We start from the raw sequence: 68,369 nt of genomic DNA on the forward strand, positions 1-68,369 counted from the left end.
GTTCCGGCGCGCATCCTCCATCACAGGGAACGCTGGAGGACGCGAACCGGTATTGCGCACCGACGTCACTCCCGCCCCCTCCTGACGCGCGCATGGCCTGTACAGCAGCGTGGGAGGAAGGAGGAAGCCGGGGAGCTGGCTAGAGGACCCCGGCCGGCACTATACCGCCCCGCTTTACCCCGGAGGGCGCGGGAGAGGCGGACTAGTCCCGAGTCACACTGGGAGGTGGAGACGGGAGCAGTGACGTGGAGGAGAAGCGAACCCCCCAACCTCCGCTGCCCAGCTGTGAGTATCTAGGAGCTCCGCTCGCTGGCCACGGCAGCTCCTTGTAACCTCTTAATGCCCCACGGGGGACAGGAACAACACTGGAGGTAGCAGGAAGAGGAGGGTTATTTAACCTCTTTGTGTTTGCTGCCCCCCATTAGGGCGGGGAGACAACCTCCAAGGTGGCTGTGGTGGAAGGTGACTAGAGCAAGAACTGCAGCTTGTCACAGAAGTCAGGGCTTAGTGGGACCCTGCTCTGGGGCCTGTATGAAGTAGTCCTGTTAGGTCCGTATTTTGGGTCTAGACTGGTTTGGAGGCTTTAGGTTGTCTAACTTTGGGGACATTTTAATTTATGGCTATAAAATATGTTTGCAATTGGGTTTCATTACCAATTTGACATGGTCTCTACTAACTAGGCTTTGTGTGCCACAGTCTATTGTTGGCTGCAGAATGGGCTAACCGAGAACCTGTCAGTGAGCTCATTCATGTTGAATGATGGGATAGGTTTTAACTCTTTTGTCTGTCTTTTCCTGAGCTCCTCTCAGCTGATTTACATGAAAGGTGAATGTGCAGGAAGCAAAGAGCCTGTAAAAGCAAAATGGTGCAATTTTTTTTATTGAAAACCATTTTCAAACATCTGTTTTAGCCCCAAATACACAATTTTTTGTTAAAAAAAAAAATCCCAAGTTAGGACCAGTCCTATATAATGTGCGGGGGGTGAGGCCAAACACTGGGCATGACTTGCAATCTGCAGCCCTGCATTCGTCCTGTTTTATAAGATGATGCTCCTTTGCAAAATGTAACAAGTATGCAACATTATACTCACTAGGAAGCACCACCTTTATGTCACCCAGCTTTTCCCAGGGTCCTGGTACCTAGCTAAGCGCTACCATAGCAGGCTTTGTCACTAGCACACAGTATCAATAAAGCTGAGTGACAGCTCACGTAAGATCTTCTGTAGTCACCACAATAACCGCTGCCATGTGACTGAGCATGCGCAGATGAATAGTATTACCTGCAGCAGCCGGGAAAAACTGAAGCCGCTCAGCACACAAGGGGTTACAGTCCCCGGCACGGACATACCGTGACGTCTCATCACGCCACGTGACCTTGCGCGCACCAATAGCCGAGCTAGTGTCCCAGTCTCCGAAGTGGGGGGCGGGGCCAGGTAGAGCCCCTCCCCTCCGCACATGGCACCTTCTGCTGCTGCCTGCAGGAAGAAAGGAGGAAGAAAGTGGATACTGCCGGGCATCAGGTAACGCGCCAACCGCGGAGCCCGGGCAGCCTGGGGGTCGGGGCGCCGACGACCACCTGCTGCAGGGGGGCACATCTGCTGGGCGATATGCTGCAGGCCCCTCTGTGCACAAAGGGGAGACGGGGCAAATGATGCAGGAAGCGGGCACATGATGGAGGAAGCGGGCACATGGCTGTGCTGTGCAATGTAGTGAGTGTATATATACACACACCTTGTATACATGCTGTAACATATGCACTCACTACTGCAGGATACATGTATGACGCGCCATATATACTGTCACATGTAATATATACACTGTATATGCTGCACACACGGTGTAATATATATATACTGGCATCTCTATATATATCTATAACCTGTAATAATGTTTATATAGCGCTAACATATTCCGCAGCGCTCTACACTTCATATACAAGTCATAAGTAACCGCATTCTAGGTAATACAATAAGTAAAGATATGATGGCCCTGCCCGTAAGAGCTTACAATCTATATACTTTATGCTTCTTGAGACCGAGATATATCTCTATCATCGCTGTATACATACTGATGTGTGAATGAATATATATATATATATATACACTCGCCATACATACATAGTGTTTCCCGCAGCTTGTCCTCGACACATCAGGTTTTCAGTATTTTTTTTTACTATTGTAGGTGAGGGAACCTTTGTCAATTCCCGATCCAATAATAATAATACTAACGATAATAATTCTATCACCTTTGTAGTAGTAAAGAGATCCTGAAAACATGATGTGTGGGAGGACTGGAGATGGGTAAACACTATTGTGTGTGTGTGTATATATATATATATATATATATATATATATACTTGTTTTTATGTATACCCCTCCTTACATGTAAAGCGCCATGGAATAAATGGGGCTATAACAATAAATAATAATATATATATATGCTACTCATTACATGTTTATATATAGACTAATCACATATATACACTACTAACTATATACATGTGAAAAATATTTAGACTTGAGAGTCCTCAATGATTGATACCCTTTACTGGCTAACACAGTACAGAGATATCTTTCCAGTATATAATATGGTAATTCATGCGCAGTGCGCACACTATACATACCGTCCTATATACACACTGTCATGTACATATTCCACATGCTACTCCTCCCATGTCTATGTATAATCACTATACACTTACTGTAATATCTTGTACCGTCTCCAGCATCGCTGGTCCATAATCTGCACATAAGATCGTCTCCGTCCCTCCAGTCTACAGACGGCTGCAGAATATCTGTGATCTCTGAGCCCCACAAATAATGAATGAGTCTTCCAGGCCCATTAGACGTGAGACAGACCTGTGAGGATGCGCATAGATGGGGCCGACCTCGTGCACACGTTCCATAGCGTCAGTTTCGTGGCACCGCGGGTTGTAACATAATAAAGGTAACATGAGCAGCTTAAAGGGGATGTCCAGGTTTAGAAAAAGATGTCTGCTTTTGTTAAAAAACCATCGCCGTTGATTGGTTTTGTCCAACTTGGCCCCATTTAAGTGAATGGAGCTGGGCTGGTGCTGTTTTTGATAGACAGCAGCTTTGTTTTTCCTATCCTGGGCAACCCCTTTAATCACAATCCCTTCAAGGAAATCCCCTGCTAAGGTCTCTTTTTTTTTTTTTTTTTTTTTTTGAAGCGGCGGTCTGGGACACCTCAATGAGAGCATTTGACTATTGGACTCCCCCCATTGAAGTCTTTTTGAAACAGGCTTGCGTCCCTCTGTACCCCTACTACCTGTCTGAGTGACGCATTAGGCCATGTGCACACGTTGCGGATTTCTGCTGCGGATCCGCAGCGTTTCAGGCTCTGCGTGTCCGCAGTAGATTTAGCTGCATTGTACAGTACAGTTGTTGTTAATGGTAAACTGAAAACCGCTCTGCACACGCTGCAGGATTTTTCCGCGGGTTCAAATCCGCAGCATGTCAATTCTTTGTGTGGAATCCGCAGCGGTTTCACACCTCCATTGTAGAGGTGTGAAACCGCAGGTAAACCGCAGGTCTTGTGACCTCAGAATTTACCTGCGGATCCTTCCTAACCCGCACGGAAAAATCTGCAGCACCTAAAACTACGTGTGCACATAGCCTTAGGGTACAAGAGATGCAGAGAGAATCTGCGGGTTACTGTACCAGTCATGATTAGTTTTTCTGCTTTGCACATTTTGATGTCAATTTCTGTTGCAGATTTTGCCCCTTTTCAGTGTAGAGGGGAGAAATCCACCTTGAATCTGCAGCAAAATCCTGACGCGACGCATGCAGATTTGTCATAGAATGGTCGAGGAAAGACTTGCACGTGCTACACATCATCACATGAGGCTGCGGACCGACTGCGGCTCTACAGAGCTGAACTCAACAGCCCCTCATAGGCAGATATGAGGCTGTCAATTTTGGGTCCGGAGACCCACGGCCGGTCCGTGCATCACGCCTGTCTCTGAAAAGTTGCGCCTCGGTCTTTTAGAGCTGAGATTTGGCAGCGAACTCTCTTGCCCTCCCCCATCCAAACCTGCGTCCGATCTGCATGACTTGCATTGAAATCAATGGGGACATGCAACCTGCAACCAGATCTGGATTCTTTGTGAATGTTGGGTCACATTAAAACTCCATTGACAAAATGTAAAAATTGTTTTTTTTTGTTTTTTTATAGACCACTCCTTTTAATACGTTAAAAGTAAAACACCATTAAGGGCATTAACATGGCCCATTCATATACTTTAGACTGGAGGGGAGGGTGAGGTCTTAAGGCACTTCAGGTGTATGGGCATACACAATATGTGAAAGTTGAATGGAGCGTCCACCCATCAAGGGAGAGATTGTGTCGGGGGAGAGAAGGATCAGACATTTGGGATTCTAGTAGCCAACCCTTTTATTTTCAGGGGCGAAAACTGCTGCATGCTCCTGTCAGCGACTTTTCTCCCGTTGGATACCCATGAAAGAACGCTCAAGTTTACGGGGAGGTCGGGAGAGATGGTGGTCTGCCAGCACTTATCTCAGGAGTATGACTGGGTAAAAAGGGTTGTCCACCCTTTTGGGGACTTTTTTTTAACAAATGCAAGTAATCGGGGCTAAAAATTATTTTGCAATTGTGTGTTATAAAAAAGATTGCCTTCTTGAGTTGCACTGTCGCTGACTGCAGAATGAGTTAACTGAGCATCCATCAGTGAGCTCCCTATGATGGTCTCATTGGGAGTTAGTAACTCTGTTATCTGTCCTCATCTCAGCTGATTGATGAAATTCAAACAGCCTGTAAAAGCCAAAAATTTTGAATGAAACCCGACAGCAAAAATGATTTTTAGCCCTAAATATTTTCATTTAATTAAAAAAATAAATAAAATGTCCTTAAAGATGTACAACCCCTTTTAAACATAATGATAAGAGCTATGTGGTTTTAGTAAATGGCAGCCATAGCGATCTGGATTGTCCGCAGCCGCCTCTGCTGGGTCAATATTTGCTTCGTAATGGTCTTGGTTGTTGGTGGGATGTGATGTGTGCGGCCCCCCAGGGGTTTTACTCACCTCTTGCTTCTCTTGACAGCAGGCAGCAGTGGTTGCCCCTTCCTGAACCGTTGCTGTGACTACCGATATCTACTTGTATGAGGAATGTCTCCTGACCTGCCGCCGCTCGGTGGTGCCCGCCGCTGCCCCTGGTGATAGGTGAGCTGCTGCCTCCTCTTCTGTACGCTCCGTGCACTGCATGTGTATCACAGCCTGCAGCAATATTACAGTGCCTGGCATTGGCATCAACGTGGCATTTTTTTTTTTTTAATTTATATAATCTACATATATATAAACTTTGAAGTGTTGTGTGAACATGCACCAAAAAATAGTGTCAAAAAGCAATGCCTGGGCTGAGCATATTCTCCAGATTCATCCATAAGTCTGGCGCTGCATGCTACTGTGGGTGAAGGTCGTCGCGGTCCTTCATAGGGTCCTACAGCGAGAGCTGGGGGCAGGGACACAGCGACCCGGAAGCGTTAGATTGTTCTTATGAGCTATTTGGGTAAAAGTTAATCCTGTAAGAAGAATTTCATTTGTAATTGTGTAGAAAAAGGCCCCAAAATTGGCTGACAGCACTCAGTATTACCAAAATCGGCACAACTGCCCCGTTAATCTGCAGAAATAACCACACTCGCATGTATGGAAGGAAACGTCTGGAACAGATCTTCTCTATGTGAACATACTCTTAAAAGGGTCGTCTAAAAATTGCAAGTTATCCCCTATCCATATAGGGGAGTAAGCTCCTGCTTGCCTGGCTCCTGCTTGCGTGGCTCCTGCTTGCCAACTCACGCAGTAATCCTAAAAACAGGACTTTGCATCCACATGAATGGAGCAGATGTGCTCTGCACACGTTCATTGTCTGAGACTTCCAGAAATAGCGGAGCACTTTACTCCAAGACATGGCCAAGTGTGCGCACATCCTCGCCATCCAAGATGCAGCTCTGCAGAGCCTTGTTCTTGACATTCAAGAGCCCTGCTTCCAGGATCACTTGGGGTTCAAAGTTTGGATCCCCAGCGATCAGCAAGTTATCTCCTATTGTATGGATAGGGATTAATGTGCAATAATGGGAAAACCCCTTTAAAGACCACTACTATTTTCATCGAAGTCAATGGGATGATGATGGGGGGGGGGGGGGGGTAATATTGCCCTTAAAGGGAACCTGTCACATTGTACTTTCAGTCCTGTTTGTGGACTTTCAATCAAATACTGAGATAGAGAGAGAGAGATATATATATATATATATACATATACAGGGGTTGGACAAATTAATGGAAACACCTGGAAACATCAACAAAAGTTAGTTTAATATGGTATAGGTCCACCTTTTGCGGTGATTACAGCCTCAATTCTCCGAGGTATGGATTCATACAAGGTATAAATTGTTTCCAAAGGAATTGTAGCCCATTCTTCAGTTAAACCACCCTCCAGTTCTTTGAGCGTCGATGGCGACGGAAATCGACGTCTAACTTGAATCTCTAAAATCGACCATAAATGCTCAATGTTGAGGTCTGGGGATTGTGGGGGCCAGATGAGATGCTCAGCTTCATAACAATGTTCCTCGTGCCATGCTTTAATGATTCTAGCTGTATGAATTGGTGCATTATCATCCTGAAAGATGGCGTTCCCCTCCGGGAACAGTGCTTGAACCATAGGATGCACTTGGTCACCCTAAATAATCGCGGCTGTTAATTCTTCCATGAAGGGATATCATTGGCCCGGCGGATTTCCACGAAATAGCACCCCAGATCATCACAGAACCTCCGCCATGTTTTACGGTTGGGAGAAGGCAGTCTGGATGGAATACTTCTTTCGACTGTCTCCAAACGTACACTCGGCCGGAGGTCGGAAATAGGGTAAACGATGATTCGTCTCAGAATATCACATGTTTCCACTCAGGGCTGTGGAGTCGGTAAGCCACAGTTCCGACTCCGACTCCTGGATTTTATCAGGCTCCGACTCCGGCTCCGACTCCTTCATAAATGGCCAATTCATAACAACAAATTTACTGTTGTAAAATATTAAACATCGTGCTTATTCAGTTTCTCACCATCATATAAGTAATCAGACCACTTAGAGCAAAAACTACATTTATTAGAATACAATTAGAATATACATAGCAAATAACTTTTATAAACTTTTCTAAACTGTAAGTAAATATGCAATAAACACTTTTATGCAGTTAATAAGAAGAAATCTATAAATTTGTCCTCAGAAAAAGTATTGCCTCTGTCAGATCCTCCTTCATGGATGCCCTCAAATCTGATCTAATTATTTTGAGAGCAGAGAACAACCTCTCTACACTAATTTGTGTTGGTGGCAAAGCAGTAACCACTCGGGCAACATCTCTGACAATGTCAGGATACAGAGGAATCGCTTGTTGCACTGTTATTTTTGATGAACGGTCAAATTTCTCAAATTCTTTTAGTGCACATGAAAAATTCTGCTGAAATGTACTGGCTGTGTTCCTTGATGGGGATGACTCTTCTATGCGGGAACGCTTTGCACGGTCCTTGTGATCCAAATATTTTTCGAAATTAAATTCTTCATCAGTTGATGATGAGGGTGAAGATGTGGCAGGACGACCAAATTCTTCTTGTTCCTCCTGACTGTTCTGCAACCCTTTCATCCTTACTGCTGTTTCAAACAGAGCTTCTTTTCCTTTACTTAGCTGTTGATCATCTAGAAGAATCCGATGCATTGGGTCTACATAAACAGCTGCCAAAAGAATGTTATTTTGTAATAGTAGCTCCTCTCTCCATTTCATTGATGTAGCAATGCCACTTGCAATTAACCCTCCTCTTTGGGACAGGCGAAACATCAGGTTCTTCCACTCCTTTAAGAAAATACCTGGAGTTAAGTCCTCTGCTTGTAATTTTTTAGTCACTGTAAATGGGTGCTCTAGCAATTTTTCCAGCTCAGTCACCTGATTCCACTGACTTTCATTTAGCGTCAGTTGAGGGTTAGCCATGTCTACAAGAAAGGTTTTCAGTTCAACCAAGCGCTGAATCATTAAGTAAGTACTGCCCCATCGTGTGGCTTGATCAATAATAGCCCCTTTTCCAGCACGTCTCTTCAAAATTGAGTCAACTTTAGGGGTTCTGGCAACAGTAGCCAATTTTCTCACCTTGCCAATCAGTGCAGCAGCATGTCCTTCTTGCAGACTGTCTCTTATAGCCAGCTGTAGCGTATGCACAACACAGCGCATGTGATGAATGAAAGAACATATTGACACAGTTTCAACAAGATCATCTAAACTATCATGTTGTTGTTCATCTGAAGCAACTTCAGTTTGCTCCTCAGTTACAATACTGTGTTCCTCTATTTCAAACATTTCTGTGTCTGTGGACCCAGAATGTTCTTCTAGCTGCTGGTCACCATCATTACTCTCATTCATTAGCTTAATAGTACTTATCATATTTGAAGCATTGTCAGTTACGACAGAAAGAACTTGCTCTTTTTTAAGTTCATAGTCTTGCAGAACCTTTTCCACCAAGACCTGGAGAAACTCACTGGTGTGATGAGCTTTGGTGTCTTTTACTGCCAATGTCTTGGTAACTATTTCATTTTTGCCACAAACAAATCGGACATTGATGGCAAAATAGTTCACTCTGTGACGTGTGCAGGCATCCATTTTAAGAAACAGAAAGCGTCCCTTGAGAGTTTTTTTAAGTTCTTCCTTTTGTTTAAAAGCTTCTTCGATTACTAATTTTCTAATACTCTCTCTCTCCAGAGAAACACCAAGTTTGCGGGCCATTTCCCCATTCAGACACATAAAAGCTGGTCGTGAAAATAATGAAATAGGCACACTATCCTTTACAACAAGCTCTATGTTCTGTTTTTTAAATGTATCTACTGTCATTGTCACAGTAACTTTGTCACTGACAAAATATCTTGCAACTGATGGCTGCAAAGTTCTCTGCTCCTTTGTTTGGCTGGAAGAGCTGGGCACTGGTTCATTGGTTTGGATGCAGTCTTTCTCATCCACTGCTTTCAGTACTTCTGGATGAAAGCGCTGTAAATTTCTCTTTAGATTAGAAGCTCTGGTAGGAGCGTTTTTCTTTGCCTGAATATGCACTCATCTTGGCTTCACAGCATTTGTTTTCGTCTGGATCATTTGTCATACACTGACAGACATAATGTTTTCTATCTTGAGTGATGGTGAAATGTTCAAATACAGCTGATTTAATGTGATGCTTCTTTGACATTCTCAGGTTTTTAATTCTGCATTCACAATCCAAATGACAATTGTTTTTCCTAAAAACAATTGTACAAAATTATTGCCAGGACGTACAACTGATATAGTGGTCAGTAATACTGTTATTATTCCTCATGTACTCACAGTTAACTGATGCAAAGTTTGTTGAAAGGATAATACTTCTTACAGTCTTCCTCTTCTGAGTAGCAGGCAGCTGTGAGATGCTTGGAAGACGCACACCTAGTATGATCTAGTTTAGAGGAGGAGCTTTACTACTAAGAATTTACAACACATTTTCACTTTCAGTTTCATACATTGTAAGTAGGGGGGTTGGGGCAGCATGAGGTTAACCAAGTATAAGATTAGATAAGGGCAGTGGAGAACAGTGACACACAAGAAGTAAGAAATGTCTCTATCTCCAGCAGAACTGCTTATCACTGTTGTTCATAGTTTGATAGAACATATATATTTGAGTAACATTTATAAAATTCATATGAAAGTTCAATTATGAAATATTAATACATTTTTTTTTTAAAGCTGGAGTCGGTACATTTCTACCGACTCCGACTCCAACCAAAACTGACTCCACGACTCCGACTCCACAGCCCTGTTTCCACTGCTCGAGGGACCTATTCTGGAGGTTTCTACATCACTCTAAACGCTTGGAAACATTTATCATTGAGAGCAGTGGTTTTCTAATTGCAGCTCTTCCGTGGAATCCAGATTTGTGCAGCTCCCAACAAACATTTTCCATGGAAACTGTGTTCTGTAGGTGATCATTGAGCTCAGGATTGATTTTTGGAGCCGTGATCTTGCGATCCTCTCTCACAATTCGATTTACAGTCTGACAGTCTCTCTGTCAACTTCGACTTTCGGCCGGACCTGTGCTTTGCTGCGGACGTTTTTCCTTCTCTTTCAAACGCAGTCATTACTTTGGAGACAGTACCTCTTGACACACCAAGCATACGGGCACTTTCTGTTACACTAGCGCCTGCCATACAAGCATCAACAATTTGGCCTCTTTGAAAATCCGAGAGGTCTGCCATTGGTATCAGGTTTTCATCAATGTTCTTACAATTATGCCAAACAAACAGTTAATTTACATACACATATCACATAACACAAATAATCAACTACAAAACATTATCATATGTCACGGTTTGCATGTTTATAACATGTTCGAAGATTATGATGCCAAAACGTTATGTGTTTCCATTACTTTGTCCAACCCCTGTGTGTGTGTATATATCTAATATATACTGTGTTCCAAATTATTATGCAAAAAATATTTCCTCATATCTTCTCTAAATTGCCTATATGAATCGCAGTCATTGTTATTTTCCAGTCATCTGATTATTCTAGTATAATTGCAATGTTTTTGATCAAACTGCCTATGAAAACAGTATATTTTTAACCCCTTCACCCCCAAGGGTGGTTTGCACGTTCATGACCTGGCCTATTTTTACAATTCTGACCACTGTCCCTTTATGAGGTCATAACTCTGAAACGCTTCCATGGATCCCGGTGATTCTGACATTGTTTTCTCGTGACATATTGTACTTCATGTTAGTGGTAAAATTTTATTCATATAACTTGCGTTTATTTGTAAAAAAAAAACGGAAATTTGGCGAAAATTTGGAAAATTTCGCAATTTTCCAACTTTGAACTTTTATGCCCTTAAATCACAGAGATACGGCACACAAAAAACTTGATAAGTAACATTTCCCACATGTTTACTTTACATCAGCACAATTTTGGAACCAAAATTTTTTTGTTAGGAAGTTATAAGGGTTAAAAGTTGACCAGCGATTTCTCATTTTTACAACACCATTTTATTTTTACTGACCACGTCACATTTAAAGCCACTTTGAGGGGTCTATATGATAGAAAATACCCAAAAGTGACACCATTCTAAAAACTGCACCCCTCAAGGTGCTCAAAACCACATTCAAGAAGTTTATTAACCCTTCAGGTGCTTCACAGGAATTTTTTGAATATTTTTTTTTGTTTTTTTTATAAATTATTTTTACAACTTTTTTTTTTTTTTATCTTTATTAGGTTGTCCCAAGGGGGACATCACTGTCCTGTGACAGATCGCTGATCTGTCACATCACAGATCACTGTGACAGATCAGCGATCTGTCACTGGCATAGACGCAAACTTCCTCATGCCTGCGCTTTGCAGGCACTGAGGAAGTCAGCTCCCTGCAGGCCCCCGAAGGTCCCCGTCGCCATCTTGGATTCGGGGACCTGCAGGGATGGAGCCCCCCGCAGCAGCGCTGCACATTGCGCTGCTGTGGGGGGCTCAGGGAAGCACGGAGGGAGCCCCCTCCCTGCCGATGCGTCCCTTTAACCCCCCGGTACACCGCGATCATGTTTGGTCGCGGTGTGCAAGGGGTTAACGTGTCGGGGGCGGTCCATGACCGCCCCTGACACACAGTGCCGGGTGTCAGCTGTGATAATCAGCTGACACCCGGCCGCGATTAGCGGCGCTCACCACGTGGGCGCCGCTGATCGCACTAGACGTCCTATCCTGTTCATGGGCATAGGGGCCCGGGTCCCATGGACGGGATAGTACGTCTGATGTCAGAAAGGGGTTAAAAATAAGAAACACTCAAAATGCATGTTCCAAATTATTATGCACAGCAGAGTTTTCAACCTTTTTTATTTTGAACCAAAAAATGGTCAATTGTGAAATTATAAGCATTATCAGCTTATTACAAAATGAAATCAAACAGTTTTCAAGTCAAAACTTTATTCTAGGTGATGTTACATTTGCACATAGGACCCCTTGTTGGAAAGAAGCTTCTGAACTTTCTCGTCCATTGGATTTGTCAGTTTTTGGATGGTTTGTGCTTCAATTGTTTTGCATGTGGACAGAATACCCTCCCAGCGCTGTTGTTTAGATGTGAACTGCCTCCCGCCATCATAGACACTCCTTTTGATGATGCTCCAGAGGTTCTCAATGGGGTTGAGGTCAGGGGAAGATGGTGGCCACACCATAAGTTTGTCCTCTTTTATGCCCATAGCAGCCAGAGATGCAGATGTGTTATTTGCAGCATGAGACGGTGCATTATCAGGCATGAAAATGATCTTGCTGCGGAAAGCACGGTTCTTCCTCTTGAACCATGGCAGGAAGTGCTGTTTTAGAAGCTCCACATAGATTATGGAGTTCATCTTTACCCCTTCAGGGATCCGAAAGGGGCCGACAATCTCTCTCCCCATGATTCCAGCCCAAAACATTACTCCACCTCCTCCTTGTTGGCGCCTTAGCTGTGTTTTCATGGGGTGTCCATCAACTAGCCATCCTCCACTCCATCCATCTGGACCATCGAGCGTTGCACGGCACTCATCGGTGAACAAAACAGTTTGGAAGTCAGTCTTCATGTATCGTTTGGCCCACTGGAGCCGTTTCTGCTTGTGTGCAGTGGATAGAGGAGGTCAACAGGATGGCTTACACACAGCTGCAAACCTCTCAAGGACCCTGCATCTTGATGTTCGGGGGACGTTGGAGGCACCAGCAGCTTCAAAAACTTGTCTGCTGCTATGACAAGGCATTTTTGCAGCTGCTCTTTTAACCTGACGCAATTGCCTGTTGGAAAGAGTCCTCAATTTTTCCTTATCAGCACGCACACGTGTGTGCTGGGAATCAACTACATACTTCTTGATTGTGCGATGATCACGATGAAGTGTCTTGGCAATGTTGATTGTAGTCATGCCTTGACCTAAATACTCCACAATTTGTTGCTTCTCAGCAGCCGACACATCCTTTTTCTTTCCCATTTTGGCAAAAAATGTAGGCTGCTTAATAATGTGGAACAGCCTTCTTAAGTAGTCTTGCCTTTATTTGGACACACCTGCCAAACTAATTTGCACAGGTATCTGCAATTGCTTTCAGTGATATAAAGAGCCCTGACACACATCACCAGCAATGAGTGTAGATGACAAACAAAAAAATTCTAAACTTATCACTCCTAAACTCTTTTTGCATAATAATTTGGAACACAGTGTGTGTGTGTGTATGTATGTATGTGTGTGTATGTGTATATATATATATATATATATATATATATATATATATATATATATATATATATATAATTTTTTTTTTTTTTTTTTTTAATTTTTTCTCAGTATTTGAAATCTGTAGTATTTGTGTGCTTAAGAGTCCAGTGGGCAGTCCTACGTACTTGTGAATGACAGCTGTTTCTGCAGGCACAGTCATACGGGGAAGACTGTCAATCAGTGATAGGTCCGCCCACTGGACTCTTTATGTATGTAAACACAGATTTCACTGCAAAAAATACAAGTTATATTGAAACTTTTCACCCCAAAATCTATATAAATCTGATCGCCTCCTCTGTCTCTATAACATCCTGCCTGCGGATCTGATACCATTTTCGAGCGTACATTTGATTTTCGGATCCATGTTATATATACGTTTTGCCATGTTTGTTGATATGTTGAAGAGGCGCGTCCTTAAAAGTTCTCCCTTTTATCCCGTTCCAATCTTTACCGTGTAAACTGCTCATGTTCTGATATCATGCCGGGTGGCGCCCCATAGAGTGAGAAACAAAAGTAGCGGTCAGTGATAATGGGACGGCAATAGTGATCAGTAATTATATTGATGTGTACGATAATGAGAGCGAAGGGATGAAAGATAAAGCGATTCATGGAGCGCTGCTTTAGACGTTAGAACATCGTGGATGGCAATTCCGTAATATAATATTGGAGTCACAATTCTCCCTTTAATGGGGTTGTGCAGGTTTTGAGAAACACAGCGCCACCCCCTGTCCACAAGTTGTATGTGGTACTACATCTAAGTTCTATTCATGTTATTAGAGAAATGCTACAACTCCAGATAACGCCATAATGTCATGTGGAACGTATCTGAAAAAGGTTGTGTAAGATTAGAGTAACACGACTGCTTTCTTCTCACTATTGCCTATGGCGGCTTTTGCATGGCTTAAGTAAAAAAACAAAAATGGCTTCTTATGTTATCTCTTAGACCTGGGAAGAGTTTTAACTTGTTTTTTTTTCTCTTTGTGTTGTGTTTATGGACAATATATCCTTTCTGATCACTAATCTCTTTTGACACCTGCTTGTCATAAATATGTAATTTTTTTCTTAGCTTGTGTAAATGCCGCTGTTCTCCTGAATCCGGCAATGCTTTTGTTTTGTTGCTGCGCCTCTCCGATCCTGAGATATGGCCTCCTCTTACTTGTACATAAATCTAGTCTTGTTAGCCAAGTGGGTGTGACCCTGAAGTGGGAGTTTTCTTCAGGACCTCGCCCCCTTGACTAGCAAAAGACTAGCTTTAGATCCGGGAGGCCATTTGTCGGGAACGTAGGGGCTCAGAAGCAAAAGAAAAACATCACCGGATTCCAGAGAACAGCAGCGTTTCCGCCAGGTTAAAAATAATAAATATTGTGAAAAGTTCTCTTTTAATATGTTTAAATGATGATTGGTAGACTTGGACTAAAGTGTAGATAATTTGATGCTGTCTAGATTAATGGTAGAAAAATGTTGATGTTGACTTAAGAGTAACTGCCGCAACTTAAAGGGAATCTGTCACCTCATTTTTGGGCTATGAGCTGCGGCCACCGCCATCAGGGGCTTATCTATAGCATTCTGTAATGCTGTAGATAAGCCTCCGATGTAACCTGAAAGAAAAGAAAAACTAGTTAGATTATACTCACCCCGGGGTCCGGTCCGATCCGGCGCCTCCTATCTTCTAGCGATGACGACCTCCTCCTTACTTCTCCCTCGGCTCCTGCGCAGGCGTACTTTATCTGCCCTGTTGAGGGCAGAGCAGAGTACTGCAGTGCGCAGGCGCCGGGAAAGGTCAGAGAGGTCCGGCGCCTGCGCACTGCAGTACTCTGCTCTGCCCTCAACAGGGCAGATAAAGTACGCCTGCGCAGGAGCCGAGGGAGAAGTAAGGAGGAGGACGTTATCACTAGAAGATGGGAGGCGCCGGACTGGACGGCGACACCCATCGGACCGGACCGCCCCGGGGTGAGTATAATCTAACTCGTTTTTCTTCTCTTTCAGGTTACATCGGGGGCTTATCTACAGCATTACAGAATTCTATGGATAAGCCCCTGATGGCGGTGGCTGCATCTCATAGTGCAAAAATGAGGTGACAGATTCCTTTTAAGAATCTGAATTCCCTGAAGACAGACGTTACCCATGAATTGAGAATCATCAATCCAGGCGGAAAGAGAAGCGGATTTCCCTTTATAAGATATATTACAAAGTTCCTTGTTTTTTTACTTGCATTACTGATTTATTAAAAAAAAAAATAAATAAATAAATAAAAATAAAAAAAAGGTTGATTACTCCTTAAGCTTTGGGAAGCGCTTTGATCAGTTTGATATTAGTATTTGCAAAAACTCGGGTCAAATGTACGATGGCCTCCAATCCTTCTCTGCAGATTTCAGTCCTAGTTTTGGATTGTGCTCTTAAGTTGTAGAATTTTTTTTTTTTTTTTTTTTTTTTTTGTAGGCTGAAAAATCTAAACTTTTTCAAGTGCAATCCACTTGTGGAAACATTTATTTTTATTTTTTATACTGTTTTGCAGCCTTTTGACTATAAGGTTTGGAGTAGACTACACTGGGAAACAAGTCGCGTTGCGTTCCCCTTATGTGGATTTTTAGAGCTGATTCACTTTAAAGTATATATATATTATTATTATTAAAAAAAAAAACCCCTTCTTTAAAAACATACTGTGTGAACATCACCTTACTGAGAAACACTGCTTGTGACAGGAGCTTCATTAGCTACCGGTTCCGCTCTCGTCATTTCTCGGAGCGAGCAGCCCCGCTGTTTGCTCTAGGATGTGCGATGGATGTTTATTGGGTAGTTTAATTCGCATTTGTTGGACTCTCCTCATAAAAATTCCTAAAGGTTTTTAATGCACTTGTACAATTAGAAAAACTGTTTGAAAGTGCTTTTCTTCATTAGACCAGCGTTGTAAGATTAACCCCACTGCCATTCTCCACCAGCTTATAACAAAAAAAATTATATATATTATTTATATTTTTTTTTTTGCTTCTGCACAACCCCTTTAATTTTGTGTTTGAGATAATTCAGAATGCAACTATACCTTGTTGGTAATTGTGCTGGTGTCTAGATGGATTATTGGGGTACATGCAGCGGTCCTGCAGTGACACCCGCAGCGGTAGGTAGATATCATAGTGGAGGAGACTCAGGTTTTGTCCTTTTGCTTTGGAAGAGGGTAAAAATTGGCATGAACACTTACAGCATAAGTTGGTCTGGTGCTGATCTCAAACCCTCAGCTTTGGATTATTAATGTTTCGCCGCCCCTTCAGGTAATTTCTTAAAATGATATGGTCCTGTAAAATGCAGCAGATTTTCCGCAAATGCCCAATAGAAAATCTGCTGCATTTTTGCGACGTGGGAACACAACCTTAGCGTGAACGTTGGAGAAGTCTTTGCTACTTGGAGGGGAACTCCTTGGATATACGCCAAGAGGAAGGCTGCAATGTATCACATTACATAGGCATATGTACGTTAGCTGGTTCCCAACGGGAGCTTTATATGTGTGGGCACCAAAAGCCTAATGAACCCAAACTCCACCTTGCCCACTTTTCACAGAGTTGTCATGCAGAGGGAAGGCACATTGTTCAAAGGCAGAACTCATGGCATGCTAGACTTGACGGAAGCCATGCTTTTTTTTACCAGGATGGCAGAGGAGGTTTCTTTACAAAGCTTGTGCGCTCATGGGAGGACCTCCCCCCCCCCCCCCCCCATAGCTTCCTGTAAGTCCCTGTAAGGGCACTGCCGTACAGGAGCTGCCTGAAGTATCCGGATAACCGATGCCGTACAGAAACGCCCATCACCCGTTGGCAATCATGCTGTCATTGGGAATGGAAAACTGTCGGAGTGATACTTAATATTTGTGAACACTAGGGCCTTGTTTTGTTCTGATGTATCGAGCCCATTTTATTAAGCCCCCTTGGTTGAATGAAACCTTATTGGTTATTGTGGTGCCTTGCACCACTTTTAGTGTTTTTAAATGGAGTGTCCACTCCTGGACATCCTCTTATTAAGCCAGAGTAGTAAAAAAAAACAGCCATCCCACCGCAACAAGGTGTACCGATTCAGGACGGTCCTACCCTCTAGTATTAAACCTCACCATGTGTCAGCCGTCCCCAATATAGATGGAGGCAGAGGATAACCGGGTCCGACTGTTCAGTCACCTGCCCATGGGAACTTATATAAGTTAAATGCCTAACTCCAAAAAAGAGGATCCACAAGCTGTTGTAAAAAGTGCAAGAAATTACAGCAAAACCAAATAAATGAGCCGGAGCATAAGTTGTTGTAGGAGCATGTTCATACCGTGGCCATTTCACAGACAAAACCTAAAATAGAAACAAAATAAGCATATACCTTGCTATAAGTAAATAGTAATAGTGCATAAAAATACATAGGGTACTTGGTAAACAGTGTTTTTGATCCAAAAAGCGTAAAAGCCATCCCACCGCGGCAATTTGTCACAATGGTTTTAGAGATTGACTGTTTATAGACGCCAATATGGAGTTTGCTATTCATCTATGCAATAGCAAACTTATTTTACCACTATAGGTAAAATAAGTTTGCTATTCCGTAGATGAAAGTTGTGTTTTGTGGCCCATTGTCAGGAAGCCTGGTAACCTCATTCCTTACGTGTAAGACCTCAGTACAGACAATGGGCGCTTTGGGTAGATGACCCGAGCTGTACCCAATTATTACATATGTGTCAGCATCCTGCGTGGTATCTGCTATGTCAGGAACAAAGTATACAATGGCGCATAGCAACCTCTCCAGCTTTACTTTTCTTTTCTTGTCTCGATTATTGTTTTCTACATTGTTACTTTATGCCATAGTTCTGTAATGACGCCTGACTGATGTGAGCGGGTCTCTTTTGTTAAAAAGGAACCCTAGAGACGAGGATGTGGGAGCCATCGGCAGTTGGGGAAACACTAAAAATGTACAGGCACGTTTAAAGGGATTGTTCCATTTCAGAAAAGTTTTTTTTTTTTTTGTCTGTAAGCTCCATTTGTGTGTGTGTAAAAAAAAAAAAAAAAAAAAAAAAAAGTGCATTATCACCCTCCCCTGGTCTAGGGCTGAGTCTATAGTCCTGAGTCTCCACCACTGCCCCAGTCTCTGTTGTTTGCCTTGGCAGCACTGCAGTCAATCACTCGGCTCAACAACTCGTGCTGTCTACATCGGCAAAGCTCACTGACTGCACTGCTGTCAACTCTGCAGACAAACAGCGACCGAGGCTTAGTGCTGGACCCAGGCAGGGTAAGTAAGTAATGCAGTTTTTCTTTTCTACTCTAGCAGAACTTATAGAAAGAAACTTATCTAGAAGGGGACAACCCCTTTTGAAGTGTCTACTATATTATTAATGCAGAATGTGACCATGGGTCTTGTATCTGTTTTGCTGGAAATTTCACAAGTCAGACTGTAAAGGGGCTTCAAGCATTACTACCGAGTGGCAGTGATGGGGTTGAAAAGGTCCCCTGATATGGAAGGTACACTTTCACATTAACCTGTATTTTCTGCATGATAGTCTTTATTGAATTTCTTCAGTAGGAAATGAATGATTCAGATACAAGGCTGCGTTCACACTAAAAGTGTGTGTGTGTCTAAGTACAGTTACCATGTGCTATTGAGTGCATGGAGAATGTGGAGACAGAGGAATAGGATGGACCAGATTCTGATGTAGATTTAGTAAAAGGAAACGGGAGAGAGAGGATGGTGAACTGAAGTGATGGGTCTGTCTGAAAGATGTTTTGAAACAATGTTTAAAACTATGGGTTCCAAGTATTAGTTGTATTGTCTGGGGTAGTGCATTCCAGAAAACTGGGGCAGCACAAGAGAAGTCTTGGAGACGGAGGTGTGAGGTTCGGATTATGGAGGATGTTAGTCTTTTATCGTTTGCAGAATGGAGAGAACATGGAGGGCGATAGAGATGAGGGAGGAGATGTGGAGCGGTGCTGATCTGTGGAGAGCTTTGTAGGTGAGAGATGAGATTATGCTGCATTCTGTGTGGAATGGGTAACTAGTGTAATGACTGGAACATGGTGGAGGTTTAGGTGAAGCTGCTGGACAGAAATACGACCTTGGCTGCTGCATTCAGGATGAATTGGAGAGGAGAAAGCTTAATAAGGCTGGAATCACACTACCGTGTGTGATGTGAGAAACTCGCACGAGTCTCTCGCAACAATACCCGGCGCTGCTGCCGGCACTCGGGACCGGAGCTGTGGCTGCATAGAAATACATGATGATGCGAGAGACTCGTGCGAGTTTCTCACATCACACACGGTAGTGTGATTCCAGCCTAAGAGGGAGACCGATCAGAATAAAGTTGCAGTAGTCCAGACAAGAATGAATACGAAGTCAAAAGTGACAAAAGGTCGTATTCTGGAGATGTTTTTAACATGCAGGTGACACAAGCGAGTGAGCAATGGGATATAGGTGGTGAGGCCACGTTCACACGTTCAGTATTTGGTCAGTCTTTTACCTCAGTATTTGTAAGCCAAAACCAGGAGTGGGTGATAAATACAGAAGTGGTGACGTGTTTCTCTTAATCACCCACTCCTGGTTTTGGCTTACAAATACTGAGGTAAAATACTGACCAAATACCAGGGCTGTGGAGTCGGTAAGCCAAACCTCCGACTCCTCAATTTCCCTTACACAGACTCCGACTCCCACATATATTGCTTATATTTAAGTGAAAAATGTATTGTAGTACAATGTGAACATCAGACATTTAATCATTTCTATGATACAATAATCAAGATATTTAGATAGAACATATATATTTATTGGAATACAACTTTTGAACACAAAAAAACTAATAAATTGTAAATATGTAATACACTATGTAATATCGATTTTTTTTTTTTTTTTTTTTTTTTTTTTTTTTTTTATATATATATATATACAATCACTGGCCACTTTATTAGGTACACCTGTCCAACTGTGTGTTAAGACTTAATTTCTAATCAGCCAATCACATGGCGGCAACTCAGTGCATTTAGGCATGTAGACATGGTCAAGACAATCTCCTGCAGTTCAAACCGAGCATCAGTATGGGGAAGAAAGGTGATTTGAGTGCCTTTGAACGTGGCATGATTGTTGGTGCCAGAAGGGCTGGTCTGAGTATTTCAGAAACTGCTGATCTACTGGGATTTTCACGCACAACCATCTCTAGGGTTTACAGAGAATGGTCCGAAAAAGAAAAAAAATCCAGTGAGCGGCAGTTCTGTGGCCGGAAATGCCTTGTTGATGCCAGAGGTCAGAGGAGAATGGGCAGACTGGTTCGAGCTGATAGAAGGGCAACAGTGACTCAAATTGCCACCCGTTACAACCAAGACTAGAGAAGAGAGAGAGAGGATTCAAAAAGATTTAAATAAACTGGAGAAGTGGGCAGCAACTAACAGAATGGTTTTTAACAGGGAGAAATGCAAAGTACTACATCTGGGCAATAAAAATGGAAAAAGCATATATAGAATGGGAGGAATAGGGCTAAGTGACAGCACATGTGAAAAAGACTTGGGTATACTAATAGATCACAGACTGAATATGAGTCAACAGTGTGATGCAGCAGCAAAAAAGGCAAATGCAATTCTAGGATGTATTAACAGAAGCATACAGTCTAGATCACGTGAAGTCATTATTTCCCTCTACTCCTCTTTGGTCAGACCTCATCTGGAATATTGTGTCCAGTTTTGGGCACCACATTTTAAAAAAGACATCAACAAACTGGAGCAAGTTCAGAAAAGAGCGACCAGAATGGTGACCGGTCTGCAAACCCTGTCTTATGAGGAAAGGTTGCAGGATTTGGGAATGTTTAGTTTGCAAAAGAGAAGACTGAGAGGAGACTTAATAGCTGTCTACAAATATCTAAAGGGCTGTCACATTGTAGAAGGATCAACTTTATTCTCATTTGCACAAGGAAAGACTAGAAGCAATGGGATGAAACTGAATGGGAGGAGACACAGATTAGATATTAGAAAAAACTTTTTGACAGTTAGTGATCAATGAGTGGAACAGGCTGCCACGAGAAGTGGTGAGTTCTCCTTCAATGGAAGTCTTCAAACAGAGGCTGGACAGACATCTGACTGGGATGATTTAGCGAATCCTGCTTTGAGCAGGGGGTTGGACCAGATGGCCCAGGAGGTCCCTTCCAACTCTACGATTCTATGATTTAAGGTAGGCAGAAGAGCATCTCTGAACGCACAGTGCGTCGAACTTTGAGGCAGATGGGCTACAGCAGCAGAAGACCACACTGGGTACCACTCCTCTCAGCTAAGAACAGGCATCTGATGGCTACTTTCAGCAGGATAATGCGCCATGTCATAAAGCTCGATTCATCTCAGATTGGTTTCTTGAACATGACAATGAGTTCACTGTACTCAAATGGCCTCCTCAGTCACCAGATCTCAATCCAATAGAGCATCTTTGGGATGTGGTGGAACGGGAGATTCGCATCAGGGATGTGCAGCCGACAAATCTGCGCCAACTGTGTGATGCCATCATGTCAATATGGTCCAAAATCTCTGAGGAATGCTTCCAGCACCTTGTTGAATCTCTGCCACGAAGAATTGAGGCAGTTCTGAAGGCAAAAGGGGGTCCAACCCGTTACTAGCATGGTGTACCTAATAAAGTGGCCAGTGAGTGTGTGTGTGTATATATATATATATATATATATATATATATATATATATATATATATATATATATATATATATATATATATATATATATATACACACACTGTGTGTGTGTATATATAACACTATGTAATAAGCTATGTAAGTGGCAAAAAACAGTTTTCAACAAAAACATACTAAATAACATTTGTGCAGTCTATGAATTTGTTCTAAGAAATAGAATTGCCTCCATCAGATCCTCCTTCATAGATGACCTCAAATCTGACCTAATAGTATTAGGCTAGAGAACAACATCTCTACGCTAACTTGGGTTGGAGGCAAAGCCGTAACCACATGGCCAACATCTCTAACAACTTCCGGGTATAAAGGAATTGCCTCCTTAACAGTTTTGATGAACAGTTGAATTCTTTTTCTTTGAGAGCAAGTGAAACATTTTGCTGAAATATGGTCAATCTGCTTGCTATAGGAGACGGAGTGAAATCTTTTTCCTTGCGGCAACGCTTTGCCTGCTCCATGTCATCCAAATACTTGTCAAAGTCAAACTCTTCATCTGATGAGGATGAAGATATGGCAAGCAGTATCACTGGCAGGACCCGAGTCCGCTTGCGCCTGGCAGTCCTCCATTATGCCACTCATCCCAACTGCTACCTCAGTCAGAGCTTCTTTTACTTTAGTAAGCTGTTGATCATCAAGCAGTATACGATGACTTGGGTCCACATAAACAGCTGCCAGAAAATTTTTATTTTACAATAGCTGTGTCTCTCTCCGTTTCACTGAAGCAGAAATGCCATCTGCGATTAAACCTCCTCTTTGGGACAGGCAAAATAGCAAGTTCTTCCACTCTCTTATGAAAATGCCAGGAGTTAAATCCTCAGCTTGTAATTTTTTAGTCACGGTAAATGGGTGATTAAGCAGTTCCTTCAATTCAGCGACCTGTGTCCATTGACCTTCATTTAGGGTAACCTGAGGGTTCGCCATATCTATAAGAAACGGTTTTAGTTCAAGCAATCGCTCAATCATTAAATAAGTGCTGCCCCACCGAGTGGCTTGATCGACAATTGCCCCTTTCCCAGCATGTCTCTTCAAGATGGAATCAATTTTAGGGGTTCTGGCAGCAATAACCAATTTCCTCACTTTTCCAATCAGATTTCCAGCATGTCTCTGGAGCCCCCGCCAGGGCTAGTGGGGTACTTGGTACCGGGCCCGTTGATCTCAATGGGAGTTGTCACGGAAGCTGTGACCCGGCCCGTGGCCCTGGGGCACCATGGCAAACGGGGAATTCAATAATGCTGGAATGTAGTTAAATTAATAGTTTGTGACGCCACCTGTGGTGTTCGGCAAGCGAGATGTTAGGCCGACGCAGCATGCAGATCCTCTGGGGCTGTTGGTGTGTTGCAGCCAAGATGGTGAAACTCCCCACAGGTGGAGCTGCGGCCCCAGGGCAATGTAGATGTAGGGGTAGAAGCTGGTACCCAGATGTAGCGGTACCAGGGGTGTTGGCGCAGGAATGAATGGAGGACACCAGGGCTTGTAGTTCCAAAGCTTTACTCAGTCTGTAGTACACACCGGTGCCTGCCTCCGTGCTGTGTCCTCTGGGTCCGGGACTTAATCAACCTCCAGGCCAGATGGAATGCTCCATTCCAACACTCCGCCAACGTGTGCCTTTCTGAACGTCTCCTCTTATAGCGCCTTTAGGTGTGAAGTACTCCCAGTTCTGAGTTACACTGGAGTGCCTCCTAACAGATGCTCCCAAGAACTCTACTTGTACGGCAGACAGCTGTAGCCTGCTTCGGGGACTCCTTACTCCTGGATCCCGGCTCACTATCAATGTTGCTGTTGTGCCCCAAGTCTTAGATGGGAGTAGTGCATTTACAGCCCACTACTCAATCGGTGTCCGCTGCAGAACCATTAGTGTCCATACAACCTCGGGGACCGGGCCCCGGCCTTGCTCTTAGAACTTCTAGGCAGGGTTCTCTCCTAACCCACGTCCTCTGTTCCCTTTTACTTCTACGTTCTGTACTTGTCTTTCCTTCTTATGGAAGATCAGGTTTCTGTTCAATGTCTTTCTCCTTCTTTCCTTTCCTGTGCCAGCTGGCTCAGATCACTGAGGCAGCTGCAGCACCTCCTTCCTCCATCCCTCTCTCAGGGATCCTCTCTCTTCACTCTCTGAGTGACTATCTGACTGACTGACTGACCTGAAATCCTATACCTTCCCGCTCTTTTATGTATTTTAAGGCTATGTGCACACGTTGCGGATTCCGCTGCGTTTTTTTCCGCGCGGAAACGCAGGTAAAGTGACCTGCGGTTTTGCTGCGGTTTAGCCTGCGGTTTTGCCCTGCGGTTTCACACCTCTACTATGTTAAAGGTGTGAAACCGCAGCAGAATCCGCAGAAATAATTGACATGCTGCGGGAAAAAAAACCGCAGCAAAACCGCGCGGAAAAAAACGCAGCGTGAGCACTGCGGTTTTGAAAACCCATAGGCTAACATGGTAAAGTACCATGTCTGCGGAACTGCTGCGGTTCCGCAGGGCCAAAACCGCAGCGGAACCGCAGCAAAAACCGCAGCGTGTGCACATAGCCTAACTCCACCCGCCTCCCACTGTTCCAAGCAGGGAGCCACCAAAGGTCCTCTGCTACACTCCAAGCAGGGAGCCGCAGTGTGGCATTGCTGAACTACTGTGTTGTGTGGGATGCAGGTGTTGGAGCGTGGTCATGAGCCTCCAACTTACCTGGATGGTGGGGCACCACACCTGAGGAGGAGGTGCAGTACCTCTGTGGCGACTGAGCCTCAGGGGCGCCACATCCCTCTTGCAGACTATCTCTTATTGCCAGCTGCAGCGTGTGCACACCTTGCTCCAGCTCGGGGCCCAGGAATCGGATCCTGTGCAGGGCAGGCACCCCTCCCCCTCCTTTCTCTGGTGAAGACTGCAGAAGACAGTATAGAGGAGGGGAGATTGCCCCCTGCAGTCTGGAGCCGGTGCAGGACGGGAGCACTGCTGCATACAAGTGAGTTTTGATAGGTGCGTGCCCCTGCTTCTAGGGGGGGGGGGGCAGCTGCCCCCCTGCTCCTCACTGGCTACGGCCATGATTCACACACTGCCTTTTTGCGGATCTGTTTTTTACAGTAAAATGCAGTGACTCTGGGCATCCCAGCAAAGTCAATGGGTTTCAAGATATGACATTCAGACACATTGTTTTGTGAGGATCCGTTTTTTGGCTGAATGAGCATGTCAGTTTGTGTGGCGTTTTTCTAATCTGCTTTTGCTATTGAAAACATCTATGAGCTCAAAAACCTTTCAGGTGATGCGGTTTTTTTAAAAAGCTGATCGGCTTTTGCAGCTGAAAAACGTATCCTCAAAAAATGCAGCAAAAACGCTGTGTGTGAATGTAGCCTTAGATCAGGAATAGAACAGCCATTTATAGGACATTTCATAACTTTCCCAGATTCCTATGAAAAAATATTCAGCACATTCCGCATTGAACTACTGGACCCAATTTATTATATATTTTAGGAGTCGGTCCATTTTATACCGACTCCGACTCCACCAAAATGAGCTCCGACTCCACAGCCCTGCCAAATACTGAACGTGTGAACGTGGCCGAAAGAAAAGTTCTATGTTAAATATGACCCCAAGATGGTGAGCGTGCCGCTGTGGAGTTATGGTTGAGCCACAGTGGGTGGCAGTATACATTTTTTTTCAATATTAGAGGTCAGTGGGCGACTTGTATAACTCTGTGGGGGGTGTTTGCATTCATTAGGCCTATACTCAGTGAGTACATTGGTTCATGGTGTGAGCAGAGCATAATATACATTTTCCTATATTTCGCCATACGTCGTGGTCATTGGCGTCACTTCCTGGCTTACTCAATCTGCCGGTCGCTGCAGTAGAGTAATTCACTTCCTCCCGGGCGTTCTGTCCTAGGCTCCTTGTGAACACGTACAGTGTCTGTGCAGGCCACCATTGCATGTGTGAACATAGTCATAGACCCTCATTTACTCAACATGGCTGCAAAAAGTGTTTTTTTTTTTTTTTTTCTCCCCTCAGTGCAGTCTCCTCGTCTGTTCATTTGACTGTCTAGCATATTTGCATGTAGAAATTCTGTTAATGCGGCACCAACGGGGACTGGTCTGGCAGGTGCTGAGGGGAGTTATTGTACTGGTTATGTGCCACATAAATCAGCAGCAGGATGTCCCTCTGATTTCTTATAGATGCTTTCCCAGTCCTCAGTAGTTATCTACCTCAAGCTTTAGACGGAGTTCACACGTGGCGTTTTTTTCACGTTACCGCGAAAAATAAGCATCCCATGCATTCCTATGGGATTCCACAATGCTGTGCTAATGCTGCGGTTTTTACCGCGGCGGAATCGCTTCGCGGTAAAAAACGCAGCATGCATTGCTCATTAATTTCGCGGCGATCCCGCACCCATAGGAATGCATTGTTCCGCTTTCCGCATGTGGCTGTGCACACCATGCGAAAAGTAAGCAGAACATTTGCGGATGGTACCCACGGTCCGGAGGAGAGGAGACTGTCCTCCGGGCTTTGGGTACCATATCCCTGTAAAAAATAGAATTTAAAATAAAAAATATTGTTATTCTCACCTTCCGACATCCCGCGCAGCCTTCCTGCCTCTCTCCACGCTCCCGGTCCCAGTAAGCCTTTGCGAGCGATGACGTCCGTTCTCGCAGGATTGCGAAGTATCGCGGTCATTCACGCGACGTTGCGATCCCGCGAGAACAGACGTCATCGCAGTAATTGTCGCAAAGGATTACTGGGACCGGGAGTGTGGAGAGAGGCTGGAGGGCTGCGCGGGATGTCGGAAGGTGAGAATAACAAATATATATATATATATATATATATATATATATATATATATATATATATATATATATATATATATATATATATATATATATATATATATATTTATTTATTTATATATTTTTTACATTCTATCTTTTACTATTGAGGCCGCATAAGCGGCCTCAATAGTAAAAAGTTGGTCACACTCGTCAAATATTATGCTTGACGAGTGTGACCAACCTGTCAATCAGTTCTCCAAGCGATGCTCCAGATCGCTTGGAAAACGCTAGCAATTCTGCAAGCTAATTACGCTTGCAAAATGCTAGTTTTTCCGCGGGAAAATCGCGGGAATTTTAAATGCAATTTTCCCTCGGAATGGAATTCCTGGAATTCTCGCGGTAATTTCCGCGAGAGTTCCGCTATGTGTGAACCCAGCCTTAATCTGTTGGGGTAATAATAAGGAATTGACCGGGGATATATATATATATATATATATATATATATATATATATATATATATATATATATATATATATATATATATATATATATATATATATATAATATATATATAATATATATATAATTTTTTATATAAATTCCCAATATATATTTTATATATATATTGTACACTACCTAGCAAAAGCAATGGCAGACCGCAACTGACAACACTACTAGGTAGCCACTTATAGGCTCATATAGCATAAACCTCCCCCATCAGAATAGTTTTTTTTTTTTTTTATTTTTTTTTTTATACATCGAAGATGTTTTGTTCCACTTATCTTAAGAATCTCCGCCAAAAAAAAAAAAAATCTGAAGGCCGGCTGCGCTGGATCCGGAAGCAGTGGCAGCGCTTTACGCATCACGTGTTCACTGTGTCCTAAGCGCTGCCGTCTATTGAACGCAGGTGAGTCCACATGTGATCACTGAACCGTGCGGATTCACTGCATCCAATAGATGAAATTTCTCTTGCGGAAACTCTCGTCTCCACAAGAGAAATTGACTTGCTGCTGTCTGGAAAGATGCGCCGCGTGGCCGTCTCCTCAGGCGTCGGTGGACTTCTTGAAGACCCATCCACTATGCTGTAACATCTGGACGCAGCATCCAACCCCGCAACCTTTACTGATCGTCCGCACGTTCCCTTAGGCTATGTTCTTTAATGCTGCAGCGTCAGATTCGGGAGAGGACTTTCTCCTCAGTCATGGGCGCAGGCTGTTTCTTCATGGGTTACAACATAATACTATAGCTGCACCTAATCCGAGCCAGTCTTTGGCGACAGACAACGTAAAGGGCTTCTGCGGTTGCTTCCCAGGAAAGCTTTAGTCACGTGGCGGCATTGTTGATTACTGTATGAAGGATGGCTGATGGGATTAAGTGCCTGTCTTGAAAGCCGTGTTACTTCTGGCCATACGGGTGGAGACCATGTGACGTGTGGTCACCAGTGCAGGTGGGGAGTTAGATCTCCTGGCCGCGGTCTTCCGGGACACCGTACTGACAGTCTGTCAGCAGCATGACGCTCCTTTTACCGGCCGGTGGATCCTAGATGTTTTGCGCAGCAGAAAGATAACGAAATGTTCAACTTAAACCTTGGAAATTTAGCAGGTAAAAGCGATCTCCAGCAACATAGCGGAGTTGTAGTGCCAGTAAGACTTCATAAACTTGTGTAGATTTGTTGTGCCGTTGAAAGTCTGTTGTGTCTAAGTTATGTAGATCTTGAAAAAATGACGTCAAATTTTGGAGTTATTGTAATTCTGCGACATCTGTCGTCGCGTGCTTTTTCTTGGATAATATTTCTGCATTCATGAAGGAAAGGATTGCATTATCTAGGAGATTGTTAGGAGTGAAAACAACAAAGATTTGATTTGTAGATTTGGACTATGTTCACAATTTTTTTTGCTGCTTTTTTTTTTTTTTTTTCTACAGGAAAAACCTGCAGTATTTTCTTCACAGTAAAGATGCTTACAAAAAGCAGGTTTTGCTTTGGACTATGTTCGTTGTGTGTACAGTAGATGTTTCATAAAAATTAGTTTTTTAGCAAAAATGGGTCGGTATGTCGGGCTGGGGGGGGGGGTCCCTCTGTATACCACGCAGTGATGCACAGACAAAAGATGGAGGCAGATTTCGGGTGCAACAGGTCCAAGTTTATTTCCCACCGTCCGACTGACAGCCCTCAAGATACACCGCAAATTCTCTTCACGGCCCTCCGTGTCCAGGCCCCGTTACACACTGTACTTATCACCAGGGACGTAAATGCATGTACCGGCCTTTTTCTCTTCACGACCATGTCAGCTCGGTCACTGTGGCCGCCTTAGGCCCGTACACCAACAGTAATTTTCTGGTCAGGTATCGTCTTCAACTCGGTATATGTTTCCCCGGGGCCTCGTCTATACTGCGGTACTTCATGTCAGGACCACCCCCCTGACTTCCTTTCTCCTCAGTCCACCTGGTTGGGTTTTCCTCACAGTGCACGAACTGTCACAGTTTCCCTCGTCATTTGAGCTCCCCCTGGGGACTGGAATCTTCTGGAACCCTCCTGTCAAATTTATAGCTTTCCCGGTTCCCTGTAACTCCGCCCCCCATGACCAACGGTTTCTTAGCCCTCAGCTGATGTCAAGTCCTATGCTCACACTCCTCCCTGCCCTCTAATGTGCGCATGAGATTTCTGAAGTCTTAAGGGCCTGTCACACTAAGCGATATCGCTAGCAATATCTCTATAACTTGTGACGTTATAGCGATATCGCTGTGTGTGATACTTGCCTCCGACCGCTCCCCCGCTGGTTATCGCTGACCGCGCGAGAACATCCTGGGCTGTTTCTCGTCGTCAGCTTCCTGTGGAGAGACGAGTGTGGAGCCGGGAGGACGCAGGATCGCCTCATCTGACAGGTAAGTAGCGACCCCCGTCCCCAGCGATGTCGCTGGTGAGATCTGCCTGTGTGGCCGCTCACTAGTGACCACTTAGTGATGTACCAGCGATCCTGACCGCGTCATATCGCTGGTCGGGATCGCTGGTACATCGCTAAGTGTGACAGTACCTTTATACCTTTTAGCTGGTACTGTAAAGCACAGCTTTTAATTTGTTTTTGCAGCTTTATTTTATGCAAAGTGTGAACATGGCCACGAGTGTTTCTACGATAACTCAGCAAAAAAAATCTCTGCGGTTATTCACATATTGCGTTTTTGCCACGTGGTTTTGAAAGGTAAACTCTACTTTACAGTGCCAGCAAAATGAATGTGATTTCTGAAATCTGCAGCTTATTTTTTCTTCCTTGCAGATTTGAACCATCAAAGCATTTCCCCCCCAAACCTGAAGTACGTCAATTTTTTTTCAGCGTTTTCTGCAGCATTTCTTACACAAACAAACATAAAAATTCTCTTATTTTACACAGCAATTTCCCTGATTTTTGGTTTTCCATTAAACCTGCAAATACTTAACATTTGCACGCACCTTAAAGGCTTGTTCACATGTTCAGTAATGCATATTTTTTTCTGTAGGTTTTTTATGCTCAAAAAATGCAGATTTTTAGTCTCCGCATAATGAATGTGTTTCCCAAAATGTCATTCACATGTTGCAGTTTTTTTTTCCTTGCATTTTTTTTTTTTTTTCAAATCTGCAGTGTTATTCAACCATTCATGTGAATGGGGGAAAAAAATCGCAAGTAACAAATATGCGGCATATAGGAAGAGGTTTTTTTTCCTGCCATCACCTGTTTTTATTGCAGAAAAAAAAACCACTGCAAAAATGCCCCATGTGAACAAGCCTAAGGAGATGCTGGAAAATCTTTAGTGATATCGGACACTGAGCGGTCGTCCATTTCCAATTGTAATGTTTGGTTCCATAATACCAGATAGTTTGTACTTTTCTCTCATCTTTTATGAATATTAATGATATGAAACAATCAATCATCTGATCAGATGGTGAGTTTGAAGGAAAGTGACTCTTTGGGTAATTGACAGGGATGAGTGTAAGAAAATATATGTAGAAATTAACCTGCAGTTTACCTAGTTAGCGATCTTTCAGATGTGTGAGAATATGGATGAATCATCTAAATATTGGAGTTGTCTTTTTGTTTTATCTGTGTTACTTTAATATTTATCACATTAATTAACTGTTTTACGTTGTTTTGCGATGCTGATATACAGGTGATTAAAAATTCAATAAATGCGTATATGTCATCTATGCACGCACAGAATGTGCACACCTTTTGGGGATAATTTTTGTCTAAAAATTATTTTTGGGTTTGATTAAAGGGAACCTGTCAGCAACGTTTTTGTACCATAAACCAAATATATCTGTTAGATCGCTCTAATTTAGGTTAAATCTTAAGGTTAAGGCAATCCTTCCTTTCATTCCAAAATAATCTGCCATCCAATGTGTGCAGTAAGGCTACTTTCACACTAGCGTCGTGCGACGCACGTCGCAATGCGTCGTTTTGAAGAAAAAACGCATCCTGCAAAGTTGCCAGCAGGATGCGTTTTTTCTCCATAGACTTACATTAGCGACGCATTGCCACACGTCGCATCCGTCATGCGACGGATGCGTCGTGTTTTGGCGGCAGCGACGCACACAAACGTTATATGTAACGTTTTTCGTGCGTCGTCTCCGCCATTTTCGACCGCGCATGCGCGGCCGAGACTCCGCCCCCTGCTCCCCGGACATTACAATGGGGCAGCGGATGCGTTGTAAAACTGCATCTGCTGCCCCCGTTTTGCACAACTTTCACAACGTGCGACGGTATGTCGCCCCGACGCAGGGCGACGGCCGTCGCACGACGCTAGTGTGAAAGTAGCCTAAGGTGCAAGTGCAGAAGGCTTGGCCCTACACACAGAGCTCTCCCTTTTTTTTTTTTTTCCCCTCTCTTCTCTGATTAACCTGCCTTCCGCGTTTGAAACCCGCACTGTCACTCCCCACACAGATCAGCTTCTCAGAGGGGGCGGCGCATGCATATTTGCATAATCCTGAACCTGCTGCATCATTAGAACTTAAAGGGTTTATCCAAGACATTTTAATTATTAATAATTATTTATATAGCACCATTGATTCCACGGTGCTGTACATGAGAAGGGGTTACATACAAATTACAGATATCACTTACAGTAAACAAACTAACAATCACAGACTGATATAGAGGGGAGAGAGGACCCTGCCCTTTCGGGCTTACATTCTACAGGGTCTAAGGGTACCGTTACACCTAGCGATGCACCAGCAATCCCGACAACGATATGACGCGGTCAGGATCGCTGGTGCATCGCTAGGTGGTCGCTAGTGAGCTGCCACACAGGCAGATCTCACCAGCGTCATAGCAGCAGTCGGGGGTCGCTACTTGCCTGTCAGACGCGGCGATCCTGACGTCCACGCGTCGCTCGTCGGCGCCACAGGAAGCCCAGCAGGAAGTGGCCGATGAGGAATGGTCCTGGAGCGTCTCGCGCGACCAGCGATAATTAGCGGGCGATTCATCTGCTTCCACTAACGTAAGATCGAATGAGTAGCGGCTTCTTTTTTTCCTCTGGCGAGATGAACCGCGTGTGACTGCTGACATCATGCTGATTGACAACCGGCTCCCCGCTGCCTAACGGCAGGAAGCCAGCAGTTAGTCAGCATGATGTTGGCAGTCACACCCAGTTGACAACGCTGCCCAGGAGAAGCTGATCTGTTGTTGTGGAGCAGCTGAATGGCAGGCAGGAGTGATCAGTGACAATGATGGGGGGGAACAGGCAAGGTCGTTGGCAAGTAGGGATGAGTGGACCTGTGCACATTCATGTTCGAGTGAACTTTAGTCCAAGTTCAGTTCTCGAGATGAAACTGTTCTCTCCTCTCGCCTTTACCCCCTCTGTTATGAACAACGAACTTTACGGTTCAGGGTTGCTCATCTCTGTTAGCAGCGATCTGCCTGTTTGTTTTTTTTGTTTTTTTGTTTACTATGGGCTTAGAAACAAACAGTAACCTAACACAGATGTGCTTATGGTACAAAAACTTGCTAATAAGTTCCCGTTACAACCTTTGCGGTCTGCCTTCTATCGCCTCTGTGTTGCACTGTCTATTGCTGGATGCAGAATGGGTTAACGGAGTATCTGTCAGTGAGCTTCTGATGGGCCAATAGGAGAGTTAAATGTTATGTCTTTTTGAGTTCTTAGCCGATCTATCATCACAGAAAGCCTAGAAAAGCAAGTCTGTGCACAATTATTTTTTTTTTTTTTTTAATAAAATCCAATTGTAGGAATGATTTTCAACTTAACCTTTTTAACCTATTGACAAATATGGGACAAAAACGGTATCAATACTGAAAAATTTAAAAACGGATGCGAAAGCGAATAAAACCATTTTACTATATTGTGAATGAAGAAATAGAATCAATATGGATGTCACAATATTTGATCTACATGACCCCCATGGCGGAGATCAGTTTGCACTTTTCTCATTTGTGTTTTTTCTTTCATGCAGTGGAAAAAAATTATCATTCAGATCTTCATTACAAATAAGGTTTTGGATGTTTTGCATTCACATTTTTTTTCCCATAATAGCAGTTTCACATTTATCTGGAGGGGGATGTATGAGGATGACCGACAACATATCCCTGACCCTTCACTTCTGTCTTCCTGCTTGGTGAAGTTTGGAAGTGATAGATGGTGGCGGTAGACCAGGTTCTCCGGTCGATCAGGCGATGTGCTGTTTGCCTTTTCGCGTGATGTGATTCTTAGACCTTGTATACACTATTATATATACTTTTGTTCTTCGCCTTGCAGAATTTCGTGTAGTAAAAGCTTGGATCAAGGGCCGCTCATTAGGCTAGATCCCTAAGTTGGAGATAAGAGGATCACGGCAGAAGCTGGATATTGTAACAAGCTGCTCTAAGTGTTAGACTGTCTCGGCTTCTCCGTGCGATCTTTTGAGGTGACGTTTCATACTCCCTCGTCCTGTGGTTGTGGCACCGGTGGGGCGCTGACTGACCATGGTCTTGTTCGATCACCTCGATTGGGAATCGCTTTATGATGTATGGAAGCACTTGGAGAGCTTCTCCCCAATCTGCTCTTCATTACCAACAGGACCTTTCCTCTGTGTGTGTGTGTGTGTGTGTGTGTGTGTGTGTGTATATAGAGAGAGACCTTCCAGTGTAGGGAACCGGGGGCGGGAAGAAGACCTACCTCTTGGACTAGTCATCTGAGACGCGCCTTCCCCAGCAGCCAGTGTCTGATTCACGGTTCGGGCAGCATTTATCAGATAACAGGTCTGTAGGAGACCTTATGGACTATTCTACTAAGTTATAAGTTTCCAATACCACTAACCCCCCATCTTTTGAGTTGGCTTATTACCCTTTTTTGGCCTTGAGTACTTATTTTCAATGTTTAGTAAGTTCTTGCCAGACACCCCTTGACCACAAAGGATTGAGGCATGTTGAAAATCAAGATGCCCAAGCTTTCCCCCCTAAAATGTGCCTCACATAAACTGGTCGGCCGATCCTGCCAAAATCTGCGTTTGGTCGACATTCATCTAATGTGAATGGACACCATGGTCCTGAGTTGGATGGGAATTGAGTGCAGAATGTTCCACATGGAAACCTCGGGCATGTGGTTGTCCATCTTTTTTTTTTTTTTTTAAACTTAAAAGACCTGTCAGCAGGTTTTTGGATTGTAAAGTCATGGCTACAATGGCGCTTTAGTGCTAATTAAGTTGACAGCACGATTTCTGCAGAAATCGTGTTTAGTCGTTCAGTAATCATCACCCGTTATAGTGATGTTCTAATGAGTTGCATTGGAGTTAGACGTTGCGCTTGGTCATTGCCACGAGAGGCGCATGCGCCGACTAATTTCTCGGCTCAGTTACGTGACGTGGAAGTCGCTGCGCATGTGCCTCCTTGTCGCTGACGGTGCCTGCGAAAATCATATGCAGGCCACCACCATTGCTTAGGCAAAAGTGTGCACAGTAACTGAGCCAATAATGGTGCCTGCATGAGATTTTGACAAGTGAAGATAGGTCAAAGAAAATTAGGAAAATTTGCAATTTTTCAATCTTTTGATCTTTACCTCTTTAAACCAGTTTTTCATGGTGCACAAAATAACTTCCTGTATGTCTACTTTACAGCCGCGTCATTTTTCAAACCTCATTTGTGCACACGTTGCAGATTTGCCTGCAGAATTTTCTGCCTCTCTTGGCAGAAAACGCAGGTAAAAATCACGCCATTTTGTGCGGATTCTTTGCGGATTGGCATGTGTTTTTTAGCCCTGCTGATTCCATTAATGGAATGGGTGTTAGAACGCATGCGGACCCACAAAAAGTATTGACATGCTGAAAATTAACCACTGCGGATTCCTTGTGGAATTTTCCACAGCACGTGCACAGCTTTTTTTTTTTTTTCTCCCTATTGAATTACATTGGATGGTCACACACTTGCGAATCCATGCGGAAAAATCCGCTGCAAATCTGCAGTGTGTGCACATACCCTTATTCAGATTTCAATGGACTTTGCAAGGCCTATATACTGGAAACTCTTTCCAAAAGTGATACCATTTTAAAAACCGCACCCCCTCAGATACATCAAAACTGATGTCAGGAAAATATCTAACCCTTCAGGTGCTACACAGGAATTAATTCAAAGTCGAATGAAAAAGTCATTTGTACTGTAAAATGTTGCTTTAGCAGTTTTTTTCACTTTTACTAGGAATAGCACCAGAAAATGGACCCTATAGTTTGTTACCCAGTTTCTAAAGAGCGCGCTGATACCCCACATGTGGTCCGAAATATCCATGGGTCTAGTAAGCATTTTGAACCCACAGGTACTACACAGAATTAGATGACATTAAGTAGTAGTTTTTTCACAAAAATGTTGCCAAATTTTTAACTTTTGCAAAATGTAACATAAAAAAAAGTGAATGCAAAGTTTGTTACCCACTTTTTTCTGAGCGTCGCAATAACCCCCATATAGTCAAAAAAATTCTGTTTGCACACATGGCAATGCTCAGAAGGGAAGGAGAACCATTTGGTATTTGGAATGTAAATTTGGCTGGCATAGATTGCAGACACCATATCTCATTTGCAGAGCCCCTGAGGCACCAAAACAGCAGGAGCCCCCCACAAGTAACCACACTTTAGAAACTAGACACATCAAAGAATTCATCTAGGGGTGTTTTGAGCTTAAATTACTTCCCCCCCCCCCTGCTAAAATGTTGTTTTAGCCCCAAATTTGTAAATTTCATAATGTATTTCCATCTGTTCCTTGACTTCTCCCCACACGATATGTCATCACGACCTCCCCAGTGAAAAGCAGTAGGCCACACTTTGCCCAAGAATTTAACCCCTTTGGGTCAATTTTGTCCTGCCTTCTGGGCTGAACCTAAATCCCCTCCCCTTGCTTCTGGCAGCTAAAAACTCCAAAACCTAAGATGAGTCATAACTCTTTAACCCCTTAATGACCGGAGCTTTTTTCGGTTTTGCGTTTTTGTTTTTCGCTCCCCTTCTTCCCAGAGCCATAACTTTATTTTTCCGTCAATATGGCCATGTGATGGGTTTGTGGGACGAGTTGTAATTTTGAAAGACATCATTGGTTTTAGCATGTCGTCTACTCGAAAACGGGAAAAAAATTTCCAAGTGCGGTGAAATTGCAAAAAAAAGTGCAATCTCACACGTTTTTTTGTTTGGCTATTTTGCTTGGTTCACTAAATGCTAAAACTGACCTGCCATTATGATTCTCCAGGTCATTACGAGATCAGACACCAAACATGTCTAGATTCTTTTTTAATCTAAGTGGTGAAAAAAAATTCCAAAGTTTTTGCTTTAAGAAAAAAAAAAAAAATTGCGCAATTTTCCGATACCTCTAGCGTCTCCATTTTTCGTGATCTTGGGTTGGGTGAGGGTTTATTTTTTGCGTGCAGAGCTGACGTTTTTAATGATATCATTTATGTGCAGATACGATCTTTTGATCGCCTGTCATTGCACTTTAATGCAATGTCGGCGGTGACCAAAAAACCATAATTCTGGCGTTTTGATTTTTTTTGCCGCTACAGTTAATCCTTTTTTTAATTGATATATTGGGCGATTGAGTGCGGCGATACCTAATAATGTGTGTGTGTGATTTTTTTATTTATTTATTTTTTTTTTATTTCGAATGGGGCGAAAGCATTTGACAGCGGCATTTAACTAGTTAATAGGCGCGGGTGGATCGTGATTCCACCTGCGCCTATTGCGGGCACATGTCAGCTGTTCAAAACAGCTGACATGTCCCGGCTTTGATGCGGGATCACCGCCGGAGCCCTCATCAAAGAGTGGAATCTGACCTTGGACGTATTGCGTCCAAGGTCAGAAAGGGGTTAATGGACGGTCCTCGAGGGGCAGTTTTCGTACCATCGGATCAGGCCGGACACTTGCTACACATTAAGACCAACCACACCTTTGCTAACTGGTTTCTACTGGCTGGAATGGGTCGAGACCCAGGTGGGTGTTAACCATGTTCTGGGGATCTTGGAAATATACATGTTGTACGGCAAGGACATATAGTATCTCCATCACTTCTTATGGAATCATAGCTGACTCACCAAAGCAGTCCCTTCTGCATAGTATACACATTGCAAGCCTTTTGGTCTGAGCTTAGCTGGCTGAAGGTATGAGATCTATAGCTCACAGCCTTTTGATGTTCGCCATTAGCCAAGCCCCTGAGGTGCCAGAACAGCAGAAACTCTGAAGTTGATTCTATATTGGAAACTTGACTACTTACGAATTTCATCTGGAGATGTAGTGACTATTTTGAACCCACAAACTTTTATAACATTGGGTTGTAGAAATATAACATTTTAGTGGTAATATTGTAATTTTTTTTTTTTCATTTATTGCAAATCTGTCACTCACACAAGTGTTAATAGGTGAAGCTGGACCCCAAAATTTATTGCACAATTTCTCCCAAAACATGATGCTCCATATGTTGTAAAAAAAACGACTGTTAGGCCATTTGTCAGGGCTGAAAAAGGAGCGCTGTTTAGCTTTTGGAGCCCTAGAAAAGTTTGTGAGTGACAATTGCGGAGCCCCTAAAGTGTCAGAACAGCAGAAAAAAACAAAAGTGACCTCATTACAGGAATTGCACCTCTCAATGAATTCATCTACTCGTTGAATGACTGTTCTGTTACATCTATACCGTGCTTTTTTTTTTCTGGAGAATTGCAAATATATCAGTTTAGTACCCATACATTGTGCCCAGTTTGTTTTTCTGGTGATACACAACCCTTAAATTGTTAACATAGCATAGTTATTAAGGTTGAAGGAAGACTTTAAGTCCATCTAGTTCAACCCATATCCTATGCTAACTTGCCCTAACATGTTGATCCAGAGGAAGGCAAAAAAACCCCATGTGGCAAACAGTAAGCCTCACATTGGGGAAAAAAATTCCTTCCCGACTCCATATACGGCAATCAGACTAGCTCCCTGGCTCTCCCTGCTACAATAATGCCATGGATGTGGTCACTTATTGTGGTTTACACACAATGGGGCTCAGAAGGAGTGGGCATTTGGGTTTAGGAACTCACATTTCACTGGATTTTATTTGAGTAGGTGTTGAAGTGTCGCTTTTCCATAGTCTTTGCTCCACCAGTAAGGTGGGAACCCCTATATTTCCAGTGACATATGTTGGGTTTGAGTGGAGGCTGGTTTTGTGCAGGATAAATTTGGGTTCTTGTTGGTAACATTTTTTGATCGCTTTCAGTATAAGATTGAAATTTCATTGTTCTACTTTGAGCATTTACCTTGGGATTTCCATGTAAATCCCATGAAAATGTGATTCAGAAGAAAACCCTGACTGAACCACTCATTCTGAGACAGATGGAAACACTTTGGAGTCCGTTTGGCATTTGCTCCGGTGGTATTCATCTTTTTAGGCGTAATACTGTGGTAATACTGTGGTCGTCTTCACTTGTGCACTAAAATGACGCCTAAAATGATGAGACACCACTGGGACACAGACCAGTCCAAAGTGACTCTTATCTGCCTCATAAGTGAGTGGTTCTGTTGGGGATTTTTTTTTTTTTTAATCACTGTTTTTGGGATGTATGTGGAAACCCTGTCGTAAATGCTCAGCGGAGCGCACAGGATAAATGTGACCCGAGCCTTGTTCTGATTTTTTTGGAAGGCAGAATGGACATAGAAATCAGAATATTTTTATTTTTTACCCTGTTCCTTGTTCGATGTACAGTAAGTGATGAGATGATACTACTTTGGGTGGTGCGTGCGATTACAGAGATTACAGATTTAGTGTTGTTTTTTTTTTTTTCTTTCTTTTGCTACTATCACACAGTCAAAATAACTTTTTTGCCATTCTGAGAGCTATAACTTTTTTTATTTTTGAACAGAACTGTATTTTTTTGCTCAACGTGTTGGAGATTTTTTTGATCACTTTTTATGAATTTTTTTTTTACACATAATGAACAAAAAACAGCAATTCAGTTATTGTGTAGATTTTTTTTTTTCACCGTGCGGTAAAAGTATCTTTTTTTTTTTATGCCTTTTTACTTTTACACAGTACAGAATAATGTGCCAGTTTTATAGATCGGGTTGTTTCAGGCACGGTGTTACAAACTGTGTTCTCCTTTTTTTATGTATTAATGCAAACTCTGTTTTTTGTGATGCGTGCATTTTTTTATGTACCGTATTTTTGGTAATTTTTTTTATTTAGTCCTACTGTGAGGTATGTATATTTTTTGCTTTGATCGTTGGTCTCATGCATTGCATTAGTCATGTACAGCAGTGCCAGCCTGACACTTGTCAGTGAGTCCCTGACTGTGCCTGCGAGACCCCAATTATATGATGATGGAATATGGCCCCTAAATGACCACCATTTTTGTGCGTGTTACTGCAACATTAAGTTATCCCCCTGCATATCATGGCTAGATAGAGGAAATAAGCCTTAGTGCTGACTGTAGTAGACTCATGGTTACTGCGTCCTCTGAGGTTTCTGAAGCTTTTTTATATTCTGAAATTCCATTTTGGGTGCATAAGAAAATATTATGGACAAGATGATCACCAGGTGTAAAGTTTCCAGTTTTTGCTGTAAGGAAGCAGCCAGGAAATTTTTTTTTTCCCTTTTTTTTTTTTTTCATAAACTTGCAGTAATATTTGCATAAATATGGGTCTTTTTGTGTAGTGCAGCCAATATTCTAATTTTTATGGTCTTTATCATGAGGTGTGGCTCACAGATCCTCTGGGGCATGTCTTTAGGCTTCTCTGCATTATTACATGGTGAGCCATGCCCACTTAGTAAAGACCAGAGAAAGTAGCTGTCACAGATCCCACCGCTGACACCGGTATGTCATGGACGGGGGGGATGCGATGCACGGCTATCACAGGGGCTTATCTTAGTTGTCCCACCGCTGGCACCATGTGATTAAAAAACAGCAAGCTAGTCTTGCCCTAACAATTTATCGCAGGGGGTTTATTTTGGCTGCCCCACCACTGCTAACAATTTTCCACGAACTGCGGGGATTTATGTATATCCCACTTTCTCAGTTCCACTTTAGAACTCACAGCTCTCCGGCACCCCCCTTACCCTCAGGTCAGTCAGGGAACTACACCCAGGATGCTTAGTCGCCAGACGGGCTGCTTCTTGTGCACGGGCGATTAGACCGCTGCAGTGAGGGAATTATCAATGCTTTTTCCGCAGCCACCCAATCAGCTTAAAAAACCCTTCTGTCACTGCCAGCTAGCCCAACCAACCAAAACACACTACGCTGCCACCAGCTCCAGATTTCTCTGCTTAAGTTATAGACTTAATAGAGGGGTTCGAAGCCAACCCAATTCAGTAGCGTAATTATCTTAAAGGCATGTGTACGTTCGTTCTTAGAGCATGAAGGCAGACTAAAATTGCCTTTCAGGGCTTATCTACAGCATTCTACAGTGCTGTAGATAAGCCCCCGATCTGACCTGCAAGAGAAGAAAAATATCCTCACCTGCTGGGGCGTTCCTGTTAAATGGGGGTCGCAGATCTTGGTCCGGCGCCTACCAATCTTCTTGCGATGCCGCCCTCCTGCTTGCTTCATCGCTCCCCGACATTGCACTCCTGCGTAGGTGTACTTGTCTGCCCTGTTGAGGACAGAGCAAAGTACTGCAGTTCGCAGGCGCTGGGCCTCTCTGAACTTTCCCAGTACCTGAGCACTGCAGTACTTTACTCTGCCCTCAACTGGGCAGATAAGTACGCTTGCACAGGAGCGTTATGCCGGGGAGTCATGAAGCAAGCAGGAGGGCGGCATCGCAAAAAGATGGAGGCACCGGACCTGGACCTGCGACATCCATCGTATGCTGTAGATAAGCTCTAAAAGGCGGTGGCCATAACTTATATCTGCCAAACCTGGTGACAGTTTCGCTTTTAATGGAGGATCCCTCGGGAAGCTCGCTGATGGTCTGAGTTGGAGTTTGTCTTATGTCTTTTTACTGATTTATGACCACAGACCAAATCTAGCTGAATGTGCAGGGAAAGAAAGAGCCTGTAAGGCTGTGCCCACGTTGCGTTTTTTTTATGCGTTTTTGCGGCCGCAGAAACGCTTCAAAAACGCTTCCCATGCAATCCTATGGGATTCCGCAGTTGCTGTGTCAATGCTGCAGATTTTACAGCTGTGGAATCGCATAGCGGTAAAATCCACAGCATGTCCATTATTTCTGCGGAATCCCGGTGATTCCGCAGCCCTAGGATTGCATTGAAACGCTCACTTTCCGCATGTGGCTATGTCCACCCTGCGTAAAGTGAGCGCTTCATGTGCGGATGGTACCCAGGGTCTGGAGGAGAGGAGACTCTCTTCCATGCCCTGGGTACCATATTCCTGTAAAAAATAGGGAACTACTCACCTTCTGTCGGCCCTCGGAGTCCTCCCGCCTGTCAGCCACGTTGCCGGCATCTTCCGTTCCCAGGGATGCATTGCACGAATGACCTCTGATGATGTAGCGGTAATGCGAGACCGCTTTGTCATCAGAGGTCATTGTTGCAAGGCATCCCTGGGAACGGAAGATGCTGGCAGCGTGCCTGACAGGCGGGAGGACTCCGAGGGCCGACAGAAGATGAGTATATCCCTATTTTTTTTATTTTTTTTTATTTTTAACATTCTATTGATGTTGCATAGGCAGCATAAATAGTAAAAAGATGGTCACACTTGTTAAGCACTATACTTGACATGTGTGACCAACCTGTCGATCACTTTTCCAAACGATGCTTCAAATCACTTGGAAACAGGAGCTAGCATTCTGCAAGCTGAAAACGCTCCGCATTCGTTTTACCCACGGCAGGGAGTTGCGGAAATGCTGCGGACATTTCCGCAGCATTTCTGCAACATGGGCACTTAGCCTAAAAGTAAAGTGGTGCAAAATTTATAAATAAGCCCCATTGAAAAAAAATATTTTCTGGCCCAAATACATGCACTTGGAGAAAAAAAAGTGGGCAACCCCTTAAGCTTAACAGATTTCCATTGTTGTGAATGCCAGATGGTAGAGTAGGCACATTGAACCTTTTGATGGATGAAGGATAAGCAATATATAAAGACCAATAGTTTCCAGCTCGGGGATGTGCCCACCTTGTATCATGGCAAATGGGCCCCTGTGTACCCCGTATCTATGGTAGGCATACTCTAGATGTAGTCAGCAGAGCAGCTTGGGGATGTGCCCACCTTGTATTATGGTAAATGGGCCCCTGTGTACCCTGTATATGTGGTAGGTATACTCTAGATGTGGTCAGCAGAGCAGCTCGGGGATGTGCCCACCTTGTATTATGGTAAATGGGCCCCTGTGTACCCCGTATATGTGGTAGGTATACTCTAGATGTGGTCAGCAGAGCAGCTCGGGGATGTGCCCACCTTGTATTATGGTAAATAGGCCCCTGTGTACCCCGTATATGTGGTAGGTATACTCTAGATGTGGTCAGCAGAGCAGCTCGGGGATGTGCCCACCTTGTATTATGGTAAATGGGCCCCTGTGTACCCCGTATATGTGGTAGGTATACTCTAGATGTGGTCAGCAGAGCAGCTCGGGGATGTTCCCACCTTGTATTATGGTAAATAGGCCCCTGTGTACCCCGTATATGTGGTAGGTATACTCTAGATGTGGTCAGCAGAGCAGCTCGGGGATGTGCCCACCTTGTATTATGGTAAATGGGCCCCTGTGTACCCCGTATATGTGGTAGGTATACTCTAGATGTGGTCAGCAGAGCAGCTCGGGGATGTGCCCACCTTGTATTATGGTAATTGGGCCCCTGTGTACCCCGTATATGTGGTAGGTATACTCTAGATGTGGTCAGCAGTGCAGCTCGGGGATGTGCCCACCTTGTATTATGGTAAATGGGCCCCTGTGTACCCCATATATGTGGTAGGTATACTCTAGATGTGGTCAGCAGAGCAGCTCGGGGATGTGCCCACCTTGTATTATGGTAAATAGGCCCCTGTGTACCCCGTATATGTGGTAGGTATACTCTAGATGTGGTCAGCAGAGCAGCTCGGGGATGTGTTAGGCTGTGTTCACACGTAGCTGTTTTTTCGCGGATTTGCCAAAAAATCCGCTCAAACACTTAAAATAAGCTTCCCATTCATTTCTATGCATTTTGCACTTTTTGTGCATATTGATGCGTTTTTTACCGTGAAAAAAAAACGCAGCATGCTCATTAATTTCACGGAAAATTCAGTGTTTCTAGCTATTTTCTATGGGTCTGGAAACGCGCGAAAAGCAAAACGCATAAAAACGCCCATTTTTTGCACCAAAAACGCGCAGAAAACACGCGGAAAAAGACGCGCGTTTTGTGGGAAGGGAATCCTGTTTTTATGCAGAAATTTCTGCATACGTGTGCACATAGCCTTAATAGAATATGTAATGCTGTCGAATATTTTTCTGACATTTCCTGACTTTTAGCAGTTTTGTTTGCCTACTTGTCTCCTGTTGTCAGCTGTGATTACACCCACCATCGTCTCAGCCGAGGGTCTCATGTGAACGCACTGCTATATAATAATGCTGTCGTTAGATGTACAGTCATGGCCAAAAGTTTTGAGAATGACACAAATATTAATTTTTACAAAGTACTGCTTCATTTTTTCTAATGGCAATTTGCATATACTCCAGAATGTTATAAAGAGTGATCAGCTTAACAGCAATTACTTGCAAAGTCAATATTTGCCTAGAAAATGAACTTTATCCCCCAAAACACATTTCAACATCATGCAGCCCTGCCTTAAAAGGACCAGCTAACATCGTTTCAGTGATTGCTCCATTAACACAGGTGTGGGTGTTGATGAGGACAGGGCTGGAGATCAATCTGTTATGATTAAGTAAGAATGACACCACTGGACACTTTAAAAGGAGGCTGGTGCTTGGCATCATTGTTTCTCTTCTGTTAACCATGGTTATCTCTAAAGAAACACGTGCAGTCATCATTGCACTGCACAAAAATGGCCTAACAGGGAAGAGTATCGCAGCTAGAAAGATTGCACCTCAGTCAACAATCTATCGCATCATCAAGAACTTCAAGGAGAGAGGTTCCCTTGTTGCCATCTATCGCATCATCAAGAACTTCAAGGAGAGAGGTTCCCTTGTTGCCAAAAAGGCTCCAGGGCGCCCAAGAAAGACCAGCAAGCGCCAGGACCGTCTCTTAAAAGTGTTTCAGCTGCGGGATCGGGCTACCAGCAGTGCAGAGCTTGCTCAGGAATGGCAGCAGGCAGGTGTGAGTGCATCTGCACGCACTGTGAGGCGGAGACTCTTGGAGCAAGGCCTGGTCTCAAGGAGGGCAGCAAAGAAGCCACTTCTCTCCAGGAAAAACATCATGGACAGACTGATATTCTGCAAGAGGTACAGGGAGTGGACTGCTGAGGACTGGGGTAAAGTCATTTTCTCTGATGAATCCCCTTTTCGATTGTTTGGGACATCTGGAAAACGGCTTATTCGGAGAAGACCAGGTGAGCGCTACCACCAGTCTTGTCTCATGCCAACTGTCAAGCATCCTGAAACCATTCATGTGTGGGGTGGCTTCTCAGCCAAGGGAATGGGTTCTCTCTTAGTCTTGCCTAAAAACACAGCCATGAATAAAGAATGGTACCAGAATGTCCTCCAAGAGCAACTTCTCCCAACCGTCCAAGAGCAGTTTGGCGATCAACAATGCCTTTTTCAACATGATGGAGCACCTTGCCATAAAGCAAAGGTGATAACTAAATGGCTCAGGGAACAAAACATAGAGATTTTGGGACCATGGCCTGGAAACTCCCCATATCTTAATCCCATTGAGAACTTGTGGTCAATCATCAAGAGACGGGTGGACAAACAAAAACCTTCAAATTCAGACAAAATAAAAGCATTGATTTTGCAAGAATGGACTGCTATCAGTCAGGATTTGATCCAGAAGTTGATTGAGAGCATGCCAGGGAGAATTGCTGAGGTCCTGAAGAAGAAGGGTCAACACTGCAAATATTGACTTGCTGCATTGACTCATTCTAACTGTCAATATAACCTTTTGTTACTCATAATATGATTGCAATTATATTTCTGTATGTGATAAAAACATCTGACAAACACACATAAAAACCAGAGGCCAGCAGATCATGTGAAAATATAATATTTGTGTCATTCTCAAAACTTTTGGCCATGACTGTAGATGTTTCCTTGGAGAGTTTAGCTCTAATTATACGCTCGTCCACTACAGCTAGCAATATGAATATATTGTGCCATGTGAGGATAACATATTAAAGGGATTCGGTCAACAGGTTTTTACCAAGTAATCTGAGATTAGCATGATGTAGAGCTCAAATGCTATAACCCCCACCACTGATAGGCAACTTTCTTCCTATGCATAGTGTACACAGGAAGCTACCAATAAGTGGTGGGGCTGGGTTATACACAGAAGTTGACTAGGAGGCACAGAACACCTAGTCCTGCAAGGATAATCTCCTGCTGATCAAACACTGATTTTATTGAAACCACGAGCAGTCCAGTAAGTGATACATCGCTGGAATCAGGGTCTCTGTCCCTACATCATGCTGCTCTCAGATTACATAGCAAAAACCTAGTGACAGATTCCCTTTAATATTAAGACCAGTTGGGACAAATCGGATGCAGCTTTCTAATCTCCTTTATAAAATGAACATGAGTACCTGATGCAAGTCAGACAATTTAGGTGTCAACAGTTTTCATGAAGGCATAAACATAATGAATAGCAAAACCGGGCTATGTATATATACACACACACTAGCTGAAGAGCCTGGCGTTGCCTGGGCAGAGTAACCAACTGTGGTAAGTTATGACAAATTATAATGATTATATTGCACATAAAAACATTTCATATCATACAGTTAGGTCCATATATATTTGGACAGCGACAACATTTTTCTAATTTTGGTTCTAGACATTACCACAATGAATTTTAAACAAAACAATTCAGATACAGTTGAAGTTCAGACTTTCAGCTTTCATTTGAGGGTATCCACATTAAAATTGGATGAAGGGTTTAGGAGTTTCAGCTCCTTAACATGTGCCACCCTGTTTTTAAAGGGACCAAAAGTAATTGGACAATTGACTCCAAGGCTATTTCATGGACAGGTGTGGGCAATGCCTTCGTTATGTCATTCTCAATTAAGCAGATAAAAGGCCTGGAGTTGATTTGAGGTGTGGTGCTTGCATTTGGAAGGTTTTGCTGTGAAGGAAACATGCGGTCAAAGGAGCTCTCCATGCAGGTGAAACAAGCCATCCTTAAGCTGCAAAAACAGAAAAAACCCATCCGAGAAATTGCTACAACATTAGGAGTTGGAAAATCTACAGTTTGGTACATCCTGAGAAAGAAAGAAAAAGCACTGGTGAACTCATCAATGCAAAAAGACCTGAGCACCACGGAAGACAACAGTGGTGGATGATCGCAGAATAGTCTCCATGGTGAAGAGAAACCCCTTCACAACAGCCAACCAAGTGACCAACACTCTCCAGGAGGTAGGTGTATCAATATCCAAATCTACCATAAAGAGAAGACTGCATGAAAGTAAATACAGAGGGTTCACTGCACGGTGCAAGCCACTCATAAGCATCAAGAATCAAAAGGCTAGACTGGACCTTGCTAAAAAACATCTAAAAAGCCAGCACAGTTCTGGAAGAACATTCTTTGGACAGATGAAACCAAGATCAACCTCTACCAGAATGATGGAAAGAGAAAAGTATGGTGAAGACGTGGTACAGCTCATGATCCAAAGCATACCACATCATCTGTACGGCACGGCGGAGGCAGTGTGATGGCTTGGGCATGCATGGCTGCCAGTGGCACTGGGTCACTAGTGTTTATTGATGATGTGACACAGGACAGAAGCAGCCGAATGAATTCTGAGGTATTTAGCTGAAACTCCTAAACCCTTCATCCAATTTAATGTGGATACCCTCAAATGAAAGCTGAAAGTCTGAACTTCAACTGCATCTGAATTGTTTTGTTTAAAATTCATTTTGGTAATGTCTAGAACCAAAATTAAAAAAATGTTGTGTCTGTCCAAATATATATGGACCTAACTGTATATTCAACACTACAGATTTGCAACACAAATTAACTAAACGATTACCCAAGTATTGATAGTATTTTATTTTCAACTCATTCAAGATCCTTTTGATAAACAACATGTGTATCTATTCCTATCCTGTGTGATAATGTTTGCTGAGCTGTGTATCTAATCCTATCCTGTGTGATACCATCTGCTGAGCCGTGTATCTAACCCTATCCTGTGTGATACCGTCTGCTGAGCCGTGTATCTAATACTATTCTGTGTCATACTGACTGCTGAGCTGTGTATCTAATCCTCTCCTGTGTGATACTGGGCTCCCCCTGCAGTCTGTGTCAGAGGGTTGTCTGTGTTGGTACGGTAATAAATTGTGTTATTTCCAGCTTTACAGAAGGACGATGGCACCATAGAGATAAGAAGAATAAGCAAAATTGTTTGGTGAATTGGAACGCGCGGGGTTAAAATTTCGCCTCACAACATAGCCTGTGATGCTCTCGGGGTCCAGACGTGTGACTGTGCAAAATTTTGTGGCTGTAGCTGCGACGGTGCGGATGCCAATCCCGGACATACACACACACACACACTTGAGCTTGAGATAGAGAGAGAGATATATATATATATATATATATATATATATATATATATATATATATATATATATATATATATATATATATATATATATATATATATATATATATCTCTCTCTAATATCGTTAAAGGGAACCTTTAGGAAACCAGGAGGAAAATGGATGTGTTTTTTGTGCTAATGAAGTCTGTAGTACCTCGAGCGAAACGCGTCGGCTAAATAAAGAAAAGCTGCTAATACCTCCTGTGTGAATTCGGATCTATTATATGATTGATCAGCAGCGTGGATCATCCACAAATCCTCTTTATCTGTGTTAAAGGGAACCTGAGAGTACATTCATGATGCCTGATCCACGGGAAGCATGAATCAGACACCCGATGCCTTATTGCAGCCATGTGTTTTTTTTTTTTGTTTGTTTTTTTATTCAGAAACGTGCTAATGTTTCAGGATAAAAAATTCAAAGACCAAAAAAATCACTTGGACCATGAATGGAGCGGTGGTGTGCGTGGGTGACTACCGCTGTGTTCCAACGAGGGGGATTTCACAGCCCCTTTTTCAAAAGTCCTGTGGATAAGTGATAAATTGCTATGCTAGAGGATCTAGAAAAATATCTAAAAAGTAGTTAAACTTTTTTTTTTTTTTTTTTTAGATTTTTAATATTTAAAATCCCCTCCAACTACTTTACCTGACTGGCAATGACTTTAGTTTATTTCTTTATTTTCAATGTCCATAAAGGTGTGATCCATGAAGATATAACATTAATCAGCGCATACTGAAAACACCATATTGAAAACACATCACAGTTCTATTTTTTTTTTTTTTTTTTTTCTTTTTACTCATAAAATCTCAATCAGGGCCGTAAACAGGAAAAAAAAAAAAAGACACAAACTTATTTTTTAAATAAAATAGAGAAAACAATAAAATAAAAAAATTATATACATTTACACTGACCCGGTGAATCTTGTTACCAGGTGATATTGATCACATGACATACTTTGTAAAAAAAAAAAAAAAAAAAAACCCAAAAAACAAATGGCAGAATGGAAATTTTTTTTTAATTCTTTTATTTTTACTATTTCAACCTACTTTCATTTATACGGAAAAATGTTTGGATTCATGCAAAACAAGTCATTCTGCAAAAAAAAAATGTATAAGAATAAAACTTAATTGGTCTTGGAAGAAGCGAGAGGAAAAAATGACTGGACGGTCGACAATGCTGGCAAGACCAAAGGTGCCCAATACACTTATAGCTGTTCTTCCAACCTTCCCGTACACATGCATGCTCTATTGTTTGTGTTCTCACCAGGGAGTTTGGAGAAAGCCGTTGCTAGCCGCCAATTATTTCCCATGAGAACCAAGGATTGGACATGTTGAATTTTGCCATGCCCAGTCCTACTTTTTTTTTTTTTTTTTCCCTTTTCTCCATCCAAATGGAGACGTCTGTTTTTCTATCAGTGATTTTCAAGCATAGTACACATACCCATTATAGATGGCCATGTTTTCTCACGGACTATGTGCGTGAAAAAAAACATGGAAACGTCCAATTTGAGCAAAATTTCAAGTCTTTGGGTGTGCTCTCCGTTTTCAACAGTGTAAGGGTATGTGCACACATTAAGTATTTGCAACAGATTTTTCTGCAGGGTATCAGAAATTCTGCACCGTTTCGTGGTGTTTTTATTTACGTTTTTTTTTTTTTTCCCCATTTGAAATGAAGAAAACGCTTAAATAATTGACACTTTGGTTGAAATCTACAAGTGAAAAACGATCGCTGCTGGGCTGGATTTTCTCATTTTTGGCAATGGCTTTTTCACCGTAAATGTCGCCAAAACGTGGTGTCCATTCAGTTGCGCGGCAGACTGCACCAGAAAAGTCGTGTCACTCAGAGTGGTACCCCTAAGCGAAGATCATAAGTCTGGTTGATCCTTTATGATGTCAGTGCCTTAAAGACCACCCTTTAAACCCCCATAAGAAGCTGCATCGCGCCGCACACAACAAAGCTGTGCCGCCATTTGCTAAAACAAATGCAATTTGCTTTATATGTACATGCGCCGGTTGCTGACTCCACCATAAGGCTGGAAAAGATGGGGTCAACAGCTATGAACAGGGGGGTGGGGTGTTGGTAAAATTGGGAGCATCAATGGTTCCTAAAGCTGGAACGTAAGCGCTTGCCCAATTGTCGGGACGCGATGATCGTAACGAGTGGTCACCAGCTTCTAAATTTGCCATCCCCAATATTTCAAGCCTTTACCCGATCTTCCATGAAGCTAAGATTTTGGTGTGTTTTTTATTTTTTTTTTTTACCATTCACCCCTCTCTCGAATAACCGATTCATGAATTAGATTTCCGCCAACAAGCCATTGCCTCCTCTGCACCAGGGCTGTGGGTGCTGCTTCCGTGCAGTCATGTGTCCCCACTTTCTTCCAGATTTCAGCAAATCTCCTCGGAGCGCTCAGTTTATAGGAGCACTGAGCCCATCTTGCACTCGGATTTTGGTGCTGGAGTCACGCTTTATGTACCGGTGAGTAGTCAAGTAACATTTCTGTGTTTACTGCTGTACAAGTGTGTGATGGTGTGTTGCCCCCCATCCTGGCCAAGGTCTAGGGCTCATTCAGACCTCAGTTGTTCACGGGTAGAATTCGCACCTGTTATGGGGCTGTTCACATGACCGTGGATTTTCTGCGGACCGCCATAACATGAGGATCTGTCCGATTTTTGATCTGAGTCACGGATTAAACTTGTCAGTGTAAGTCTCTGGGTACCTGGAAAAAAAAATTAGACGGTTCTTGGGCGCCGTCTGTGTGCGGTCCAGTTTTCATATTTGGCAGAAGCTTCAGAAAACTTATACAAAAAGAAGAAGAAAAATCACTGACGTCTCAATGAGCCATGACAGAGTTCTTGGTAAAATCCTACAAAGTGCAGCACTTCACTATAGGGGAAAATATCCAGGGTGGCTTGAAAATGGCAAAAATTCCACCCATTTCTGTAACCTAAATATTCTCCTATGAAGGTACTTTCTCAGCTGCCAAAAGTTGCCGAGGAGCCATCCACTATAGATTCTGGATTGTACGTTCAACTATTAAAAGCTGCAAAGTGGCTGTTCATGGATAGTGATGACCGCTCATACAGAAAGCGTAAAGGGGTTGTCCAGCCTTAGTGACTGCAGACTTGTAGCCTATGTGAATCCTCACATCACGTGCGCTGCCTACTGTGGGGATTCCCTGGTGCCGACCGCGTGACTGCAACTATGTGATTTGCATATATGTGGTCCCGTGCCGACTAGACTTATGGGGCCTCTCTCAATGCAAGTGTATTGAGTGAAGGACAGTCTAGTCGGAATGTGGTCGGAAGTATGTAAATATTCGCGATCACTTGATCACTCGCTCCCGGCACTAGAGGATCCTCACAATATACAGTAAGGATTCACAAGTCTGCAGTCACCTGGAACGACTGCACAATTGTAGCCTAAGGCCGGATTATCTAATTAAAGGGGTTGCCCAGTTTACAAATTATTTTTTTTTGCTGCAATTTTCTGAAAAGATAGATGCGATGTGCACATGCCCCAACTATCAGTCACAGGTGCCAAGTGTTCCCCAGTGGTGCAGCTTCAGAAAACCTTTTTCCTAATTTGGTTTCTCCTGCGGCCTTGCCAGTGCTCCTGCGATGGTTGTCACCGGCGTCTTTTACTCTATACTCGGCATAGGGTGCGGACGGTTTCTCAGTGGAAGCCAAGAGACTGGGTTTAAGAAGTGGCGCAAGTCAGATCATGTGCATAGCAATACTGTTTTGACATTGCTGTGCATTGTCTTTTTTTTTTGCGGCACCCGGAATCCCCCTTTTAAAGATGTGGCATACATACCCTAAAAGCACCTTGTTTTGCCACTTTTCGGGAAAATTGCAGCAAAAATAACTTCAGCGTTCCTTTGATGTCCGCTTGACAGGAAGTAATGGCAGCTTATTTTTCGATCACCTGACCGCTGAAGTCTGTGATTGACAAGAGAGCTGATCTCATTTCCGTCACATGGATTGTCATCCTCATGGTCCAGTCCTGGTGAAGACCACGGCTATGGCCTGCACAGTAGTAATGGGGGATAGAGCCAGTGAACAATTGTACAGAGCTATTAAGTGAACACTCTTAAATTACTCTTCTATATAGATTCTGGCTCTAAAAAATAATTGTTGGTTTTGAGCTGGATACTTTGCTGTTAAGTCTATGTTCACACTAAGTTTAGGAACATATTTAAAGGGAGTCATTCAGTACAAAATGACTGTTCAAACAAAGCACAAGCGCTCTGTGCACACTCGGCGTGGCCAAACAGTTCAGTGCACCTTACCCACCAACCTGTTTTTCACCCTCCTCTGGCTCTTGCAAAGCCTAAAAGAGCGAGACCGGTCAGTCAAGGAACATGCTGGCTTAGATTGATGGAAAATGTTTCCAATACAGAGTGAGGAGGATTTATTAATTATGCACCATAAGATATTCCTGATTTTATGAAGGGACACACTGTTAATAAATCTGGTGTCACTCCCGTGCTGTGCCAGAAAATCAAGCCCTGACCTTCTTATTTTTTTCTTTTCCTCTTCACAAAAGTGGTCAGCAGTGGGAAGAAAAAAAAAACTTGCAAAATGTGGTGTTCACGATAATTCTCAGATGGGCACTCTACTGAGAATGTGTCAGTTGTCAATTCCGACATGTTCAGTAGACTTCTGTCACTGTTCAATATGCACAGTGACAGTGCACTCTTTCACCGCCTCTGATCCGAAGTAACCAGCTGGCAACAGAGCACACAGACAGTTTGCGTTGTAAGAATACTCTGCTTGTAAGCCTTGTATTCATTTTACAGTGACAGTGCTTCCTGTTACCGGGTTTGTTACTCCTGAACTTAGCTGTAGAGAGAGCGCACTGTCATTATGCAGATCGCACAGTGGCAGAGCAGGGAGTAGCCCAGCCCCTGAAACGGTGATCACAGATGACTCTTGGTTTCAGGAAGGGAGCAAAGGCTGCGGTAGCATCTGATGATGCTTTGTTTGCATGCATTGGGATTTTCAAATGAAGAGTCAGCAAAAAGAATGTAGTAACAAATAAAATTTAAAGCAATTTAGTTAGGAAAAGATAAGGATTTTTTAGTGTAAAGTATATTAGATTATGGCAATAAATAGGCATTCAGAATACAAATTAATTTGTTTCAGACCACCCCTTTAAGCCTTTGTCCACAATGTCTTTTTTTCCTGGGCAGAATATATATTATCCAAAAATAACTTCACAAAATTCAAGAAACAGGCTGCTTTTTAGGAGACAGTTGGAAGACTTTGGCTGGAGTTTACCTTTTTTTTTTTTTGTGATTTTACTTTTATTTTCTTGTAGCTGCTGATCCTTTTCACACATCTTTTCTAACATTTATATCTGCTTTGTTGTAGAATTGTATAGATGGGTTAAAGGGAATGTAAAGGTCATAAAGACAGGGACTCGGCTACATTAAAAATAAAAAAAAATATATAAATTTATATTTCTATATTTCTCACAAAATTAGAATATCAAAGTTATATATGGTCATTACAAACACTGATCTATTTCAAGTGTTTATTTCTGTTAATGACTTTTGGGTTTTCATAATCATCAACATTATCTCAGTAAATTTAAAATAATTAACAAAAAACACCTGCAAAGGCTTCCTAAGCATTTATAAAGGTCATTTAGTCTGTTTCAGTAGCTCCACAATCATGGGGAAGACTACTGACTTAACAGATGTCCAGAAGGCAGTCACTGACACACTCCACAAGGAGGGTAAGCCACAAAAGGTCATTGCTAAAGAAGCTGGCTGTTCAGAGTGCTGCATCCAAACATATTAATGGAAAGTTGAGTGGAAGGAAAAAGTGTGGTAGAAAAAAGGTGCACAAGCAACCGGGATAACCGCAGTCTTGAAAAGATTAAGAAAAGGTAAAAAATTTGGGGGAGATTTTCAAGGAGTGGACTGCTGCTGGAGTCATTGCTTCAAGAGCCACCACACACAGACGTATCCAGGACATGGGCTACAAGTGTCGCATTCCTTGCGTCAAGCCACTCATGGCCAATAGACAACGCCAGAAGCTTCTTACATGGGCCAAGGAGAAAAAGGACTGGACTGCTGCTCAGTGGTCCAAGGTGGTGTTTTCAGATGAAAGTAAATTTTGCATTTCATTTGGAAATCGAGGTCCCAGAGTCTGGAGGAAGAGTGGAGAGGTCACAATCCAAGCTGCTTGAGGTCTAGTGTGAAGTTTCCACAATCAGTGATGGTTTCGGGAGCCATGTCATCTGCTGGTGTAGGTCCACTGTGTTTTATCAAGACCAAAGTCAGCGCAGCCGTCCACCATGAAATTTTAGAGCACTTCATGCTTCCCTCTGCCGACAAGCTTTTTGTAGATGCAAATCTTATTTTCCAGCAGGTCTTGGCCCCTGTTCACACTGCCAAAAGTACCAATACCTGGTGTACACACAACAGTATCACTGTGCGTGATTGGCAGCAAACTCACCTGACCTTAACCCCATAGAGAATCTATGGAGTATTGTCAAGAAGAAGATGAGAGACACCAGACCCAACAATGCAGACGAGCTGAAGGCTGCTATTAAAGCAACCTGGGCTTCCATAACCCCTCAGCAGTGCCACAGGCTGATCGTCTCCATGCCATGTCGCATTGATGCAGTAATTGATGCCAAAAGAGCCCTGACCAAGTATTGAGGGCATTTACTGAACATACATTTCAGTAGGACAACATTTCAGATTTTAAAATCATTTTTCAAGCTGGTGATATAAAGTATTCTAATTTACTGAGATAATGACTTTAGGGCTTTCACTGGCTGTAAGCCATAATCATCAACACTAAAGGAAATAAACAGGTGAAATAGATCACTCTGTAATGACTCTATATAATGAGTTTCACTTTTTGTATTGAAGAATTGAAATAAATTAACTTTTTGATGATCTAATTTTGTGAGAATCAATGTGTGTACACTCACACTCACACACACGTGCTTCTCCTAAAATCAATATCATCAAAAAGTTAGTTGTCCTGCAGTTATCATGTGCCAACCTTATACAAGAGACCGCTGCAGCCAATCGCTGATCAATCACTCAGCGGTGTTGTCTGTCTGGAAGATCATGTGCACACAGTTGGTGCAGAATCCTTACAGGGCAAATGAAAGACCACTGGGAGAGTGAAGAAATGAACAGCTGAGTCTTGTTTTTGCAGGTTGCAAGCTGTGTTTTTTTTTGTTTTTTTTTTTGTTTTTTTTAAAGCACATTTCCGGCTTCTTTTAGTAGTTTTAATTCCCCCCTTCCTCAGACTACCACTTTCCCTTTAAGATGAGTACAGTTGTGTGGTTTTAGGTTTATTTCAGAAAGAGTGATTTGGAAGTTCTTAAAGGGGTTTTCCAGCCTGAGAAGAAAAGTCTCACGATTCCCCCCCTACATTTCCTGTGCAATGTCTCTTCGTCCTTAACTTAAGAACAGAGGGGTTTTTAATTTTGTTTACTGCATGGTGTCCAGGTTACCGGCCACTGCTGTTCCATTAACAGTGGCCGTCTCCTAGGCAAGGAGTGCAGTGCTTACAAGCTCTTTGCTATAGAACTTGTAAGCATTGCTCTGAAAATGGCTGGATTGCTAGCATCAATGCCGCTGGTGAGAATTGCATAGAGAGAGGCCAGTTAACTGCACTTCTGACAATGCGACTAGAGGCTGCCCCTTTTAAAAGGGGTTTTCTTCTGCAAGGTTATTGATGACCTATACTAAGGGCACAGTTAGACGGCCTTTATCAATCGAAATTCAGTGTGGTGACTGGTCGGCGGCTCTCCCGACCCGAGCGTAGCTGCTTCATATATTTCTATGCAGCTTCCGAGCTAGGGTGGGGAGAGCCGCCGGCCAGTCCATGCACGGTTTTGATTTCAGTCCGCTTTATATGGCTGTCAACTGTGCTTTTAGGGTAAGTAATAATAGATTGGTGCATGTCTGACACCCGGCACACCCTACCGATCAGCTGTTGTCATCTCTGCCAGATATAAGCAGTGGTCAGTACGGAGCACTACTGCTTAGTGACTGCTTCCAGGTCCTGTCTGAATAGGAGCTGATCGGTAGTACCTGGAAGCAGCCACTAAACAGCGTGGCGCTGTGGTGCTCCGCTCCATACCCTTTATATCCAGCCAACGTCAGAGTTACAACAGCTGATCGGTGGAGGTGCCCCAAAATGTGGGTATACTGTACAACAATATGGTCCCGTAATATAATTCTGTCCACACAGCCTTTCTAAGAATTTGTGTATACTTTTATTTTTTTTCTTCTAATTATAGTTGGTAGGAACGAGCATTTTCTATTAATTTTTCATTATTTTTCTATTTTTTTGCTACATTTAAATTGTCCTGAAGGAAGGGCAGAAATGGTTTCACGAAGCATAGCATACGTATAAGTGATGTCAGGGATCCCAGCGATGTCTATTCTGTCTCTTTGGCTGACGTTTTGTAATTTTTAATATTTAGTGCCATTGGAAGTCCTTTAAGTTTCTATACATTTTAGCCTTTTTTTTAAATTTGGCCATAGTTCTAAAACCCATTCTCTGACTCTGTTGTACGTCCCAATGTCGGCATCACCGCTTTATAGCAGAGGGGCAGAATCTGCAGCCCCCGATGCTAGGCTTTGTGGCCCCTTGCCATTTTTGGCACGCTCAGGCCTCCTTTCAGTATTCCAAAGAGGGAAGACATGGTTGTGCATGAATGTGGCTCCCTCTATTCTAGTTTCAGGAATTGTGTGTTTCCATTATTCGTGGCCACCTCTTCTTTTTATTTAATTTTTTTTTTCCGTTATTAAATCTGGGTTTGCCTAAAAAAGGAGGCTTCCATTCTCCAGAAAAGTGAAAATGCAACCCCTGTTTTATCAGATATCGAATGCGAGTATCACTTTGTTTTATTGTGGCCCTTGAGAGTTGTTGTGTCTGTCAATGTGACCCTCGGTGTCCCCCTGCTCTAAAGATACCATCATATCTGCATTGGCATGTCACTTGGTATTTTTAATTCAAAGGCAAAGTTTCATACCAAAATGACTGACCAAACTAAGCACAGGTCCTCGGTGCAACCTTGACGTAGCAGAGGAGTTAAGTGCACCAACTTGTTTTCCGGAGGTGGTCAGAGGTAGATGCGAACTGTTTGGTCCTGACAAGGGAGCACCGAGTGCTTATGCTTGGTTTGAACAGTCATTTTAATGGCCTATGTAGCTTAGACATTGCACCAGTAATTTCCCAACCACACAGGAACCCCTTCATTCCCTAAATCTTGTTGTAAGGCGTTTTATAATTTGATGTTGAAAGTTTGCGATCCCAATTGTAAAAATGACAGGTCATGCTGTTTCTGGGACCTGCAGAGAAGTATGGCGTTAGACAGGGAGGACCCCAGCCCCCAAAAGTGAACAATGCACTTGTGAATCAGGCCCTATGTTGTAAATATGCAGTGTTCCGGTTCTGTTTGTTTTTTTTTTTTAATGATTTTGTGAATTGCTTTGTGCACAAGCATAATGTGCCCTCCCGCAACCCTAAAGTAATGCTCTGTGTTCCTTATTTCTAGGTGCAATCCAAGAACAGGCTGGGTTGGAGGAGACCATGGCGGACAGTGGCAGCGGGACAAGTGGATCTTCTGCAGTGGGAGGCATTACAAATGTTTCTTCTCTTCCTCCCGGTGACGCACATCTCGTTGCATTAATCGTTGAGCAACTCAAGAGTCGAGGGCTGTTCGACGGTTTCCGAAGGGATTGCCTAGCCGACGTCGACACAAAGCCGGCGTACCAGAACTTACGCCAAAAAGTGGACAATTTTGTCTCCACCCATCTAGACAAACAGGAGTGGAACGCAGGAATGAACAAAAACCAGCTCCGCAACGGGCTGAGGCAAAGCGTCGTTCAATCCGGAATGCTGGAAGCCGGAGTTGATAGGATAATTTCGCAGGTGGTGGATCCGAAAATGAATCACATATTCCGACCGCAGATAGAAAAGGCGATACATGATTACTTGGAGTCTCAGAAAAAAGAGGAAGTAGCGCTACTGCCTCCACCACCTCCTGAGCCGGAGCAACAAGACCCCCATGTGCCCTCCCAAAGTGCCTCCTAGAGGAATTCCTATGTATGAAAAAGTTCACATAAGAATTCGCAATGCCAATAAGCAATGTATAGCTACCTGTAGCGGGGTGCTCAGTAGATGACCTCAATTTAAGCGCAGAACTGGAAAATAAAGAGTTGGAGACCGGGGATTGTCATCCCTGCTAGCATGAGAGTTTTGTAGATGGTCTGGGATTGGTGGGTAATCTCTGATATAGGTAGGACGGGTGGGCATCGGTAATCGCTGATGTCAAATAGACTTTGTGGCCGCCTAGTAATTTTTTTTTTTTGCATGGGGCAATATTTTACTTTGATATGGAAAATTGCGATCCTGTTTTATCTTGATTTGCGTTTGCCTTTGTAAAATAGACTACCTAACGTATCGATTGAATGTACAAGTGTCACCATTTCAGATCGCCAAAAGTGTGCTCCGCTTGTATTTCTGATTTTACTTTTACAACTTTTTTTGCTGCTTTTGAAATTTTGGAATAAAGTATTTTTGTTGTTGATGTAGACTTTTACAGTGGATTTTCTTTTCATGCCTGGAAATAAAGGCTTTTGATAATAAAATCATTATTTTGCCATTTTTTATTTTACACATTAGCTGAGATATCAGCCGTGCGGTTTATTTATTATCAATGCAGTGACGGGTGTTACATGGCGTTCCTTTGCCATTGCTGTGCAGTTAGCACCATATATGCAGATGACATGACCCTGACCTGGCGATGACGTGACAGCGATCCTGACCCAACGATGACGTGACAGCGACTCTGACCCGGCGATGACGCGACTCTGACCCGGCGATGACGCGACCCTGACCCGGGGATGACACCACGGCGACCCTGACCCGGGGATGACACCACGGCGACCCTGACCCGGGGATGACACCACGGTGACCCTGACCCGGGGATGACACCACGGCGACCCTGACCCGGCGATGACACCACGGCGACCCTGACCCGGGGATGAAATAGCTGTGATTTAGCTTCGAAAGATTATTTAGAACCTGCCTTTGACTTTTAGACATGTATCCACATGATCAGTTACACATCGGATTGTCCATACAGAAAATCTGCATATCGCATTATCGGCTCTGTGATTTAAGAGATTATAAAATATACAATTCCTAAAAATTGACCACCGCTGTGGGCTTGATATTTTTTATGCTGCGGTTATGTCCCCCATGGATGTATACGCCAAAGACAGGTGATAACCTTTAGATCAGACCCCTAGTACTGCCACCGATTTCCAGAACGGGATACTATTCTCTCTTAGAATATGCGCCGCTTATTTCATTCCCGATGGATCTGCTGGAGGAGACCAAATACTACGCCCCGGCAATCCCATCGACAATGATGGTGGCCGGGCAAGTGCACTGTGCTCTCATTCTAAAAGAGGTAAAAAGTTCTCCGTTCTGACAGCCGGTGACGATCCCAGCGGTCTGACCCCCCCCCCCCCACTGATCTGAGCCAGGCAACCCCTTCAGGAATGCTTTGGGGAAAACACAAATGGGGTATAATTATCAATGTTCATGCCCAACTTTTTAGTAGTAAAAAAAATGCCAAAAATCACAGAATTGTGGGGGAAAGAATTGATTATTTTGTTTTTGGCGAGCTAAAAACTTTCCTTTTCACATCTCAAAGTGGCCATGGGATGAGTTTGTCCAGTGTAAGGTCGGTTTCGCACGTCTGAGTACCAAGCACAATGTCTGGACCGGCCGCCGGCCTCCTGATCTGGACTCTCCAACCTCCTATATGCCCTGTAACGCTATTGCGTTCAAGTCAGGAGACTGACAGCCGGCCCGTACCAGGACCATGAATGTTGAACATGTGCAGCTTGCTTATCTTATGGATGTATTTCTGAACGTCTTTACACTAATGCTGGTGTTAATTTCTGCCACACTTTTACATAACCATACAGTCCTCTTAAAAAAAAAAAAAAAAAAAAAAAAAATAGCTTACTGATACCTGCTGGTCCTAGACTTGTCTTTCCCAGGTTTCCCACTGGTCTCTGCTTCCTCTTCCTGCAGAGACTGTCATGGGGACCTCTGTCACCAATTGCTGTCGACAGCTGTGGCACATTGACTGCGGCGGTCATGTGTCCGGCTTTCTATACTTGAATCTGCACCGTATGTAACAATTTTCATGTCCATCTAATGAGCTGATTGCTGCTGGTCACACATGCTCAGATCCTCTCTGCATAGTGGTCCTCTGTGCCATGCAGAGCAGCCAATAGAAATAAGTTGCAGGGCATAAAGTTATTCCTATTGGTTGCCCTGCAGTAAGCAGAGGATCAATATGCAGAGAGTATCTGAGCATGTGTGACCAGCACTCTGCTATACACTTTAAACACCAGGTGGCGCCGTACTATGTATGAAATTGTGATCACTTTTGGATAGTTTTTCCCCAGTATATACATGCGTGTGATGTGATTGTGGGCAACCCCCTTTAAAAAAAAAAAAAAACTAAATAAATGAATCACTTGGCTACCAATTTAGTTGTGTACTTGTAATGAGGGAATAATGCTACTTTTTAGCTCTTTTGCTGGATAATTTGTTCACTTTAATCTTGGTTGACTTAATGTGGTGTCTGTATGATTGGATTGTGCGTCTTACATGGTGGATGAATGATTACAATTTTACCATTGCATATATATATATATATATATATATCTCAATATTGGCACCTACGTGGATCCAGTAATCCAGTACCGGCCGTTCCATGGTCTGTGTTTATCGGCAATAGTGCTGAAGTCACGACATGAGCAATGACCTCTCCCGCCCCTCCTTTTCTGGTGTGCATAAAAAAAAATAAAATTTACTACTCCTTTTTTTTTCTCTTCCAGACTCACCCATGTACACTTTTTTTTTTTTTTTTTTTTCTGACACTACGCAAGAAACGCGGCCAAGTGATTAAGTCCAAGGAACTGTAATGAAAAACGGACGTCTGAGCGAAGCCTAATGGAAATCACTATGCTGTGATTTATTTGGGGATTTTGTTGCACCTGTTCACTGTCCCAGAGCGTTCAGAGCAATTCTTGCTGTTACGACTGGTTCGGTCACTGGTAATATTATAAGGGCACTGTTGTTGTTAGTCCTGTTGTATAAATACTTAACTAGGACTATTACGTGGACCAGGTTGTGGGTGCAACAGTTGTACGAAACACGAGCACAGTTTTTGCCTGAAGACGAACCAATACCTTTAATTTACGTCTCTCCACGTGCTGCTCTATCACCTATCTTTCTGTGTATTTTCATAGTTAAAAATGGCAGGCCAAAAAATTATCAATGTGCATTATAAAAAAAAAAAAAAAAAACATTAAAAAAAACATCCTCCAGATTGGTGGTTTATACTGAAATGGATGCCTAAAGAAATTCCTAAAGGAATCTTTTTGCCGGAAGCACCGTGCCCAATTTCGATGAATTCTAACAATTATTCTTATTAAGCACGCTGCACCTTCCTCTCCAGTCAACATGTTTCACCAGGCTTCATCTGGGGTTTGGGGTCTACTGATCGTGAAAAAGACCGAAAAAACATCTTTTGAGTCCCACAGTCACATGATCGCGCAGGGACCAGTAAGCGCTATGATGCTAAACACCCCTTCACATCCAGTGATTGGCACGGAGTCTTACCTCCTTAAGTGTTGATCAAGCACTGAAATGCTCGAGCACCTCGGACGTGCTGGAATCGACTAGTGAACATAATGGAAGTGAATGTGAAACTTGAGCATACCGTATGTATCTCTTTCTTCAACAGAGTCTCATCTCCCGGAGTGCTACGGCTCGCAAAGGGTCCGGCCGAAAGATGAGTCCCCGCGCTCCCCCCCAGGGGAATACTCTTCTTCAGTCCAGTGCGCGGCTCAAATGATTTGCATGACTTTATTAAGAGGAACCGAGCACTTGAGCAGCACGCGATATTCAGCATTGCCTGATCGAGAACCCCCCAATGGCTCAACCGAGCATTGCCAAGCATGTTCGCCCCAGTCTAATGCCTTTCATCATTGTTTCTCCACTTTTCTGGAGTAATTTGCTCCTTTTTAAGTGACCCTTTTATTTGCACCCAGTTCTCCATACGTTTTGGGCAAACAGAAAAGTGACTTCAATAAATCGCAAACGATGAATTGGGCAAGAAGTCCCAAAAGAAACACACTGCTCTTGTAATCGCACGTAGGCTTCAGAAGAAAAAGGGAAGCATATTATCCATTTTTGCAATATGTGGCGGGGGGCAGTCTAGAGTGCTTGAAATAGGACTAGGTCCCCGCGGTATTAAGATGCCTAGAGATTAGGCGGCTTTCTGCAGGAATACCAAAAAAGCGGCTAATAATAGTAAAGCTCATCCATTCATAGAATCATAGAATGGTAGAGTTGGAAGGGACCTCCTGGGCCATCTGGTCCAACCCCCTGCTCAAAGCAGAATTCGCTAAATCATCCCAGTCAGATGTCTGTCCAGCCTCTGTTTGAAGACTTCTATTGAAGGGGAACTCACCACTTCTCGTGGCAGGTTGTTCCACTCATTGATCACTCTAACTGTCAAAAAGTTTTTTCTAATATCTAATCTGTGTCTCCTCCCATTCAGTTTCATCCCATTGCTTCTAGTCTTTCCTTGTGCAAATCAGAATAAAGATGATCCTTCTACAATGTGACAGCCCTTTAGATATTTGTAGACAGCTATTAAGTCTCTCAGTCTTCTCTTTTGCAAACTAAACATCCCCAAATCCTGCAACCTTTCCTCATAAGACAGGGTTTGCAGACCGGTCACCATTCTGTTCGCTCTTTTCTGAACTTGCTCCAGTTTGTTGATGTCTTTTTTAAAATGTGGTGCCCAAAACTGGACACAATATTCCAGATGAGGTCTGACCAAAGAGGAGTAGAGGGAAATAATGACTTCACGTGATCTAGACTGTATGCTTCTGTTAATACATCCTAGAATTGCATTTGCCTTTTTTGCTGCTGCATCACACTGTTGACTCCTATTTAGTCTGTGATCTATTAGTATACCCAAGTCTTTTTCACATGTGCTGTTGCTTAGCCCTATTCCTCCCATTCTGTATATGCTTTTCATTCAAGCCATAAGCAAACCAAAGAAAAATGGATCTCAAGAGCAATGAATAAAAAATGATTTTTATTTATACTCGGTAAGATAAAAGTACAAAAACGTTATTAATCAATACAAAAAGGGATTCAGCGACATCTATTCACCACATATAGAAAAAGGTTATGACACAAATAATATATATTATATTAGTACAGGCAGATAGTAATATAACCAGTTTCCTCACAATTATTACAATAATATATAACATCTCCCATAAAGTGCATAGTGCATACAAAATAATCCATCACAAAGGCCAAAGTTGAAAACAAAATGCCAGAAATAAAATAAGGGTACCCCGAGGCGCCCCCCGAGGAAACAAGAAGCGAAACGCGCGTAGGGGTCTTACTGTCCACATATCAGGTTGGTACACTTATTTTATTTCTGGCATTTTGTTTTCAACTTTGGCCATTTCCTCTTTCATTATTTCATGCTTCATATGTAGTCGCTGATGACTTTTTGCACTGGCAGTCTTCAGAAACCATTTTGATGATTACAATATATCTTTATATCACCTTTTGTGATGGATTTTTTTGTATGCACTATGCACTTTATGGGAGATGTTATACTGTATATTATTGTATATAAGAGATAATTGTGAGGACACTGGTTATAGTACTATCTGCCTGTACTTATATAATATATATTATTTGTGCCATAACCTTTTTCTATATGTGGTGAATAGATGTCGCTGAATCCCTTTTTGTATTGATTAATACCGTTTTTGTACTTTTATCTTACTGAGTATAAATAAAAATCATATTTTTTATTCATTGCTCTTGAGATCCATTTTTCTTTGGTTAGCTTTCTGCAGGAGCCTCCTTCATAAATTCATCAGAATAACTATAGACCTCTCCCTAGTAATCCATTACACTATTCTTTTCGGTGTAAACCACCTATCTGGATGATTTTTTGATAATTTTTCGGTATATTAGTTAGCTTTTTTTCACTCCTGCCTTGATGAGGTGGTGTGCTGCAGTCAGACGCTACTGATTCTTGAAGAAGCATATGACTGTAAATGAATCGGGCACGTCGGACGAGTGGCGTGAAATCTACGCCTCGTCACAAATCCTACTCCAGTCCTGACCCATTGTCTCAGTTTATTATGTACTTTAAAGGGAATCTCAGTAGGAGCCACCCTCCTGAGCCGTCTATGTGGACATGTAGGTCATAGAAAGCTGAATAAAATGATATATTGATATCTGTGATCCCATGTCTTATTCCCGAGAAATCAGTGTTTTTCTAAATATGCATATTAGCTGTTAAGATCTATGGGCCGGACGTAGATCTCCCTGAGAATTCGCCTCTAGAATTTATTATAAATGAAAAAGGATGTTAGCAGTGTAAGGCTGGTTTCACATTAGCGCTTTTTAAGCGCACGCACGGCCGGGGGTAGCTCAGCCCCCGAGCCGGCTCTCTGCCCGGCGTGCCCGCCCCTTGCTTGTAGCGCCGCCTCCTAGCGGACAGCGGCGCCTGCGATCGGCGCACCCTATCTTTAGCATAGGGTGCGTAGATCGTGCGCAGGCCGTGAGCTAGTTGCGCTTTGACCTGCGCTGCGCACTTTTGACGGTGCGCCGTGCGCGCCAAAATCGAACTTTTCGGATTTTGGCGCGCACGGCGCACCGTCAAAAGTGCGCAGCGCAGGTCAAAGCGCAACTAGCGCACGGCCTGCGCACGATCTGCGCACCCTATGCTAAAGATAGGGTGCGCCGATCGCAGGCGCCGCTGTCCGCTAGGAGGCGGCGCTACAAGCAAGGGGCGGGCACGCCGGGCAGAGAGCCGGCTCGGGGGCGGAGCTACCCCCGGCCGTGCGTGCGCTTAAAAAGCGCTAATGTGAAACCAGCCTAAGTCATGTACTGACTCACAGTCTGCTGTCCTGATCTATATATCTCACTGTTCACACATGTAAAATCAGCTCTGGAGGCAGATTCTTGGGGAGATCTATGTCCGGCCCATAGATCTTAACAGCTCATTTACATATTAAGAAAAATATAGATTTTTCTGGAGTAAAACATCGGATCACAGATATCAAGGTATCATTTTATTCAGCTCCTTATGACCTACATGCCCATATAGACGTCTTAGGAGGTTTGATCCTACTGACACATTCCCTTTAATAAAGATGATATGCAGCCAGTGGTGATAGAGCCGCATTTGTTGAGCAATGAAATAATGTTAATAGTTTGCGTCTTGGCAGAACTTTGCTCACATTTTGCATAATTTTGTATACGGTAATTTATCTTCCACCTGCTTGTGTATAATTAAAAAAAAAAAATTGAGGGCCTTTCTACAACTTTCAGTATAAGGCTTTATGATGTGCAAATTAATTTATAAGACCTGTCTATTTCAGTGCCTTTCCTGCCCTTACGTGATATCCGCAAGGATGGACTGACTATTCGAATATTTTCTGAGTGCCTCACACCCCATAACCAGAGACAATAACCAGTCGAGCAGATAATAGCCATTCAGACACAAAGAAAAAATGTATTGACTTGAATGAGAGAACAGTGAAGGAAAAATTTAAAAAAAACCCCACCCACATAATTAATCACATTGACTTTTCTATGCACCGGTTTTACACCCGGCCAACAGACAACGTTACCGCTCCCCTCTGACCTCTCTCCGGGGACAGATCCATTTCCGGATGTTGCAATATATTACATTGGTGAGTTAAGCCCGGCTTTGTGTGGCCTTTTGTGTAGCTACACAACTTGCGGGTTTACAGTTAATACTGGTAGATCAGACCTGTTGACAAACAGAAAAAGCAAGCCTACACAGATATAAACCCTCGTACTCTGGAGGAAACAGAACAAGGCGTGATTGATTGGTTTCAGCTGTCCGAAATCTGTTAATAAAAAAAAAATTCAAGATGGCAATAACGATTTTGTAGCCCTTTCAATATGGCGTGTGGGAGGCATGTTACCGAACACGTCACGTCATGGCGCACTCTCAGTCGTGGCTTAGGGAATAATACGGCCTTTCTGAGCTAAAAGAGCTCGGGGGACAATGGGCCGATTGTTCGCTGTCGATGCTAAAAGCTTCTCAGAAGTGAAGATGCATTTGTGAACTCTGAACATACAAGAGATATTCAACAATGTCTTCTAAACTTTCAGCCTTCAAACACTCGACAAAAAGACGACATTGGGGTGAGCCTAATTTTATTGTGGAGAACTTGGGGCATTACAGGTCATTAGTTTGTCAGGCTACGTGGTGAATTAGAGAGACTTTAGGTTAGATCTCTGGCTCTCATGGTTTTGGCGTTCAAACAATTTAACATTTTTTGAATAAGTTGTTTTAGGCTGTGTTGACATGAACATTGTTTTAGGCTGTGTTCACATGAACATTGTTTTAGGCTGTGTTCACATGAACGTTGTTTTAGACTGTGTTGACATGAACATTGCTTTAGGCTGTGTTCACATGAACATTGTTTTAGACTGTTGACATGAACGTTGTTTTAGGCTGTGTTCACATGAACGTCGTTTTAGGCTGTGTTCACATGAACGTTGTTTTGGGCTGTGTTACCATGATCGTTGTTTTAGGCTGTGTTGACATGAACGTTGTTTTAGGCTGTGTTGACATGAACTTTGTTTTAGGCTGTGTTCACATGAACTTTGTTTTAGGCTGTGTTCACATGAACATTATTTTAGGCTGTGTTCACATGAACGTTGTTTTAGGCTGTTTTGACATGAACGTTGTTTTAGGCTGTTTTGACATGAACATTATTTTAGGCTGTGTTCACATGAACGTTGTTTTAGGCTGTGTTGACATGAACGTTGTTTTAGGCTGTGTTCACATGAACGTTATTTTAGGCTGCGTTGACATGAACGTTGTTTTAGGCTGCGTTGACATGAACATTGTTTTGGGCTGTGTTCACATGAACGTTGTTTTAGGCTGTGTTGACATGAACGTTGTTTTAGGCTGTGTTCACGTGAACGTTATTTTAGGCTGCGTTGACATGAACGTTGTTTTAGGCTGCGTTGACATGAACGTTGTTTTGGGCTGTGTTCACATGAACGTTGTTTTAGGCTGTGTTGACATGAACCTTGTTTAGGCTGTGTTCACATGAACATGGTTTTAGGCTGTGTTCACATGAACATGGTTTTAGGCTGTGTTCACATGAACCTTGTTTTAGGCTGCGTTCACATGAACATTGTGTTGGGTTGTGTGCACAAGGACGGTATGCTGACCAATGTAAAGGTGCAACTATACTGCGTGATGTGCAGAAATAATTGACCACTAGCTGTCTTCATTTGCCGATTGGTGGTCTTTTAAGAGCCTGTATTCGCAGACAGACGGCGCTGTAATAGATTGCTCTATGCAAATAGGCTGCCATTGTTCTCGGCAGCACAGGTCCTGTTTATGCAGGACGGTGTGCTGCCGAAAACGATGATTTTTATTGTGGAGACCAAAAAAATAATTTCACCCAACGAAAAAGTGTTTTGCTCATTCGTCAGATGACTGGCAGCCTGTTTAGACTGCATGATTATCGTGAAACGAGCATTTCTAGGAATTCTTGTTCACCATAATTATGCAGTAACTTTTGAATGCACTGTTAGTCATTGTACTTGTGGAGTCAAATATTGATAAATGTGCTGGGATAAGGTGTTATCCGAACATGCTCGGGTGCTAACCGAGTGTCTTTGATGTGCAGGCGCAGGGACTTAAACATATTTTTCAAGCACGCCGAAGTCACTCTGTTAGCACACAAACATGCTCGGATAAAACCTTATACCTGTACGTTCGCTCATCGCTAGTGATTATTTAGAGTGGAAAACTCCTACATTTGACTGATGTCTAGCTAAAATCTATGGGTTTGTCTATTTCAGATAATACTGCTGGCTTATATGGGGGTATGAGCATGTTCTAATAATACAACATACAGTATGGCGTACACAGCAGCCAGCAAGGCGCACATTCTTGTTAGGCTGTGTTCACACTTTGCAGGTTTTTTTTACGCAATCACAGGTGTCCCTTTGACTTTTTTCCAGCCAATCAATTATAAAGCACTTAATTAGCACGATGGCATTTTAATTCTGTAAGCATCGTCTCATTATTGCAGAGAGCAAAAGCACAACAGAAAAGGCGGCACTCACCAAATCGATAAAAAAAAGAGTCCTTTATTCCTTACTTCGGGACATGGACAGGGAATGCAGGGAAGCAGAGGAATGTGGGGAAACTTTAAATGACAGACAACCCAACATCCGCCATACGCCCCCTCTCCTCTCCTCCGCCCTCCCTGTACAGTGACCTCTGCACAGATCACAGAGCATGCCTAGAAAACTGCCCTATAGAAGTCAATGCACAACTCTAGACTATTGTTTACTATGATCCATGTGGCTGCAGTAAAGCATATCTGTAAGTGCTGGTAAAAGTGGCCAAGGCATGATGGCCGTTCCCATA

General features: G+C 43.1%; 1 protein-coding gene across 8 annotated transcripts; it reads left to right on the plus strand.

The window, feature by feature from the left end:
* The first annotated feature begins 1,364 nt into the window (after positions 1–1,364).
* On the plus strand, positions 1,365–58,449 carry BOD1 (biorientation of chromosomes in cell division 1). 8 transcript variants are annotated; one of them, XM_073574222.1, is made up of 4 exons: positions 1,366–1,519; positions 5,081–5,199; positions 50,198–50,291; positions 57,354–58,449. In XM_073574222.1, exon 4 carries the CDS (start codon positions 57,389–57,391, stop codon positions 57,890–57,892), a length of 504 nt encoding a protein of 167 aa, XP_073430323.1. In that variant the 5' UTR covers positions 1,366–1,519; positions 5,081–5,199; positions 50,198–50,291; positions 57,354–57,388; the 3' UTR covers positions 57,893–58,449. The 8 variants fall into 8 exon arrangements, with proteins under 8 accessions (XP_073430331.1, XP_073430323.1, XP_073430326.1 ...); XM_073574223.1 differs by having other exon boundaries at positions 1,383–1,519; positions 5,084–5,199; XM_073574224.1 differs by lacking the exon at positions 1,366–1,519 and adding an exon at positions 1,548–1,708.
* The last annotated feature ends 9,920 nt before the right edge of the window (positions 58,450–68,369 follow it).

The sequence above is a fragment of the Dendrobates tinctorius genome, unplaced genomic scaffold, assembly GCF_039654945.1.
Source record: "Dendrobates tinctorius isolate UK_male_01 unplaced genomic scaffold, ASM3965494v1 ptg000038l, whole genome shotgun sequence".
NCBI classification, from domain to species: domain Eukaryota; kingdom Metazoa; phylum Chordata; class Amphibia; order Anura; family Dendrobatidae; genus Dendrobates; species Dendrobates tinctorius.

Coding starts and splice junctions, on each gene's coding strand:
- BOD1 (XM_073574230.1), top strand. CDS start 57,389: ATGGCGGACAGTGGCAGCGGGACAAGTGGATCTTCTGCAGTGGGAGGC.